Below are 72,089 nucleotides of genomic sequence, written 5' to 3' on the forward strand. Positions count from 1 at the left end.
GGAGGCCTGCATTTTTTTCTTCATTTTCGTTGGTTCAACCATCAGGGCTGGAGATTTGTTCATTTTCAGCTTAGAAATAGCAACAGTTCTTAGGGTGTTATGTGCGCATTTAGAGTTTAGGTAGGTAAATGGAGTCTAGGAAAGAGAAATAAATGGTTGGTTTGGCTATGGGATATTAGCATCTTATGTAGGTTGTAATGAGATACAATATAATAAGGATGCTCCAAGAAGTTTGGGGGGGGGAGCTTGTATGTAAAATGAATGTTGCTACAATTGCAGCTTCATAAGAGTGAGCCAATAGGGAGGCAATGGCATTAGTAGTGAACAGTGTAAAATACAATAGAACAAAAAAACGTGCGGAAAGCACAACGTGTTCAATTAAGTCTTTTACCCATTTTAGTGACCCATTCATGGCCCAGTGGTGTTTTCTATGGTGCAGAAGAAAAAGCAGAAGATTCTGAGAAGATCTGAGGAGGTGTCAGAGATATGGCAAGTCTAGATACCTTTTTCTGTGTTGGGTGGAAATTTGCATGACATGTGTGCAATGTGGAGACACGGACAAGACGGTGAGTCCTAATTCTGAACCTACCAAACTTTCCCTTCCTATTAATTCGGTACTACCCTAAGCAGTGGCCAGTAACTAGTGAACTATAACTCCTTAAGCCAAAGTGCAAAAGATGGAGACACAACCTTACAAACAAATAAAAATACTTGAGAGAACTAGTTCAAAACAGAGAAAGCAAAGTACAAAATCACACAACAGAAGAGTAGTCTTCAAAAGAGACAAAGATCAGGATGCCAGGAAAACAATGATCACAAGAATGTATGGAGCTAACAAAGACTCTCTAAAACAAGCGCCCTAGGAAGAAAAAGCAGGAATCTTATGTGATATCAAAGTCCAGATCTCAATAGTAATTGGGTCTGGACTAGAGATGAGCGAGCACTAAAATGCTCGGGTACTCGTTATTCGAGACAAACTTTTCCAGATGCTCGAGTGCTCGTCTCGAATAACGAACCCCATTGAAGTCAATGGGAGACTCGAGCATTTTTCAAGGGGACCAAGGCTCTGCACAGGGAAGCTTGGCCAAACACCTGGGAACCTCAGAAAAGGATGGAAACACCACGGAAATGGACAGGAAACAGCAGGGGCAGCATGCATGGATGCCTCTGAGGCTGCTTAATCGCACCATTATGCCAAAATTATGGGTAACAGCATGGCCATGACAGAGTGACAGAATGAAGCTAGATAGCATCTAAAACATCCAATAATTGACCCTGACACTATAGGGGACGGCATGCAGAGGCAGCGGCAGCAGGCTAGAGAGTGTCATGGCGACATACCCTAAATGGACTCAGGCTTCAAACCAATGGGTGGCAGAGAGGAACCAAAGGAGGTGAGCAAGAAGCGCTCAAATAATATCGGTACATGATAAAAGTTTGCCAGTATATTTTGTGGATTACACAGCAGGGTGGCGACAAAGTTAACATGGAAGCCATGAAAACAACCCAAAATTCTGCCTGACACAGCTCGTTTGATAAGGGGACCATGTTTGGAGGCAGTGAACTAGTAGTAGATTAAAGGTGCTGCAGTTAAAACTATGTTAGTTGGATCTTGGTATGGAGCTGGCGCTCCGCTGCCAGGCGAGCTTTCGCCAATCCAAGCCCCTGTCTCTAGGCTACTCCCCAAACACCACTTCTAAGAACCTTTTGTATAAGATCAAGTGTAGTAGCGTTCTTATAAGTTTAGGATATGCCGGGTGAGGGGAATGTAAACAGATGCGCAAGAAGCGCTGAAATAATATTGGTAAATGATAAAAGTTTGCCAGTATATTTTGTGGATAACACAGCAGGGTGGCGACAAAGTTAACAACTTTGATGTGGAATGCCCTGTAATAGCTCTTGGGCGGTGTGCCTTTTATCGCCTAGGCTCAGCAGTTTGAGCACCACCTGCTGTCGCTTAGCGACAGCACTGCTGCTGTGCCTAGAGCTACCGACTGATGGCGCCATGCCCACGGATGGTAATTCGGAGGAGGAGGAGGTGGAGGAGGGGTGGGAGGAGGTATAGTAGGCCTTTGAGACCTGGGCCGAGGTAGGCCCTGCAATTCTCTGCGTCGGCAGTATATGACCAGCCCCAGGGTCAGACTCGGTCCCAGCCTGCACCAAGTTAAGTGTAGTAGCGTTCTTATAAGTTTGGGATATGGCGGGTGAGGGGAATGTAAACAGATGCGCAAGAAGCGCATGATGCGCATGGAGCTGGCGCTCCGCTGCCAGGCGAGCTTTCGCCAATCCAAGCCCCTGTCTCTAGGCTACTCCCCAAACACCACTTCTAAGAACCTTTTGTATAAGATCAAGTGTAGTAGCGTTCTTATAAGTTTAGGATATGCCGGGTGAGGGGAATGTAAACAGATGCGCAAGAAGCGCTGAAATAATATTGGTAAATGATAAAAGTTTGCCAGTATATTTTGTGGATAACACAGCAGGGTGGCGACAAAGTTAACAACTTTGATGTGGAATCCATGAAAACAACCCAAATTTCTGCCTGACACACCTCGTTTGATTAAGGGACGATGTATGGAGGCAGCTATATGGACGACTTTTGGAGGTAGCAATGGAGACAACGTGTGGAGGCTGCTATGGAGACAATTTAATTTGGATAGTGCCTGTATGTGGCAGTCCCAAAAATTTTTCAAACCAGAGGAGCAGGTAGGTGGCCCTCCAGTAAAATGGAATAGATTGAGTGCCTGTATGTGGCAGTCCAAAAAAGTTTTCAAACCAGAGGAGCAGGTAGGTGGCTCTCCAGAAAAATGGAATAGATTGAGTGCCTGTATGTGGCACTCCCAAAAATTGTTTAAAACAGAGGACCGGGTAGGTGGCCCTCCAGAAAAATGGAATAGATTGAGTGCCTGTATGTGGCACTCCCAAAAATTGTTTAAAACAGAGGACCGGGTAGGTGGCCCTCCAGAAAAATGGAATAGATTGAGTGCCTGTATGTGGCACTCACAAAAATTGTTTAAAACAGAGGACCGGGAAGGTGGCCCTCCAGAAAAATGGAATAGATTGAGTGCCTGTATGTGGCACTCACAAAAATTGTTTCAAACAGAGGACCGGGTAGGTGGCCCTCCAGAAAAATGGAATAGATTGAGTGCCTGTATGTGGCACTCACAAAAATTGTTTCAAACAGAGGACCGGGTAGGTAGCCCTCCAGAAAAATTAAATGCATAAAGTACTATAGCAAGAGCCAGTGGGCCCTGTCAAAAAATAGCCAGTTTCCTCTGCTTTACTGTACAAAGAGGAGGAGAAGGAGGAAAATGAGGAGGAGGAGGAGTGGATCAATTATTCAGGTTGAGCTTCCTTCACCTGGTGGAGATTGGAAATTCTGAGAAATCCAGCCTTTATTCATTTTAATAAGCGTCAGCCTGTCAGCGCTGTCAGTCGACAGGCGTGTACGCTTATCGGTGATGATGCCACCAGCTGCACTGAAAACCCGCTCGGACAAGACGCTAGCGGCAGGGCAGGCAAGAATCTCCAAGGCGTACAGCGCCAGTTCGTGCCACATGTCCAGCTTTGAAACCCAGTAGTTGTAGGGAGCTGTGTGATCATTTAGGACGATGGTATGGTCAGCTACGTACTCCCTCACCATCTTTCTGTAAAGATCAGCCCTACTCTGCCGAGACTGGGGACAGGTGACAGTGTCTTGCTGGGGTGACATAAAGCTGGCAAAAGCCTTGTAAAGCGTACCCTTGCCAGTGCTGGACAAGCTGCCTGCTCGCCTACTCTCCCTCGCTACTTGTCCCGCAGAACTACGCACTCTGCCGCTAGCGCTGTCAGAAGGGAAATACTGTTTCAGCTTGTGCACCAGGGCCTGCTGGTATTCATGCATTCTCACACTCCTTTCCTCTGCAGGGATGAGAGTGGAAAGATTTTGCTTGTACCGTGGGTCCAGGAGAGTGAACACCCAGTAATCGGTGCTGGAATAAATTCTGAACGCGAGGGTCACGGGATAGGCAGCCTAGCATGAAATCTGCCATATGCGCCAGGGTACCAACGCGTAAGAATTCACTCCCCTCACTGGCCTGACTGTCCATTTCCTCCTCCTCCAACTCCTCCAACTCCTCTTCTTCTGCCCATACACGCTGAACAGTGAAGGACTCAACAATGGTCCCCTCTTGTGTCTCGCCAACATTCTCCTCCTCTTACTCCTCATCCTCCTCCACCTCCACCTCCTCCGATATGCGCTGAGAAACAGACTTGAGGGTGCTTTGGCTATCAACAAGGGAATCTTCTTCCCCCGTCTCTTGTGACGAGCGCAAAGCTTCCGACTTCATGCTGACCAGAGAGTTTTTCAACAGGCCAAGCAGCGGGATGGTGAGGCTGATGATGGCGGCATCGCCACTGACCATCTGTGTTGACTCCTCAAAGTTACTCAGCACCTGACAGATATCAGACATCCACGTCCACTCCTCATTGTAGACTTGAGGAAGCTGACTGACCTGACTACCAGTTCTGGTGGAAGTTGACATCTGGCAGTCTACAATCGCTCGGCGCTGCTGGTAAACTCTGGATAACATGGTCAGTGTTGAATTCCACCTCGTGGGCACGTCGCACAACAGTCGGTGAGCGGGCAGTTGGAGGCGGCGCTGCGCTGCCCTGAGAGTGGCAGCATCTGTGCTGGACTTCCTGAAATGCGCACAGATGCGGCGCACCTTCGTGAGCAAATCTGACAGATTGGGGTATGTCTTGAGGAAACGCTGAACTATCAGATTTAACACATGGGCCAGGCATGGCACATGTGTCAGTCTGCCGAGTTGCAGAGCCGCCACCAGGTTACGAACGTTGTCACACACAACCATGCCTGGCTTCAGGTTCAGCGGTGCCAGCCACAGATCAGTCTGCGCCGTGATGCCCTGTAATAGCTCTTGGGCGGTGTGCCTTTTGTCGCCTAGGCTCAGCAGTTTGAGCACCGCCTGCTGTCGCTTAGCGACGGCACTGCTGCTGTGCCTAGAGCTACCGACTGATGGCGCCGTGCCCACGGATGGTAGTTCGGAGGAGGAGGTGGAGGAGGGGTGGGAGGAGGAGGAGGCATAGTAGGCCTGAAACACCTGGACCGAGGTAGGCCCTGCAATCCTCGGCGTCGGCAGTATATGACCAGCCCCAGGGTCAGACTCAGTCCCAGCCTCCACCAAGTTAACCCAATGTGCCGTCAGCGATATATAGTGGCCCTGCCCGGCAGCACTCGTCCACGTGTCCGTGGTCAGGTGGACCTTGTCAGAAACGGCGTTGGTCAGGGCACGGGTGATGTTGTCTGACACGTGCTGGTGCAGGGCTGGGACGGCACATCGGGAAAAGTAGTGGCGGCTGGGGACCGAATACCGAGGGGCGGCCGCCGCCATGAGGTTGCGAAAGGCCTCGGTCTCTACTAGCCTATAGGGCAGCATCTCCAGGCTAAGCAATCTGGAGATGTGCACATTAAGGGCTTGGGCGTGCGGGTGGGTTGCACTGTATTTGCGTTTCCGCTCCAGCGTCTGGGGTATGGAGAGCTGAACGCTGGTGGATGCAGTGGAGGATCGTGGAGGCGACGATGGGGTTTTTGTGGCAGGGTCCTGTGCAGGGGGCTGACTATCAGCTGGCACAGGGGAAGGAGCAGTGGTGTGCACGGCCGGAGGTGAACGGGCTTGTTGCCACTGAGTGGGGTGTTTAGCATTCATATGCCTGCGCATACTGGTGGTAGTTAAGCTAGTAGTGGTGGAACCCCTGCTGAGCCTGGTTTGGCAAATGTTGCACACCACAGTCCGTCGGTCATCCGGTGTTTCCTTAAAGAACCTCCAGACTTCTGAAGATCTAGCCCTCGCCGCAAGAGCCCTCACCACGGGAGCTTCACTAGTTGACACATTTGGCGCTGATGCACCAGCTCTGGCCCTGCCTCTCCGTCTGGCCCCACCACTGCCTCTTCCAACCTGTTCTGGTCGAGGACTCTCCTCCGTCTCAGAAGCACTGTGTTCACCCGGCCTCTCAACCCAGCTTGGGTCTGTCACCTCATCATCCTCCGATCCCTCAGTCTGCTCCCCCCTCGGACTTCCTGCCCTGACAACAACTTCCCCACTGTCTGACAACCGTGTCTCCTCATCGTCGGACACCTCTTTACACACTTCCACTACGTCAAGAAGGTCATCATCACCCACAGACTGTGACTGGTGGAAAACCTGGGCATCGGAAAATTGCTCAGCAGCAACCGGACAAGTGGTTTGTGACTGTGGGAATGGTCCAGAAAACAGTTCCTCAGAGTATGCCGGTTCAAATGCCAAATTTTCCTGGGAGGGGGCAGACTGGGGGGGAGGAGGCTGAGGTGCAGGAGCTGGAAGAGTGCCGATTTCGGTGACATGGGTGGACTGCGTGGAAGACTGACTGGTGGACAAATTGCTCGAAGCATTGTCAGCAATCCACGACATCACCTGTTCGCACTGTTCTGGCCTCAACAGTGCTCTACCACGAGTCCCAGTAACTTCAGACATGAACCTAGGGAGTGTAGCTCTGCGGCGTTGCCCTGCTCCCTCATAAGCAGGTGGTGTCTCACCCCGGCCAGGACCACGGCCTCTGACCCCTGCAGTAGTTGGACGCCCACGTCCCCGCCCTCGTCCTCTACCCCTAGCCCTCGGGTTAAACATTTTTAAAATGAGAGTTATAACTTTAATTTTTTTTTTAACTTTTTTTTGTGTTTTTTTTTTTTTTTGTGTGTTTTTGAGTTTTTAAAACCAAACAATGCTATCCTATTGCTATGGCTATTTTCTAGCCAAGTATCAAAGCACACTACTATGCCAGATGAGATGACACTGAGTTATTAAACAAAATAAACGTAAAATAAAAAAGGACAAATGGCAGACTGTGCCTAATTGAAATCCAACCCCTACTAAATTTTCCCACTTCGGTCTTTGCTATGGATATGTGCGTCACTAAGCGCAAAACACAGCGGTCGCAAGTCTCACTACAAATTGCTCAGAATTGGCTAGTACATGCACTGCAGCAAGTACAGCCACCAGCAGATCAACCAGAAATCAAATATATAGAACGCTACTGTAGGCGTAAGTAAGCTGTTTGGATTCTCCTATGGCTATTTTCTAGCCAAGTATCAAAGCACACTACTATGCCAGATGAGATGACACTGAGTTAGTGCCTAATTGAAATCCAACCCCTACTAAATTTTCCCACTTCGGTCTTTGCTATGGATATGTGCGTCACTAAGCGCAAAACACAGCGGTCGCAAGTCTCACTACAAATTGCTCAGAATTGGCTAGTACATGCACTGCAGCAAGTACAGCCACCAGCAGATCAACCAGAAATCAAATATATAGAACGCTACTGTAGGCGTAAGTAAGCTGTTTGGATTCTCCTATGGCTATTTTCTAGCCAAGTATCAAAGCACACTACTATGCTAGATGAGATGACACTGAGTTAGTGCCTAATTGAAATCCAACCCCTACTAAATTTTCCCACTTCGGTCTTTGCTATGGATATGTGCGTCACTAAGCGCAAAACACAGCGGTCGCAAGTCTCACTACAAATTGCTCAGAATTGGCTAGTACATGCACTGCAGCAAGTACAGCCACCAGCAGATCAACCAGAAATCAAATATATAGAATGCTACTGTAGGCGTAAGTAAGCTGTTTGGATTCTCCTATGGCTATTTTCTAGCCAAGTATCAAAGCACACTACTATGCCAGATGAGATGACACTGAGTTAGTGCCTAATTGAAATCCAACCCCTACTAAATTTTCCCACTTCGGTCTTTGCTATGGATATGTGCGTCACTAAGCGCAAAACACAGCGGTCGCAAGTCTCACTACAAATTGCTCAGAATTGGCTAGTACATGCACTGCAGCAAGTACAGCCACCAGCAGATCAACCAGAAATCAAATATATAGAACGCTACTGTAGGCATAAGTAAGCTGTTTGGATTCTCCTATGGCTATTTTCTAGCCAAGTATCAAAGCACACTACTATGCCAGATGAGATGACACTGAGTTAGTGCCTAATTGAAATCCAACCCCTACTAAATTTTCCCACTTCGGTCTTTGCTATGGATATGTGCGTCACTAAGCGCAAAACACAGCGGTCGCAAGTCTCACTACAAATTGCTCAGAATTGGCTAGTACATGCACTGCAGCAAGTACAGCCACCAGCAGATCAACCAGAAATCAAATATATAGAACGCTACTGTAGGCGTAAGTAAGCTGTTTGGATTCTCCTATGGCTATTTTCTAGCCAAGTATCAAAGCACACTACTATGCCAGATGAGATGACACTGAGTTAGTGCCTAATTGAAATCCAACCCCTACTAAATTTTCCCACTTCGGTCTTTGCGATGGATATGTGCGTCACTAAGCGCAAAACACAGTGGTCGCAAGTCTCACTACAAATTGCTCACAATTTGCTAGTAGATGCACTGCAGCAAGTACAGCCACCAGCAGATCAACCAGAAATCAAATATATATAACGCTACTGTAGGCGTAAGTAAGCTGTTTGGATTCTCCTATGGCTATTTTCTAGCCAAGTATCAAAGCACACTACTATGCCAGATGAGATGACACTGAGTTATTAAACAAAATAAACGTAAAATAAAAAGTAAATGGCAGACTGTGCCTAATTGAAATCAAACCCCTAATAAATTTTCCCACTTTGGTGTTTGAGGTGGATATGTGTGCCACTAAGAGCTAAACACAACGGTAGCAAGTCCCCCTGCTAATTCCTCACAAAATGGTACTAGATGCAAATAAAAAAAAAAAAAGTAGAACGTTATTGTAGCCCTAAGAAGGGCTGTTGGGTTCTTGGAGAATCACTCCTGCCTAACAGTAAGCTAATAGAACACCCTAACGCTTTCCCTGACCAGCAGCAGCTCTCTCCCTAGCGGCATCCAGACACAGAATGATCCGAGCAGCGCGGGCAGCGGCTAGTCTATCCCAGGGTCACCTGATCTGGCCAGCCAACCACTGCTATCGACGTGTAAGGGTACCACGTCATGCTGGGTGGAGTGCAGAGTCTCCTGGCTTGTGATTGGCTCTGTTTCTGGCCGCCAAAAAGCAAAACGGCGGGAGCTGCCATTTTCTCGAGCGGGCGAAGTATTAGTCCGAGCAACGAGCAGTTTCGAGTACGCTAATGCTCGACCGAGCATCAAGCTCGGACGAGCATGTTCGCTCATCTCTAGTCTGGACTTAGAAATCCAGACAACACAGGGAGCAAGAGAGGTGCTTACCACAGGCTTGGAGAATGTGGCCGAATCCAAGATGACTGACTAAGCTGAGAGTGTTGCTTTTGTATTAGCAGGAGGTAATGAAAGGGAAGCCCTAGTGATTGGCCTAGAAAGCAACTGCTCCCCTCTACATGACCCCCTTGACCCTACAACATTTCACCTAAGTCATTAGTTTTAGGATTAGATTGGATTAATTCCTCTCCATTCATCAATCTGAATAAGATTTTTCTCTTTACCAAAAAAATGCTTTATTAATCCCAGTAAAGCAGCTCGTAGATTGAAATTCTTTAAACTGTATATGATAGGATTTGTCATGGGGACTATGGTTGTATATATTATATTGAAGGATAAATCCAAAACATCAGAATAAGATGGTATCAGAAGCTCGGCTAAACACGTCCCATAGTAAATTGAGACAACTGCAATATGTGAGCAGCAGGTGGAGAAGGCTTTTCTTCTACTTTCTTCTGATTTTATCTTGAAAACGACAAAGAAAATTCTGAAGTAAGACATAAAGGTGCACATCAATGGAACAACACCGAATAACAAAACTTCTACACCGTCTATTATGAGAAACATTTCCGTAACTTTGCAGGTGTTCTTTGTAAGTGACTTCACGTCACAGAAGAACTGGTGGATGACATAAGAGTGACAGGAGGACATGTGTAATGCTGAGGTTACATACAGCAGAGCGTTGAGAAATGCCACTACCCAAATCCCAAAACTAATCAGGAAACAATTCCTCTGACCCAAGATCTGAGCATAATGTAAGGGGTCACAGATAGCGACATAACGGTCATAAGCCATAACGAAAAGGAGAGTTTCCTCTACACTTCCCGCTGTTATGAAAAAGTACAACTGCATATAACATTGTACGGAGGAAACAATATGATTCCCGGACAATAACATGTGCAGTAATTTAGGAACCGTGACCGATGTATAAAATATATCTACAATGGATAAATTACAGATAAAGAGATACATTGGTTTATGTAACTGAACCTCCAGACATATGACTGTGATAATGGAGGAATTAATAAGAACTCCGACCACATACATCAGGAAGAAGAAAGCCGTGATGAAGGGTTTACTCCTCGTCTCTCCAGAAAATGGCAAAATGTAAAAATCGATGAAGGTCTTATTCTTCATATGTATTTCTTTAGGAAAAACAGGAAAACTCTATTAGTTTTAGAGCTTAATTTACCAGAACCAATAAAATAAAAATGATAGATAAAAATTTAGAGCCAATAATAAAAATCATAAAACATAAAAATAGTAATAAAATGTTATGCTCATAATCTGGGTTCTATATAGTACCATTATATTCTTAAAACACAAAGAATCATATAAAGAAGATTTAGACCCAAATAGAACAAGAAAATTGGTAAAATCTTATCAATAATTCACCTTTATTTGTGTTCCTTAATAAAGGGAATAAAAAGTGAGAGAAGGTGAAAGAGAAAACATTTTAATAAACCTGAGCTCCAACATACACAGTTTTAAGAACAATGTTAACATTTTCAAAATGTAATTCTTAATATTGACATAAGATAAGAAGTTTTGGTGACTCACCCAGTAGGGACATAGTCCTGTGACATCTCTTCAGTGCAGTCGGGAAGCCGTGTGACGCCTTTTATATAATATTGTGGCAGCTAAGTCTGTTGATCGAAGGCTTTCACTTTCGTCTTGGGGATAAATAATAATTTGAAAGATTATGTCTCTGAGGTTTTTGACTGATTATTCATTTATTTTATTATTTTCTTTAATTTCTTAAATTGTATTAATAGTTTGTAAAAGAAACTTAGGACTTATTTACTCAGAAAGAAAACTATTGGCCAAAATGAGGAAAGTTTTTGGACAACCTGAAGTTACAACTGCTGGACTAAGTGCTAGAAGATGAACTCTGGTAGCTGTGGCCTGTTGCTCTTAACCTCCCTTGGCTACCACCAGTAGCCAATAGGGCAGACAGTAGGTGTTCTCCTTATGGAGAGATTGCTGATTAAGGCCATCTGAAAGGCATGTGGAGACTTAAAGCCTACTAGGGAATTCTGGGAAGTATGCAAAAATGTTTTCCAAGGTGTTAAATGGAAAACAATGCTTCCTTTTCTACATTGAAAGGCAGCCCCCTTAACACCAAGTATGACCTACAAAAAGTCTAAAGATATGGTGTGGGATTAAGCAAACCAGTACATCTATTCCAGAAGGGACAGACTCCCAACTGTAGACTGCACTGTTTCGACCTGGTTGGGTCTCCTCAGTACAGCCAATCCAGTTCCCTACGCTGTACTGAGGAGACCCAACCAGGTCTAACCACCGACTACAGTGTACATAGGTAGGCAAGGTCTGGTGAGTTCAGTTCTAGGGCTCACAGTCTATGTCCACCTTTCTGTTCCCAGTCCTCCCCTTACACATGTAATCAAAAATCTTTATATACCTCAAGTGAGTAGAAATACAAATTACTATTACCCCAAGTGTATAGAAATAAAAAAAATAAGCCCTCACACAGCAACTTTGACAACATATTTCAAAAGTTATGATGGTTGGGAGACAATACTTACCTGGCAGGGGAGATACCATGATCAAAAAGGTGGTTCTCGCCTAAGAGATTGGCTTTCGCCTTGTTTGTATCACCCTACCGATTATAGGCGGTGTGTAGAGATGAGCGAGCACCAAAATGCTCAAGTGCTCGTTATTCCAGACAAACTTTTCCCGATGCTCAAGTGCTTGTCTCGAATAACGAACCCCATTCAATTCAATGGGAGACTCGAGCATTTTTCACTGAAAGAACATATTGAAAGAAGAACACTGAAGAACACATTGCAGATGTTCGCGTACATCTGCTAACTTATCCAAAGACACACGTGCAGAACGGTGTTCTTCACAATAGTATGTGAAGAACAATATGCTTGAAGAACACATTGCAGATGTATGGAAAGACCGGCAAAGCCTTTCTTCAGCCAAGCACAAGAATCCCTGCATCCAGTAGGAAATCTTCCGAACAAGAAACCCTCCTGCGGAAAGAAAGATAGGAATCTCTCCTGGAGAGTCCGAGAAATCTCTATGCAAGGAACCTCTGGGAAAGAAAGAAAATCTGCATAGCTCCGCCACTCGGGTCGACTAGCTACACCCACTCCAAGGGACAACCGAAGCTTTGCAAAGGACCTTCTTCACTGCTCGAACATCCCCCACCTACAAGCATGCAGAGATGGAAGCCCCAAGATTGGAGGAAGAAACAATGATGGAAACCCCAGGACAGGAGGAAACCCCTGCCCCGGAGGTCTCCAGAAAAAAGAAAAACAAGAAGAAGAAGAACAAGACTCCCAAGACCCCGGTCAACGAGTCCCCAGCTGCAGCTTCTGCCCCAGAAGTGGCCTTCCCACAGCCCCAGCAACCACAAGTGGCCAAGCAAACTGGCCAGGAGCCCCCCAAGCTCCCCCCTTACATGGCGATGAGGCTCAAGGAGGTTCACGAAAGGGTGCTGGACATGTCGAAAGAGGCGTTCTGTACGTGTGCAGGAAGTACTGGGAGGCGGTGAAGATGGCGACGGCGGAGTCCCCCTTTTCCAATTTCATCAGCAACTGCTTGCTGCAGAGAGAGGAGAAGAGGATAATGGTGTCGATGTGGAACCTACGCACTCCTGGAAAGGATATTTCCACTTTCCTCAACAGATACTGTACCGTGGTGAAGGAGCCCACCAAGCTCCTCAACTGTTACTGAGTCTGAATGGGGAAGTGGTCCACAACGGTGAGGCTGGAGAAGGATATCCTGGCGGAAGACAGATTGGCGCACCTGCCCCAGACGTTCACGCTGGGCAACTCGTAGGGACTGATCTACTACCCGAACATGCCGCAGATCTGCAGGAAATGCAACAAGAAAGAGCACGTGGCAAAGGCCTGTACAGAGGAAGCCTGAAGGAACTGCAAGGTAACGGGGCACCAGACCAAGGATTGCACCAGGATCTCCACCTGCAACCTCTGTGGCATGACGGGGCATGTCTACAAACAGTGCCCCAAGAACACCAAGACCTGTGCCAATGTCGTTACTGCGGCACCAGCCAAGGCTTTTGAAGCTCGGCCTCCTGCCAGGCAGCCCACAAAGGCCACACAGCAGAAGGTGTCGAGGAAAGAGGCCAAGGCGTCAAAAGCAGCCAGCAAGCCCCCGAAGGCATCAAAGCCCAAGACATCTGAGGATAAGTATCACACCCCCTCTGCACCCCCCTCTCCACCCCACCTGGCCCACCCGCCCCCACTCCCCCTCTGTGTATGCCATCCCAGCTCCCCTAGTCGGCATCACAGACATCTTGTCACCGGCCCCTAAGGCCACCCTCTCACCCCAAACCCACGGAGAAGCGGCACTAATGACCTCCTCCCCCGCCGTTTCTCCCTGTGCCATGACAGAGGCAAATTTCTCCTAACTTCCCTGCTCTTCTGCTTCTGTCTCCACAGAACCTAACAGGAAGAAGAGAAAACTGAGGGACAGTCCCCCCGCCACCTCCGCCCACAAGAAATTGCTAGAGGACGGCTCGGATTTGTCCCAAGGAGAAGAAGAAGAAGGGGAGGAGTCAGGCCACATGGTCTACAACAACCTCCCGGACCAGCTGCAAGTGAGAATCAGCGAGTTCTCGGAATTCATCCTCGTGGAGGAGCACCGAGAACCAGAAGAACCGCCCGACCGGGAGGGTAACTATGGGCACATCGTACCAGAGCTAACCACCTCTTTTTCTTCCTTCATGATGGCTAACTTAACCGTTTTCCCCATCAATGTTAGGAGCATCAGGGATAGGTTTCGGTGTTGCATGGTACTAAACTTTCTTCCTTCCCAGTCTAGCGATGTCTTCATGTTGCAAGAGTGTGCCCTCCCTTCTTTTAGGTCCTACCAGAACCTGAGTCTCGGTCCTTCCTTCTGGTCCGGTGGTGGCGACTGCAGGTCTGCCGGCGTGGCCATCCTTCTCAGGGGCGGCGCTTTCATGCTTGATTCCGTCCAGGAGCTTGTCTGCGGTCGAATTCTGATCATAGACGGCTCCTGGGCGGGTGATCCCGTGCGGCTCATCAACGTGTATGACTCCCCTGACCGGGATGAGCGCCTGCAGCTTTTCCAGTGCCTCAGGCCGCACCTCGCCACCACTAGACTGGTCGTGTTGGCGACTGCAACTGCCCCGTGGAAGAGGACGGACGCAGCTCCGGCACAGCTAGCAGGCTTAACCCCACATCCAAACTGCTTATCGAGATGGTAACTGAAGCGTCGTTAAGGGACGCGGTGGGCTCCATGGAGAGCTGCTACGTAAACTACACGTGGAGCCGCCCCAATGGCTCAGTGCGTTCCCGGATAGACTTCGTGTTCACCTCCCAAACTGTCAAGCCATGCGGATACTCTATGATCCCCTGCTTCTTCTCCAACCACAGGGCCGGTTGGGTAGCTCTGGCCATGGTTTCCCATCTGGCCCGGGCTCCTGTAAGCTGAATTGCGCCCTGCTGGAAGGGGAGGAGGGTCAGGCGGAGCTTAGAGAACTCTACATGGCACTCAGGAATGACAAATGCCTATTTGACACTGTAAGCGAATGGTGGGAGTACACTAAAGTTCAAATCCGTTGTTTCTTTCAGGACAAAGGCCGGCGGTAGGCGTCCGGAGCCATGAAGGACTTCAGAAGGTTGCAGCGACAGCTGTGATGTTAGAAGGACCTCCAGCGCTGCGGCTGGCACATGAAGGATGAGCTGGCAGAGACCAAGGAGGGCTTGAAAAGGCACTTTGAGGAGGAAACCAGGCGCATCATCTTCCGTGCCAAGGTGGACAACCTGGAGAAGGGTGAGAAGTGCAACTCTCATGGGGGAAGGAGGCCATCATTGGAGTCGCCAAGGACTTCTACAGCGGCCTCTACTCCCCGAAACCCACAGACGACGAAGCCGCTGAGAGGTTCCTGTTAGGTATCACTAACACCCTCGATCCTGCAGGTGCCGAGGCCACGGACGGCCCTCTGCCAGTTGAAGAGCTGCTCTCTGCCACTAAATCCTTCATACCCGGCAGGACTTCGGGCGGTGACGGTCTCCCAGCCAAGCTCTACGTAGCGCTGGGGGACGTCATCTGCCCGGACCTGCTGGAGCTCTTTGAGGAGATGGTGGTGGAGGGCAAGATCTTGGCGAAAGTGCTGGCGAACAGGCTGAAGGCAGTCATCGGCCAGATCGTCCACCCGGACCAGACTTGCGGCAGCCCCGCCCGCAGGATCGCGGACAGTCTGGCCCTCGTGAGGGATTCGGTTTGGTTCGGTACGAAAGTCGCTGGATCCGGGCAGACCTGGTCAGCCTCAACCAGGAGAAGGCGTTCGACCGGGTCTCGCACAAGCTCATGGGCCAGGCCCTGCTTAAGTTCGGGCTGTAAGAGCTCTCCTTATGGAGACTTTGCCATTTAAGGCCGCCATGCAGGAGTGCGAAGACGTAAAGCCATTGACACTCCACTGGGGGATTCTGGGAAATATGCAAATATGTTTTGCAGGATGGGATAAGGAAAACAATGCTTCTCTAGTTACCTTGTAAGGTAGTCCCCTCAACATCAAGCATAACTTTCAGGAAGCCTAATGAAATGATGTGGGGTTACACCAAACCATTATATCTATTAGAGGAGGAATAGATTCCCAGCTGTAGGCAGCGCTGTTATGATGTCTTTGTATATCATTAGTACAGCGTTGGGATCCATTTTGGCTGAGTGAGAGGCTTTTGATTAGGGTCAGGGAGTAATAGTTCGCCTTAAGAAGACTTTGCCAATTAAGGCCACAGCCATGTGGCAAATTACAGCTATTGATGCTCCACTGGTGGATACTGCGAAAGATGCAACTATGTTTTATAGGATGGTTTATCCCATCCTGGTAAATGTATTTGCATATTTCCCAGTCACTGATGAAATAATCTAACTGGACTTAGGCCCTTGTAAAAGTTTTGATATGCTATGGCCATTCCCAGATCAGTTCCCACTGCTATGCGTAACTCAAATTCCCATCAATAGGAACCAAGGAATCAAGACTTTCGGTAGAAGTAACTGCGTACTCCCATCTTGGCTGCGTTTGATGGAGATAACAATGGTCCACAAACTCACAGTATGTTATCTGGGCAATAATATGTGGTAGGACGGTCATGAAGCTCTGTAGAAGCTGCTTAATTGAGTCTAAAATCTATGAATGTCAATAAAAACCTGTTCAGATGATGTCCATGATCTTACTGCTAAGCTTAGATGGAATTGCATATGGCCCCCGTAACCACCTTTCCATCATAGCTTGTGTTATGCTGTTTCCCTCTACAAGGACTCATTAAAGGACATTACTGTGTGCACACTGTGGATTCCCATACTCATGTGGGTACATTTTAAGTGACTTATCACATGGGGAACCAGTACAGGAAAACTCTAGGGGATAACCCGGCTACAGTACACAGCCCCATCCCCATAGGTTTCTAATTCATTCTACGGAGAACTAACTGGTATAAATTCTCCTCACATTTTTTGGCCTGATTTGTGCCAAGTATTGCAGCAGGACTTCTTTTCCAGCTTAGGTAAACAAGAAAAAACCTAATCCTTGTGACTTTAGTGCAACAGAACCTTCATGTACGTAAACTAATCATCAATATTAACACTTCTAAACTTCAAGGATCCTTGGGTCAGATATAAAATGTCCTCTCTACTATGTCCTCATTTACTTTAGTTCTTCCACATTTCCCTATTAACAAAATCACCTCCAAATACACATGCAAAGGAGGAGAGTGTCACTTTTCTGTCTAATATGGTAAAGGGAGAGTGTCACTATAGATGTCCAAGACACCTACAACCAGGCTGGTGTCATAGCAAAGATAAGACTGGTGATACAGACAGTAAAATAAATTGTTGAAAAGTGAGATGCAGATAAAAGTTTAATTTCCTCTACAGAGCCACACAGTGCACACATTGGAGCTTATTTACTAAGGGTCCGCGGAACATACTTTTATTGGATTTTTGAAATTTTCGGGATTTGCGCCGCTGTGACAGGTATTTAACTAGGGATTGTGTCACACGCAATCGAAATTGTGGTGCAGCAGCGCTATCTTTCATGCGACAGAAATCAGGGGCAGGCCGGTGGATGATCCGACGGATTTGGACTGAGCGGGGCATTTATCTTTCAAATTGTGTTGCAAGATAATGCACTTACGTGCACCGGGAAGAAGATGGTGAACTCTGTCGGACCTGAGCGAGGAAGCGACACATGCAGGATATCGGGCGCACGATCTTAGGGAATCACAGCAGAGTGCATTCCGGTTGGACAATGCACTTTCTTGGAATACGACAGGACGGATAAGTAAATGTGCCCCATTAGGTCCATCACAGGAGACAAAGTCTAGTGCTTGCTCTGGTGATCCTCATTGTTATGCAGTGGTGATACCCATCGGATCTCTGTGCCCTTTCTCCTCTTTCCTTACCTCTAACATTCTTCATCTTTTTTGGTCCTTTTATCGAGAAGATCTGACCCTTTTTCTGTATTTGTTCTGTACATAATCTATGTTGTTGTCCATATTCTGAGTCATTGCCGCCATAGCTGTGGTCGTTCTTGCCAACCAGTTGAACCCATTTCGGCTTATTTACTAAGGGTCCTCGGTTTCAGCTGTAACAGGTATTTAGAAGGGGATTGGGATTGTGGAGCAGCTGTGCTGCTTTCATGCAACAGAAATCGAGGGGGGCAGGCCGGGACCATCCGACTGATTCGGACTAAGCACAGGATTTAACATTCAAATTGTGTCGCAACCAATGCACTTACATGTACCAGGAAGAAGAAGGTGAACTCCGGGGACCTGAGCGGGGAAGCGACATATGCAGGATATCGGGCGCACGATCTTAGTGACTCCCGCACAGCGCATTATACACGGACAATGCACTTACATGCACCAGGAAGAAGAAGGTGAACTCCGGGGACCTGAGCGGGGAAGCAACACATGCAGGATACCGGGCGCACGATCTTAGTGACTACTGCACAGCACATTATACACGGACAATGCACTTACATGCACCAGGAAGAAGAAGGTGAACTCCGGGGACCTGAGCGGGAAAGCGACACATGCAGGATATCGGGTGCATGATCTTAGTGACTCCTCGCACAGCGCATTATACACGGACAATGCACTTACATGCACCAGGAAGAAGAAGGTGAACTCCGGGGACCTGAGCGGGGAAGCGACACATGCAGGATACCGGGCGCACGATCTTAGTGACTCCTCGCACAGCACATTATACATGGACCATGCACTTACATGCACCAGGAAGAAGAAGGTGAACTCCGGGGACCTGAGCGGGGAAGCAACACATGAAGGAAATCGGGCTCACGATCTTCGTGAATCGCGGCAGATGTGCATTATACATGGACAATGCACTTCCTGTGAACTCCTCCGGATGGTAAATGTGCCCCATTGACTCAAGATTTGACATTTTTTTAATATATTTGTGGTTATCTCTTACATGTGATTGATGTTCTATATTATTATTATACTATATTATGCCAAGACAATTGGCGTCATGTATATACTGTACGGGAAGCATAGACTATACATGAAATTCACATATATTCTTTTGTAGGTTGGGAAGATGAACCACACATCTCCCAGTGACTTCCAGATCTCCCCATTTTTTACTCTTAGTGCTGACAAAGTGTTAATATTTAATATCTTCCTTTTTATCTATGTGATCGGGTTATTAATGAACATACTGATCTTGAGTGTAATATATGTCAATGATCACCTTCACGTCCCTCTGTATATATTTCTATGTAACTTGTCCTGTATCGACATTTGCTCCATAACATCTACTATTCCCAAACTTCTGGTCATGATTCTCCCTGGAAATAACACAATATCCTTCACACAATGTTTTACACAGACATTTTTCTTCCTGTTGGCGGCCAGTGCGGAGGACATCCTGTTATTCATCATGGCGTATGACCGGTATGTGGCCATCTGTAACCCCCTGCACTACCACCATTTATTGAGCAAGAGAATCTGCATTCTCTTTATCTTTGGAATTTGGGTTTCTGCAAGTCTGAATTCCTTACTGATGACTCTTCCAGTATCTAAGATGTCCTTCTGTGGATCCAAAGTCATTCAGCATTTCTTCTGTGAAGCCAACACCTTGACTAGGATGTCATGTGTCGGCAAACGTGTCTTCTACATAATTGTCTACTTTGAATTGCTATTGTTTGGTCTCTGCCCCTTTTTGTGTAGTTTGATATCTTACTTCAAAATCATCAAGGTTATCTTGAAAATTCGATCAAGAGATGGAAAGAAAAAAGCCTTCTCCACCTGCTCATCCCACCTTGCCGTCATCATGCTCTACTACGCCACCGGAGCCTCCATGTACATGATCCCACCATCCAAATACTCTCATGCCATGGAACAGATTGCCACCATACTGTGTACGGCTGTGACACCAATTCTGAACCCTCTGATATACACCTTGCGAAACAAGGAAGTAAAGAGGGGTTTACGGAAATTTATGGGAATGAAATTGCCATTATTTGTCTTCTTTCAATAAAGGTTTTAACGCAATTATGTAAAAAAAATAGACTCCATCAAAATTTTCCTTGTATCACAGTCTGAGCTTTTTTCTTGTATTGTCAAACATACTAAATGCACTTTTTGATTTTTGGGAAATTTCAAGAATTTCTTGAAGAATATTAATTTTAGGCATCAATTAAAGTATTATGGTAAGGAATGGAGCACATGATGAAGGTCCGAGGACTGAAAAACACATTGGGGTATATTTACTTACCCGGTCCATTCGCGATCCAGCGGCGCCTTCTCTGCGGTGGATTCGGGTCTTCCAGCGATTCACTAAGGTAGTTCCTCCGAGGTCCACCAGGAGTCGCTGCTGCGCTGTAGTCCACCGAGGCCCGCCGGAATGCACGATCATATACTTGGTGAAGGTAAGTGCATATCCCGCGACACTTTTTTTTTAAAAATGCGGTGGTTTCTCCGAATCCGTCGGGTTATCGTTTGGCCACGCCCCCCGATTTCCGTCGCGTGCATGCCGGCGCCGATGCACCACAATCCGATCGCGTGCGCCAAAAACCCAGGGCAATTCAGGGAAAATCGGTGCAAATCGGAAATATTCGGGTAACACGTCGGGAAAACGCAAATCGGGCCCTTAGTAAATTACCCCCATTGGCCAACATATACTAAAAACATTGCTAAGTGGCACCTGGTTTTCACCAGAGCCCGCCGCAAAGCGGGTTGGACTTGCTGCGGCGTGGTTCCACCAGGTCGTTCCACAGGCGTGACTTGTACGCAGTGGCAGCCAAGGTCGAGGTACAGAATCGGCAGGCAATCTCGTAGTCGGGGACAGGCAGGAGGTCAGGACGGGCAGCACAGGATCATAGTCAGAGTCTTAGCAACAGGTCAGGACAGGCGGCAAAGGAGCGTAGTCAGAAACGGGGTCACAACGGGAAATCTCAAGAACAGCACTAGGCATCAGAAACAGCTTTCTCAAAGGCACAAAGATCCGGCAAGGGTAACAGGAAGAGGCAGGGTTAAATAGTTTAAGGGGAAAAGACCAGCGCCAATTATTGGCATGCTGGCCCTTTAAATTTGCAGAACCTGCCACGCGCGCGCCCTAGCTGTCGGGGACGCGCGCACACAGCCGAACGGGATGGAGCAGCCGCGGACAAGACAGGAGCCGGAACCCGTAAGTGGCACTTGCGGAGCGCTGGCGGGGGAGAGAAGGCACAGGTGAGCCCGCGTCAGGGGTCGCGGGACCACCCGTGACAGTACCCCCCTCGGCCTCCTCCTTTTCCTGGGCTGGAGGAATCTCTGCAGGAGGTCCTGGTCCAGGATATTGTCCTCGGGCTCCCAGGATCTGTCCTCCGGCCCGAACCCCTTCCAGTCAACCAAGAAGAACCGCTGACCCCTCACTGTCTTAGCATCAAGGATCTTCTTTACCTCATAGATGTCAGAGGAGTCGGCCACAGGAGCAGGAGGAGACAGCTGTCGGCAAAAGCGGTTCAAAAAGACAGGCATGAGCAGGGAGACATGGAAGGAGTTCGGGATACGCATAGTGGGAGGAAGGCGCAGCTTATAGGAGATTGGATTGATGCGATGCATCACCTCGAAGGGACCCAGGAAACGAGGACCGAGCTTGTAGCCAGGAATTTTAAGCCGGATGTATTTGGAAGACAGCCAGACCTTGTCACCAGGAGAGAAGACGGGGGGAGGCCTGCGTCTTTTATCGGCTTGAAATTTTGTTTGAGTTGAAGCCTGTAATAGGGAAAGGCGGGTCTGCTCCCAGATGGTTTTCAAGTTCTGTACCACCTCCTCAACAGCAGGAACATCAGAAGCCACGGGTAGAGGTAGAGGAGGGCGAGGATGGAGTCCATAATTGACAAAAAATGGAGTGGAGCCCGCTGATGCAGAGTCCAAGGAGTTGAAGGAGAACTCCGCCCAAGGCAACAGAGTAGATAGCAGCCCAAAGTCTGGTTAACCCTCTCCACCTGCCCGTTCGACTGGAGATGATAGGCGGAAGAGAAGTCCAACTTCACCTGTAGTTGGCTACAGAGAGAACTCCAAAATTTCGAGACAAACTGTACTCCTAATGGGGGTCATTTACTAAGGGCCCGATTTGCGTTTTCCCGACGTGTTACCCGAATATTTCCGATTTGCGCCGATTGTACCTGAATTGCCCTGGGATTTTGGCGCACACGATCGGATTGTGGCGCATCGGCGCCGGCATGCGCGCGACGGAAATCGGGGGGCGTGGCCGAACGAAAACCCGATGGATTCGGAAAAACCGCCGCATTTAAAAAACGAAAAGTGTCGCTTGGGAAGCGCTTACCTTCACCTGGTCCAGCTCGGTGTATTCCGGCGCATTCAGATGATTTTCAGCGCAGCAGCGCCACCTGGTGGACGGCGGAGGAACTACCTTCATAAATCCCATCCGGACTCGAATCCTGTGCAGAGAACGCGCCGCTGGATCGCGAATGGGCCGCGTAAGTAAATCTGCCCCAATGTGTTGTGGAAGTCCATGGAGTCGGAAGATGAGGTGGAAGAACTGGTCGGCAAGACATGGAGCAGCTGGCAAAGCTGGCAGAGGAATAAAATGGGCCATCTTAGAGAACCGGTCAGTCACCACCCAGATGACGGTATTGCCTGAAGAAGACGGTAGATCCATGATGAAATCCATAGTAATATGAGTCCATGGACAGCTGGGTATCGGCAACGGCAGAAGAGGACCAGCAGGCTTAAGACGTGAAGGCTTATTCCGGGTACAGGAAGTACAGGCACCCACAAAATCCCGGACATCCTTAGCCAGGTCTGGCCACCAGTAGAATCAGGTAGTGAGGGCGATAGAACACTGCACCCCAGGATGCCCAGCCACACGAGAGCAATGTCCCCAAGACAGAATTCTCCTCCGTAGCGCAGGTCGTACGTATGTCTTGCCAGGAGGTAATAGACGAAGATCCACTGGCGCAGCCAGTACTAGTCGGTCAGGAGAGATGACATGACGAGGAACCGGTTCTTCCCCAATGACATTCGAGGCACGAGAAAGGGCGTCAGCCTTGATGTTCTTCTCGGCCGGACGGAAATGAATGAGAAAATCGAACCGGGCGAAGAAGAATGACCAGCGAGCTTGGCGTGGGTTGAGTCGCTGAGCAGTCTGGAGATAGAGGAGGTTTTTGTGGTCTGTATAGACCGGAAACCGGGCTCCTTCCAGGAGATAATGCCACTCTTCTAGGGCAAGCTTGATCGCCAATAATTCTCGATCTCCTATACCGTAATTCCTCTCTGTGGAGGAAAACGACTTGGAGAAGAATCCACAAGTGACTGTGCGGCCTTTGGGACCCTTCTGCGTGAGTACTGCTCCGGCCCCTACCGAGGAGGAATCCACTTCCAGATGAAAAGGCTTTTCAGTTTCGGGATGCACCAGGACTGGAGCCTAGGCAAACAAAGATTTCAAGTTCATAAAGGCTTCCTCAGCTGCCGAAGGCCAGAGTCGGGGATTGGCACCCTTCTTGGTAAGCGCCACTATTGGAGACACCAAAGAGGAGAAATGTGGGATGAACTGGTGGTAATAATTAGCAAAGCCCAGAAATAGCTGTATAGCGCGTAGTCCCACTCGGCGGGGCCACCGAAGTACCGCCGACAGCTTGGCAGGATCCATACGAAGGCCTTTGTCCGAGATGACATAGCCGAGAAATGGAATACTCTGCTGATGGAACTGACACTTCTCGAGCTTGGCATAGAGACGATTGGCCCTTAATCGACTGAGTACTTGCCGTACTTGGACTTGGTGGGTCTCAAGGTCCGGAGAAAACACGAGGATATCATCCAGATAGACCACCACACAGACATAAAGCAAGTCTCTAAATATGTCATTCACAAACTCCTGAAAGACGGCTGGTGCATTACAGAGTCCGAACGGCATCACCAGGTACTCAAAGTGTCCATCACGGGTATTAAAAGCGGTCTTCCATTCATCCCCTTGGCGGATACGAATGAGGTTGTAAGCCCCACGAAGATCCAATTTGGATCCAACTCAGTGACCAATGGCAACGGATAACGGTTCTTAACCGTTAGAACAAGACCCCAGGAAGTGTTCAGGACTGGCACAGTAGAAGCAGAGGTTTCCCTGACGCCTTCTGATACGCTTCTGGGAAGAGAGTCTGAGCCTGTCCACCTCCATTGGCTCCTCTACAGGTGGTACATCTGGAGGCTGGAGTGGTCTTTGAAAAGCAGGAGCCAGGCGAGGAAATCGTCGTGGGCGAACATGGGGTTGCTCTAGGCATAATTCCTCGGCATGCTCTCTAAACCGCACGTCAATCCGGGTGGCTATAAAAATATATAAAAATAAATAGTAGTCATGGATTGGCTCAAAGGTTTAGGCTACTTCTATTAAAATGAAAAAAAAATATATTTTTTTTTTTAAAGAAAAAGAGTAGATGGAGATAGCTCAGAGGAGAAAAGAGAGAGAAAGGATTTTAAGAAAGAAGAAAAAATATTTTCTCCTTTTTGCTTTTTTTTTACTTTTTATAGGAGGAAGCAGTATAGTTTATTTTCAGTTCTTTTGAATTTTAATATGATATTTGGGATATATGTCATTTTGAACATTCAACTGTTTCCTTATTTGTTCACTTCTGTTTGTAAAAATAAATGAAAAGATAAAACAAAGTCTTGATTATGTTAAAACAGCTGCTTACTGATTGGCATTGTTTCTACTGAGATCCCCTAACTAAGACCTTGTCCGGCCGAAACATTGTTTTACATAATCCAGTAGGAGTGGCTTCAATATAATCAGTAAATCAAATTGATTACTTAATTAAAAAAAATTAAAAAGCCAAAGAATCTGCAAGTAACAATCAAAAGAATCTATTTCATAAGAGAACATCGGACAGATAGGAATAACAAGGGCAGAAACACCAAGAGATAAAAGCTCTAAACATATTCTAAAACTAGTAAAATGAAAAGTAGAAATCTCCAGTATTATGTTAAAATAAAAAAATCTCTAATCTGGCTACCCTTGGAAATGACTGTAATGAGGACTTTAGGGAAGTCATTGTGGGGCCTTAATTGCTCTCATGATGCCTCCGATCACTACATTATACTAGACGAGCATAAAATACGGCACTCCGGCATCTTATGTCCCGCAACGTGCCGGCTCTCTGATGTGTCACCGGGATTTATATATCACACACCGGGATCAGTATTCTCTTCATTCTATGTGTAACAGATTATATGTTTTATGTGTTCAGATATTTGGTTTTCTCCGCAGCTCATCCTTTTTGTGACATCTATAATAACACCATGTACCCAGATGCACGTTACAAAATTCTGTAATTTTTTTTTTCCAGTAAGTACATGAACCATGGGATAGAGCATGATATTTGATACCCACTACGTCTACGACCAACTCACCTCTTAATTGGGCTTCTCACAATTCTACTCCTTCCTAAAAGTACAGGCGGTCCCCTACTTAAGGACACCTGACTTACAGACGACCTGCAGTCAAAGACGGACCCCTCTGCCCCCTGTGACCTCTGGTGACCTCTCTGGATGTTACTATAGTCCCAGACTGCAATGATCAGCTGTAAGGTGTCTGTAATGAAGTTTTATGGATAATCCTTGGTCCCATTACAGCAAAACATTTTAAAACTACAATTGTCCCTGGGGCAAAAAAAGTTTTTGTCTGGATCTACAATTATAAAATATACAGTTTCGACTTACATACAAATTCAACTTAAGAACAAACCTTTGGAACCTATCTTGTTCGTAATAAGAATGCACATTTTCAAATCCTATTACTGTATGAAACATTCGAGTTGGAAACCCTGTGAAACAGATCCCTATTCCTGTGGTCATTTGCTGTTAGTACAATGTGCACGCACACAAAAGAATTTTATGAAATTGAGTCCCTTTTTGTAATGATCAACTATGAAAATAATGCTAAAACAAAAATCATTTCCATTAATTAAAAACATAACAGTAATAATAAAACATTAATAAATGGCAATAATAATTTAGTGCATATAATAAACAATAACAATCTAAATATATAAGTAAAATCATAATCCCCCAATAACCTTCTTGTCATGTTAATAACCGTTAAAGGCCATTTCTCTTTTTTCTTTTTCTTTTTTTTTTCACGTCAATGGCTTCTACAAGCTAGAACTGTTTCATTTTTCTGTCCTCATAGCTGTGTGGTGTCATTTAATACTTTTTGGATTTCATAGATTCTGCTGAGGAACTCTTATTAACCAATTATGCACAGTAAACACAAATGTCATGTTGTTTTTAAAAAATAAATAAATAAATAAATTCATTGGTTGGGACCTTTTGCATAGTCACCTTCTAGGAGCAATAGGATTTGATTATTTTTGGTCAGTGTGACTGTGTGAGGGCTTATTTTTTGCATAAGTACCTGTAGTTTTTATCTTTACACGCTTGGGGTTTATAAAGCTTTTTGATTGTGTTTGATATGATTTTTATGTGATGGATAATTAAAAAGGTGGGCATCCTTCTTTGTTTATTTTTTACATTTTTTTTCTCACCAAATGACCAACTTTAGAATTGTCAATGTTACTCTTGATCTTTCAGGAATGGAGAACCAGACGCCTATCACCGAGTTCCGTGTTGTGGCCTTCTCCACCAGGGCAGATTATAAATGGGCTCTTTTTACTTTATTTTTTTCCCTCTACATAGTAGGAGTTCTGATGAATCTCACCACAGTTACCGTCATTTATTCCTATCACCACTTACATTCCCCCTTGTACATATTTCTCTCCAGTTTGTCCATTGTGGATATTTATTTCACCAGTGTTACTGTTCCGAAGCTCCTGCACATGTTATTATCAGGGAATAACGCTGTGACCTTCACACAATGTCTTATTCAGATGTATTTCTTCTACTTGGCCTGCAGCATCGAAGATTTGATATTACTCTCAATGGCCTATGACCGATACGCAGCCATATGTCATCCCTTACACTATCAGCAGATACTTAGTATCTGGAAGTGTTCTCTGTTCATTGTTGGATGTTGGGTCATCGGAAGTCTGAATGCTCTATTACTCACTTTACCTACATTAAAAATGACATTTTGTGACTCAAATGAAATTTTCCAGTTTTTCTGTGAGACCAAAGCATTGACCAAGATTGCCTGTGCCGGAACGGATGTCTTTTATAAAACAATCATTGTGGAAATGATGCCAATTGGATTGATCATATTCCTTTGTACTTTGATCTCTTATGTCAAAATTCTAAGAGTTATTTTGAGTATTAAATCCACAGAAGGAAGAAAGAAAGCCTTCTCCACCTGCTCCTCGCACCTTGTGGTCTTTACTATGTACTGTGGGACCGCTGCGAGCGTCTACTTGATTCCATCCTCACGACATAGCGGCTTTCTGGAGGAGGTCATCACCGTGGTATATGCCATTGTAACACCCATGTTAAACCCTTTAATATACAGTCTGCGAAATCAAGAACTGAGGACAGCAATGGAAACTTTTTTTGGAAGGTGTAACTGTTCCCTGGGGAAATTTAGATGGAATTCTTGAAATTCATTTTTAATGTCTCTTTAATAGAATTTCTTTAGTGTGAAAAAGAAGGATTAACATAAGGATCAGGTCCCGCCAGGCAGTGTTGGACTGGCATGTGTTGGGCCTACCAGTGGTGGTGATCTTGAGGGCACAGCCTTCAACCATAAAATACCATGGTATGTATCATGTAACATGAAAAAGATCTAATAATCTATAATATCGGAATGATCCTATATGAAATAGATTATAATATTCAATGATTACTCCATTAACTTACAAATGAAGAACTTTGGGGCCCATTATAAATTGTTAAAACCTGGGGCCCACCGGAGGATTCTCTGATGCTCTGGTTGGCCAGTCCGACACTGCCCCCAGGTAATGACATGAGCTGTGTGTTCTATCCAGGCACATCTTCATAAGTAGACCTTGTGGACATGAATGCTTCAAAATTAACTTTTATTCAGTATGTAAATTCGGGATTCGTAGCACCCAGTGCATAGAGCATCGCCCCAGGTTACCATATATTTTAATTCAAGTATCGTACGGCTCCTCCAACCATCATCTGTGGTACCCTGCTCCTTCGAAACTTCCCTCCCTCAACAGAATAACATCATATGTATTTGTCGAAACCTGGGAGCACATGCCAGACACTTCAGTACACTTAGAGCAGAAGCAATCTGTCTACGCATCCCCGAACAAATTACGGTGTGAGTGTCTCTCTTGACGTGAGTTTGGCGCAATATACTGGACACCTAAATAGTGTACTCCAATAGAGATAGCAATTTTCACTTTAAGCTATCTGTAGTGTGTTCATTTTTGGGAATCTGGGCTAAAAAAGATCACTTTAACTTTTAGATCATAATGGGGCACATTTACTAAGGGTCCGAATCGCGTCTTTCCGCCGGGTTTCCTGAATTGTTCCGATTTGCGCCGAATTGTCCAGAAAAAGAAGATCATACAATAATTAAATAACTCTGATACAAGGAAGCCACTTTACGTGGCCATATGCTTGGGGCACTCTTTACCATCTTCCCTCCACTGTATCATGTAATTACTATTGACAGGCCAGTGTATGGTTGTACTTTGCTTGTACGGTTCTGCTTTGGGCATATTGCTGATCTCGGTTAACCACAGTTTATCGTAGTGATTGGTGATTTTTCAGCATTTCAGGACCTAAGCTAATGGGTCAAGATTCCAAAAAAAAAAATGTAAGCAACATCCACCCTCAAAAAGATCAAAGGTGCACTTTCCTTTCAGTGTCCAGCATTATTCACCTACAGCATGGTGTGTATCCATATGTGGGATAATTTTTTATTATGAAATTGTGTAACAAACTGGAAATCACGTTCTTATTTTGTGGCTAAATCAAAGTTTTATTCAAAAATAAAACTAACTAATAATGGATTTAGTTAATTGTTGAAGGATTCCAATATTCTGGTATCTTAGGGGCTATCCCAGCAAAATCAAATGCCCAGTGTTGCTTCTTCATCCTAATACTTGCCCATTAGTTATGAGAGGAAATCCTCAAGCCAATAACACTCATGGTCAGTGTTGAGTGCTCTCCTCAAAAGCCATGTGTGTGCTGTCATTCTGGGGTGGATTGTTGCTCTTCATGACATTATAGGGGAGTAACCATCCTCCTCAAAATGCTAGTGCCCATGCACCTTTGGGACATCAGGTCTTACTGGTGTGGGTTCGAGGCCCGCTTCAGGTTTGGTACTCGAATCCAGACCCAACCTGAATTTGCAGGTTTTGGTTTGGCCAAACTTGACTGGTCAGCTCAGCACAATTCCCCATAAAAATGTCTACATCCACAAATGCCTTAGTAATCCATTTGGCCTGTTTTTATTTTGTGATTTCATTTTTTGCTTTAGACCTTAAAAAATCCATAACTATTTAATTTCTCCATTAACCTTCCTGTACAAGAGCTTGATTTCTGCATAACAGACTGGACTTCTTAGTGATGCTATTTAATATTCCATGTCCTGTTCCTGGAAGCTGGAAAGAAAAATACAAATAGTGAATTGGCGAAAAAACATTTTTATGTACAATTTATGTATACAATTTATGTATAATTTTTGTAGGTACTGCATTCACGGTTTTAACTGTGTTCTCAAAATTACACCTTTCTTATATTCTTTTATCAGTTGTTCATATAGGTTTTATTGTATTTAAATAGATTTTTTTAAAAATACAAAAGAGTCTTAATTTTTTCCAATAACTTCTTCATATTGCAGTTTAGAGAACTGTGTCTAGCTCTAGGGAAAGCGGGTGATATGAACTTTTATTTATTTAGTAAAATAGTTTTTTTGGCCCTCTACTTTAACCTTCAGGGGGTCTGATCAGTCCTGCCATATACTGCGTTACTCTATACACTGTATTGTAGTATGGGTGGATATTTTCATGGATCTGTAACAGTATGCCACTAGCACATCGTTATAGAGCCTGCCGAATGACAGATCCTGGACTATCATATACACTCCCGGCTGTTATGGTCGCTGTTCTAATAATCTGAGCCAAAATGGCCAAACTGATTGTGGAAGTTACCAGCAGATATTTTTGGCAATATGTAGCAAACACTCTATGGAGAGCTGTCTGATTCTCCATACTTCCGTAGCCTTGTGATGTACAATTATTTTATAGGTCGTTGAGAAGTTAAAAATCTGCCTAAAAATGTAAGCTTCATTTTATTTTAATTTATGTGAAATGTTTAAAAGGTAAAATATGGTTTAATATACCAATGTGTTGTTAAAGGGGTTGTGTCACCATAGCACATGGCTGTAATTGGGTCCAATGCATTGTGACAAGTACTTTCACCATTTACACTTATTACAAAATCTGCATCTGCAGCCTTACTGAGATAACTCCTTTTGTTCTGGTTGCTGGCGCCCCCCGGTGGTAGCTGTGTCCCGTCCTAAGCAACAGCTGATCTGGCCGAGTCTGTGCACAAGGAGTCAGTCAGCTGTTCTCCACTACAGATCACTCCACGGGCTCACAGCTCCTCTGCACACTGAGAGATCACCTGACACACTGCAGCCAATAGGAGGTGAGAGAGGAGGAGGGGCAGAGATTGTGCTGTGATGGCCACTGCTCACCAGCTACACAGGAGCCTACAGCAGCAGATACAAGGTAACTGCAGCCAGACATGTCTGCTCAGAGGAGTCCTCTCCCAACATGGATCATAGCAATGTATCAGCCCTTTCCTCCCTCCACCATTAGTCAGGTCACACAGGAGGCTGCAGAGATAACACAAGTACCAGGCTGAGCTCTGATCTCTCCTGATGCAGTCCTCCTTCTGTACTCTCCTCCATGCACTGTCCCTCCATGTTACCCTGCTGTCCTGCAGTCCTCCTCCTGTACTCTCCTCCATTCACTGTCCCTCCATGTTACACTGCTGTCCTGCAGTCCTCCTCCTGTACTCTCCTCCATGCACTGTCCCTCCATGTTACCCTGCTGTCCTGCAGTCCTCCTCCTGTACTCTCCTCCATTCACTGTCCCTCCATGTTACACTGCTGTCCTGCAGTCCTCCTCCTGTACTCTCCTCCATGCACTGTCCCTCCATGTTACCCTGCTGTCCTGCAGTCCTCCTCCTGTACTCTCCTCCATGCACTGTCCCTCCATGCTACCCTGCTGTCCTGCAGTCCTCCTCCTGTACTCTCCACCATTCACTGTCCCTCCATGTTACCCTGCTGTCCTGCAGTCCTCCTCCTGTACTCTCCTCCATGCACTGTCCCTCCATGTTACACTGCTGTCCTGCAGTCCTCCTCCTGTACTCTCCTCCATGCACTGTCCCTCCATGTTACCCTGCTGTCCTGCAGTCCTCCTCCTGTACTCTCCTCCATTCACTGTCCCTCCATGTTACCCTGCTGTCCTGCAGTCCTCCTCCTGTACTCTCCTCCATGCACTGTCCCTCCATGTTACCCTGCTGTCCTGCAGTCCTCCTCCTGTACTCTCCTCCATTCACTGTCCCTCCATGTTACCCTGCTGTCCTGCAGTCCTCCTCCTGTACTCTCCTCCATGCACTGTCCCTCCATGTTACACTGCTGTCCTGCAGTCCTCCTCCTGTACTCTCCTCCATGCACTGTCCCTCCATGTTACCCTGCTGTCCTGCAGTCCTCCTCCTGTACTCTCCACCATTCACTGTCCCTCCATGTTACCCTGCTGTCCTGCAGTCCTCCTCCTGTACTCTCCTCCATGCACTGTCCCTCCATGTTACCCTGCTGTCCTGCAGTCCTCCTCCTGTACTCTCCTCCATGCACTGTCCCTCCATGTTACCCTGCTGTCCTGCAGTCCTCCTCCTGTACTCTCCTCCATTCACTGTCCCTCCATGTTACACTGCTGTCCTGCAGTCCTCCTCCTGTACTCTCCTCCATGCACTGTCCCTCCATGTTACCCTGCTGTCCTGCAGTCCTCCTCCTGTACTCTCCTCCATTCACTGTCCCTCCATGTTACACTGCTGTCCTGCAGTCCTCCTCCTGTACTCTCCACCATTCACTGTCCCTCCATGTTACCCTGCTGTCCTGCAGTCCTCCTCCTGTACTCTCCTCCATGCACTGTCCCTCCATGTTACACTGCTGTCCTGCAGTCCTCCTCCTGTACTCTCCTCCATGCACTGTCCCTCCATGTTACCCTGCTGTCCTGCAGTCCTCCTCCTGTACTCTCCACCATTCACTGTCCCTCCATGTTACCCTGCTGTCCTGCAGTCCTCCTCCTGTACTCTCCTCCATGCACTGTCCCTCCATGTTACCCTGCTGTCCTGCAGTCCTCCTCCTGTACTCTCCTCCATGCACTGTCCCTCCATGTTACCCTGCTGTCCTGCAGTCCTCCTCCTGTACTCTCCTCCATTCACTGTCCCTCCATGTTACCCTGCTCTCCTGCAGTCCTCCTCCTGTACTCTCCTCCATGCACTGTCCCTCCATGTTACCCTGCTGTCCTGCAGTCCTCCTCCTGTATTCTCCTCCATGCACTGTCCCTCCATGTTACCCTGCTGTCCTGCAGTCCTCCTCCTGTACTCTCCCCCATGCACTGTCCCTCCATGTTACACTGCTGTCCTGCAGTCCTCCTCCTGTACTCTCCTCCATTCACTGTCCCTCCATGTTACCCTGCTCTCCTGCAGTCCTCCTCCTGTACTCTCCTCCATGCACTGTCCCTCCATGTTACCCTGCTCTCCTGCAAAGGGGCCCCTGTCCCTGACTAGCAGGGAAGTAGCTAAAGATCAGTTACATGTGAGAAGCTGTCAACTATTTATCTATCCAAGTCCTATTATCTATCACCTGTCATCTATATATCCATCCATCTCATATTTATCTATCTATCTATCTATCTATCTATCTCCTATCTATCTATCTCCTATCTATCAATCTATCTATCTATCTATCTATCTATCTATCTATCTATCTATATCTATCTATCTATCTATCTATCTATCTATCTCCTATCTATATATCTATCTATCTATATCTATCTATCTATCTCCTATCTATATATCTATCTATCTATCTATCTATCTATCTATCTATCTCCTATCTATCTATCTATCTATCTCCTATCTATCTATCTATCTATCTATCTATCTATCTATCTATCTCCTATCTATCTATCTATCTATCTATCTATCTCCTATCTATCTATCTATCTATCTCCTATCTATCTATCTATCTATCTATCTATCTCCTATCTATCTATCTATCTATCTATCTATCTATCTATCTCTCTATCTATCTATCTATCTATCTATCTATCTATCTCCTATCTGTCTATCTATCTATCTATCTCCTATCTATCTATCTATCTATCTCCTATCTATCTATCTATCTATCTATCTATCTATCTATCTATCTATCTCCTATCTATCTATCTATCTATCTTCTATCTATCTATCTATCTATCTATCTATCTATCTATCTATCTACCCTGTTTCCCCGAAAATAAGACAGTGTCTTATATTAATTTTTGCTCCTAAAGAGGCACTAGGTCTTATTTTCAGGGGACGTCTTATTTTTCCATGAACAAAAATTTACATTTATCATTTAACAAAAAATCTACTTCTCTAACATCCTTATGACTCTCCAAACTCTAAATTTCATGCTGTATTTTTTGTGCCTCCATTTCTATTAGATTCTTTGGCCCCAATCTTTAATGTTTAGTAAAAGCACTTTCCATAAATGACCCTTCTTATCCTGGGAGCTGCTGGTATCACATTTGCAGCACAACAGTCAGTGATTTAATTCCATGAATTTCTCCCCATGTCACAACCTTCTGCAGCATCTAAAAGATTTCCTAATACTAATGTATGGTGTGGGGGGAGCTGCTAGAATGTCTGCTGCTATGTCTTATTTTCAGCAGAGGCCTTATATTTCTAAGCTTGAACAAAATTGTACTAGGTCTTATTTTCGGGGGATGTCTTATTTTAGGGGAAACAGGGTATCTCCTATCTATCTATCTCCTATATATCTATCTATCTATCTTCTATCTATCTATCTATCTATCTATCTCATATCTATCTATCTATCTATCTCATATCTATCTATCTATCTATCTCATATCTATCTATCTATCTATCTATCTCATATCTATCTATCTCTCATATCTATCTATCTATCTCATATCTATCTATCTATCTATCTATCTATCTATCTATCTATCTATCTATCTATCTATCTCATATCTATCTATCTATCTATCTCCTATCTATCTATCTATCTATCTCCTATCTATCTATCCATCTATCTATCTATCTATCTATCTATCTCATATCTATCTATCTATCTCCTATCTATCTATCTATCTATCTATCTAAAATTCAAAAAAGCAGGCAGCACTCCAGAATAGTGATCAAAAACGGTGGGGTATCTTTATTCCATGTGCGACGTTTCAGCTCATGCAGAGCCTTTATCAAGCATAGTGAGTATGGCCAGTAAACAAACATATAAGGGCCAGCCTTTCATTTCATTGGTCTACCAACAGACCGTGGTAATTACATTACAAAGTTAACAAAATATACAACATTCCATTTTAAAAGTGAAAAAGTGTTATGCTAAACTCAATCAATAGTTCAGTACAGTGAAATGACAACGTTAAGTCAGTGAAAAATGCATGTGTAGTCATAAGTAAATAAATAAGTACCCTCCCAACTGCAATCGGACCGCCCCCTGTCTCGGCCTTCCATTCATAAACTTCAGTGGCAGATCGTGAACAGCTGGTTTTGAGCGCCAGACGTGTAGTATCTCTGTCGCGTCACCGGAAGTTGTAGCGGTCACATGATCGGGTCTCAATCATATGATTTTGGCGCATGCGCACTCGAGAAGTGTGCAGCGGCCGCCATGTTTTTTGAGGGAAGAACCACACATATACGGTCAGGACCCCTCTCAGGATTAAGCTGAAATAGTGACACTCCAAAACCAGGTACTAATAGGTGAAGACCAGCAGTATAAACACTACCGTCATCCCTCAGTGCGGAGTAATGGGATTTCATACAGTATCCAGAAACTGGACTACCGATATTCTATCCCTTCGTCCTGCCCGGTATTAGCTGGAGCAAGGGTCACAAAGTGAGGTAAAAACCTCCAGCACTTTCCTTTGGGGTCCCACCAGTAGTTAGCTGTGTGGAACACGTTTCAGAAATAAACACTTGTGGTGACACACGACATATACCTAATAAATGTGTAATACTTCACACCAAATTATCAAACAAAGGCATGAAGCAAGGTTTGTATTATTGAAAGACACGAGACTTTGTGGGGGTTTAAGATCCGTGCGGTGAGGGTCAGAAGATCCCAATAGATCTGGAAAAAATAAAATATACTTTTACTATAGTGTACAACTATATACAGTGGCATTATAGTATATTTAGATTGACAGAATCCAATTCCTATATTTACTGGTGGAGAATTCTTCTCCCAATTGTACTTGACCTACAACAGACTTAGAAAAGAGGGCTATGACATGTGTCACAAGGCGGCACTCCCCGCATGTGCACCATCTCACTGTCAGAACTCCACAAAACGTGTCATAATCATACTTAAATGAGTCCACTTAAATTGTATTCAATATTTAAACCCTGGGGCTGTAAAGTCCCCAGTCGCTTTATCCATCTCAATTCGCATTTCCTAAGCAAAGCTTCCCTGTTACCTCCTCTTTTGAGTGCAGGGATGTGGTCTATTATCATGCATTTTAGTTCACTTTCTTTATGTCCTGTTTCGGAAAAGTGTCTACTGACGGGTAAATCTTTTTTCTTTTTCCGAATGGTATATCTGTGTTGCGTAAATCTTGTCTTGAAGTCGAGTGTAGTTTCGCCTACGTATTTAAAATCACATGGGCAACTCAGTAGATACACCACGTAAGTACTGTTACAATCAAGGTAGTGTTGTATCTTATATTGTATCCCGTTGTGTGTAAATGTATCACCTTTGATGATGTATGAGCAATTAATACATGTCCGACATGGATAACATCCTTTACGTGTGAGTCCAGAGATACCCCTTTGTACTAGTGTCCTGACTGGACCTGTGTCAGTTTTTACTACCCGATCTCTAATGTTTCGAGCTCTTCTATATGAGAGTATCGGGGGGTTGTGAAGTGCCGGAACTCCTGTAGGGTCACTCGATAAAATCTTCCAATGTTTTTTCACAATGGACGCAACACTTGTGCTAGTGTCACAAAAAGTGGAAATAAAAGGGATCCTGTCCTCTTTATTTTTTGGTTGCGTGGGCAATAATAGTTCTTCCCTACTTTTACTCTCAACCCTGTGTTTGTTGTCAAGGAGTACTCTGTTAGGGTAACCTCTTTGTTTGAATCTGGACAGCATCGCGGTGGTATTTCTCTGTAACTTGTCATTGTTGCTAGCTATCCGTTTAACTCGATAGAGCTGACTGAGGGGTAGAGAGTTAACCATGGGGCGCGGGTGGCTGCTCTCAAACCGTAGAATCGTGTTCCTGTCTGTTGGTTTATAAAACACGTCAGTTGTCAAACCCTGTTGTGTATTCTCAACAAGCACATCTAAAAATTGTAGATGTTTTTGGGATTACGATCCGCCCCGCTGACAAAGGTGGGGCGGTCGTTGTCATGGACACATCGTCCTACAATGCGGAGATCCGACGTCAATTGGACGACAGTACAGTTTACAAATGTGTCTCTACAGACCCTAAGTTTGAATTAGGAAGACGCATTACACATATACTGGATACGGCTGTAACGGCGGGAACGATTAGTGAGAATATGCAGAAATACCTGACCGTCACACACCCACGTACCCCCATCATATACACCCTCCCCAAGATACATAAGAGCTTGGAGCAACCCCCAGGGAGACCGATTGTGTCCGGCCGGGGTTCCATCACATCTAACATTGCTATCTTTCTTGATCAGGCGTTAAGGGAACTATCTACTAGTGGGCAATCATATATAAGAGACACTACTGATTTCCTATGTAAACTAAAACAGATACAATCCATTGACTCGACACAACTGATCCTGGTGTCATTCGATGTGGTATCATTGTATACCTCGATTAATCATGAAATGGGTCTTAAATGTGTTGAGAAACAGCTCCAGAGGTCTAAATTTAAACATTCGGAGATATTGTTCATTTTGGATTTACTAAGATTAATACTATTTAACAATTACTTTGCCTTTGGCAACGACTTTTTTGTGCAACTTAAGGGAGTTGCGATGGGGGCCAACATGGCCCCCACATACGCGAATATAGTCATGACTACACTTGAGGAGGACTTCGTCTATGTGTCCCACCACTTCCAACATGTTATGGGGTGGTGGCGATACATAGACGATGTCTTCCTCTTGTGGACTGGAGACCTACAACAACTCACAGACTTCTATGAATACCTTAACACGATTGACAGTGACATCAAATTCACTATGGTCCAATCCCAAAAACATCTACAATTTTTAGATGTGCTTGTTGAGAATACACAACAGGGTTTGACAACTGACGTGTTTTATAAACCAACAGACAGGAACACGATTCTACGGTTTGAGAGCAGCCACCCGCGCCCCATGGTTAACTCTCTACCCCTCAGTCAGCTCTATCGAGTTAAACGGATAGCTAGCAACAATGACAAGTTACAGAGAAATACCACCGCGATGCTGTCCAGATTCAAACAAAGAGGTTACCCTAACAGAGTACTCCTTGACAACAAACACAGGGTTGAGAGTAAAAGTAGGGAAGAACTATTATTGCCCACGCAACCAAAAAATAAAGAGGACAGGATCCCTTTTATTTCCACTTTTTGTGACACTAGCACAAGTGTTGCGTCCATTGTGAAAAAACATTGGAAGATTTTATGGAGTGACCCTACAGGAGTTCCGGCACTTCACAACCCCCCGATACTCTCATATAGAAGAGCTCGAAACATTAGAGATCGGGTAGTAAAAACTGACACAGGTCCAGTCAGGACACTAGTACAAAGGGGTATCTCTGGACTCACACGTAAAGGATGTTATCCATGTCGGACATGTATTAATTGCTCATACATCATCAAAGGTGATACATTTACACACAACGGGATACAATATAAGATACAACACTACCTTGATTGTAACAGTACTTACGTGGTGTATCTACTGAGTTGCCCATGTGATTTTAAATACGTAGGCGAAACTACACTCGACTTCAAGACAAGATTTACGCAACACAGATATACCATTCGGAAAAAGAAAAAAGATTTACCCGTCAGTAGACACTTTTCCGAAACAGGACATAAAGAAAGTGAACTAAAATGCATGATAATAGACCACATCCCTGCACTCAAAAGAGGAGGTAACAGGGAAGCTTTGCTTAGGAAATGCGAATTGAGATGGATAAAGCGACTGGGGACTTTACAGCCCCAGGGTTTAAATATTGAATACAATTTAAGTGGACTCATTTAAGTATGATTATGACACGTTTTGTGGAGTTCTGACAGTGAGATGGTGCACATGCGGGGAGTGCCGCCTTGTGACACATGTCATAGCCCTCTTTTCTAAGTCTGTTGTAGGTCAAGTACAATTGGGAGAAGAATTCTCCACCAGTAAATATAGGAATTGGATTCTGTCAATCTAAATATACTATAATGCCACTGTATATAGTTGTACACTATAGTAAAAGTATATTTTATTTTTTCCAGATCTATTGGGATCTTCTGACCCTCACCGCACGGATCTTAAACCCCCACAAAGTCTCGTGTCTTTCAATAATACAAACCTTGCTTCATGCCTTTGTTTGATAATTTGGTGTGAAGTATTACACATTTATTAGGTATATGTCGTGTGTCACCACAAGTGTTTATTTCTGAAACGTGTTCCACACAGCTAACTACTGGTGGGACCCCAAAGGAAAGTGCTGGAGGTTTTTACCTCACTTTGTGACCCTTGCTCCAGCTAATACCGGGCAGGACGAAGGGATAGAATATCGGTAGTCCAGTTTCTGGATACTGTATGAAATCCCATTACTCCGCACTGAGGGATGACGGTAGTGTTTATACTGCTGGTCTTCACCTATTAGTACCTGGTTTTGGAGTGTCACTATTTCAGCTTAATCCTGAGAGGGGTCCTGACCGTATATGTGTGGTTCTTCCCTCAAAAAACATGGCGGCCGCTGCACACTTCTCGAGTGCGCATGCGCCAAAATCATATGATTGAGACCCGATCATGTGACCGCTACAACTTCCGGTGACGCGACAGAGATACTACACGTCTGGCGCTCAAAACCAGCTGTTCACGATCTGCCACTGAAGTTTATGAATGGAAGGCCGAGACAGGGGGCGGTCCGATTGCAGTTGGGAGGGTACTTATTTATTTACTTATGACTACACATGCATTTTTCACTGACTTAACGTTGTCATTTCACTGTACTGAACTATTGATTGAGTTTAGCATAACACTTTTTCACTTTTAAAATGGAATGTTGTATATTTTGTTAACTTTGTAATGTAATTACCACGGTCTGTTGGTAGACCAATGAAATGAAAGGCTGGCCCTTATATGTTTGTTTACTGGCCATACTCACTATGCTTGATAAAGGCTCTGCATGAGCTGAAACGTCGCACATGGAATAAAGATACCCCACCGTTTTTGATCACTATTCTGGAGTGCTGCCTGCTTTTTTGAATTTTACATTGAAGACGCTTTTGCCAGAGTGTCAAGGACTTTGCACCCAACATAGCTGCTGTGCTGCTCTGGACTTTCCCATACTTATCTATCTATCTATCTATCTATCTCCTATCTATCTATCTATCTATCTATCTATCTCCTATCTATCTATCTATCTATCTATCTATCTATCTATCTCCTATCTATCTATCTCCTATCTATCTATCTCCTATCTATCTATCTCCTATCTATCTATCTATCTATCTATCTATCTATCTATCTATCTATCTATCTCATATCTATCTATCTATCTATCTATCTCCTATCTATCTATCTATCTATCTATCTCCTATCTATCTATCTATCTATCTATCTATCTATCTATCTATCTCCTATCTATCTATCTATCTCCTATCTATCTATCTATCTATCTATCTATCTCCTATCTATCTATCTATCTATCTATCTATCTATCTATCTATCTCCTATCTATCTATCTATCTATCTATCTCCTATCTATCCATCTATCTATCTATCTATCTATCTATCTCATATCTATCTATCTATCTATCTATCTATCTATCTCCTATCTATCTCCTATCTATCTATCTATCTATCTATCTATCTATCTATCTATCTATCTATCTCCTATCTATCTATCTATCTATCTATCTATCTATCTCCTATCTATCTCCTATCTATCTCCTATCTATCTATCTATCTATCTATCTATCTCCTATCTATCTATCTATCTATCTATCTATCTATCTATCTATAAAAATAGAAAATCTTTTCTTTTTTCTATCTATCTATCTCCTATCTATCTATCTATCTCCTATCTATCTATCTATCCATCTATCTATCTATCTATCTATCTCATATCTATCTATCTATCTATCTCCTATCTATCTATCTATCTATCTATCTATCTATCTATCTCCTATCTATCTATCTATCTATCTCCTATCTATCTATCTATCTATCTATCTATCTATCTATCTATCTCCTATCTATCTATCTATCTATCTCCTATCTATCTATCTCCTATCTATCTATCTATCTATCTATCTATCTATCTATCTATCTATCTATCTATCTATCTATCTCCTATCTCCTATCTATCTATCTATCTATCTATCTCCTATCTATCTATCTATCTATCTACCTATCTCCTATCTATCTATCTATCTCCTATCTATCTATCTATCTATCTCCTATCTATCTATCTATCTATCTATCTATCTATCTATCTATCTCCTATCTATCTATCTATCTATCTATCTCCTATCTATCTCCTATCTATCTATCTATCTATCTATCTATCTATCTATCTATCTATCTCCTATCTATCTATCTATCTATCTATCTATCTATCTACCTATCTCCTATCTATCTATCTATCTATCTATCTATCTATCTCCTATCTATCTATCTATCTATCTCCTATCTATCTCATATCTATCTATCTCATATCTATCTATCTCCTATCTATCTATCTATCTATCTATCTATCTATCTATCTATCTATCTCCTATCTATCTCCTATCTATCTATCTATCTATCTATCTATCTATCTATCTATCTATCTCCTATCTATCTATCTATCTATCTATCTCCTATCTATCTCCTATCTATCTATCTATCTATCTATCTATCTATCTATCTATCTATCTCCTATCTATCTATCTATCTATCTATCTATCTATCTCCTATCTATCTATCTATCTATCTCCTATCTATCTATCTCCTATCTATCTATCTATCTATCTATCTATCTATCTATCTATCTCCTATCTATCTATCTATCTATCTATCTCCTATCTATCTATCTATCTATCTATCTATCTATCTCCTATCTATCTATCTATCTATCTACCTATCTCCTATCTATCTATCTATCTATCTATCTATCTATCTATCTCCTATCTATCTATCTATCTATCTATCTCCTATCTATCTCCTATCTATCTATCTATCTATCTATCTATCTCTCTATCTATCCCCTATCTATCTATCTATCTATCTATCTCCTATCTATCTATCTATCTATCTATCTATCTCCTATCTATCTATCTATCTATCTATCTATCTATCTCCTATCTATCTATCTCCTATCTATCTATCTATCTATCTATCTATCTATCTATCTATCTATCTCCTATCTATCTATCTATCTATCTATCTATCTATCTCCTATCTATCTATCTATCTCCTATCTATCTATCTATCTATCTATCTATCTATCTATCTATCTCCTATCTATCTATCTATCTATCTATCTATCTATCTATCTCCTATCTATCTATCTATCTATCTATCTCCTATCTATCCATCTATCTATCTATCTATCTATCTATCTCATATCTATCTATCTATCTATCTATCTATCTCCTATCTATCTCCTATCTATCTATCTATCTATCTATCTATCTATCTATCTATCTCCTATCTATCTATCTATCTATCTATCTATCTATCTATCTCCTATCTATCTCCTATCTATCTCCTATCTATCTATCTATCTATCTATCTCCTATCTATCTATCTATCTATCTATCTATCTATCTATCTATAAAAATAGAAAATCTTTTCTTTTTTCTATCTATCTATCTCCTATCTATCTATCTATCTCCTATCTATCTATCTATCCATCTATCTATCTATCTATCTATCTCATATCTATCTATCTATCTATCTCCTATCTATCTATCTATCTATCTATCTATCTATCTCCTATCTATCTATCTATCTATCTCCTATCTATCTATCTATCTATCTATCTATCTATCTCCTATCTATCTATCTATCTATCTATCTCCTATCTATCTATCTCCTATCTATCTATCTATCTATCTATCTATCTATCTCCTATCTCCTATCTATCTATCTATCTATCTATCTATCTCCTATCTATCTATCTATCTATCTACCTATCTCCTATCTATCTATCTATCTCCTATCTATCTATCTATCTATCTCCTATCTATCTATCTATCTATCTATCTATCTCCTATCTATCTATCTATCTATCTCCTATCTATCTCCTATCTATCTATCTATCTATCTATCTATCTATCTATCTCCTATCTATCTATCTATCTATCTATCTATCTATCTACCTATCTCCTATCTATCTATCTATCTATCTATCTATCTATCTCCTATCTATCTATCTATCTATCTCCTATCTATCTCATATCTATCTATCTCATATCTATCTATCTCCTATCTATCTATCTATCTATCTATCTATCTATCTATCTATCTCCTATCTATCTCCTATCTATCTATCTATCTATCTATCTATCTATCTATCTCCTATCTATCTATCTATCTATCTATCTCCTATCTATCTCCTATCTATCTATCTATCTATCTATCTATCTATCTATCTCCTATCTATCTATCTATCTATCTATCTATCTATCTCCTATCTATCTATCTATCTATCTCCTATCTATCTATCTCCTATCTATCTATCTATCTATCTATCTATCTATCTATCTCCTATCTATCTATCTATCTATCTATCTATCTCCTATCTATCTATCTATCTATCTATCTATCTATCTATCTCCTATCTATCTATCTATCTATCTACCTATCTCCTATCTATCTATCTATCTATCTATCTATCTATCTCCTATCTATCTATCTATCTATCTATCTCCTATCTATCTCCTATCTATCTATCTATCTATCTATCTATCTATCTATCTATCTATCTATCTATCTCTCTATCTATCCCCTATCTATCTATCTATCTATCTATCTCCTATCTATCTATCTATCTATCTATCTATCTATCTCCTATCTATCTATCTATCTATCTATCTCCTATCTATCTATCTCCTATCTATCTATCTATCTATCTATCTATCTATCTATCTATCTATCTATCTCCTATCTATCTATCTATCTATCTATCTCCTATCTATCTATCTATCTATCTATCTCCTATCTATCTATCTATCTCCTATCTATCTATCTATCTATCTATCTATCTATCTCATATCTATCTATCTATCTATCTAGGGATTTACTTGCAATTCCTTCCAAAATACACAGAAAGAGATGCAATTAACGCCCCCAAAGTAACATACAAAAATACAAAAGGTTATTAGTAAAAGTCATAAAAACAACTATTGCACCTAATTTTGTACAATCAATGCATACAAGAAGAGCAAAACAATGTATTCTCACAGCATCATGGTCGGTCAGGCGGACAGTAAAGTGTAAATATGTCGGAGGTCTAGAAGAATGCAGGGACGGCAAACTCCATGCGTATCCTCACTTCAAAGTGACTTCCTCAGGGGTAAGTGGCACTTTGGAGTGACGATACACGTGGGGTTTGCCTCCCCTGCAACCACCTAGACTTCCGCCATGCATGTCAGCCTGACCGACCATGTTGCTGTGAGAATACATAGTACATGTGTACTATGTGCAGTGTCCTGTGTAGTGTGCAGGGGGCGCCAGATTCAGGATTTCTGGCGCACGTTCTTCATGAATCTGGTGCCCCCTGCACTGCTTTGACAGACTGCACCAACTTTTTTTGGTGCACTTTTAACATGGGGCGTATGACACATTTCTATTGGACTTCTATTGGATCAGTAAATGCAGGGACTATTTGAGCACAGCAGGTGGAAGGAGACTCTGAAGGCTGAGCGCTCTGTAGCACTGAGGTGTGGAATAACTGCCGCTGTCAGTGCTGTGCCTGTGCCTGGCTAGGCCCCTCCCACATCTGCTTCTGTGTGGAACAGAATAGAGGCTGAACACGCATCATAATAACAAATAGAAAGGTATCTTTACTTCCAGGTAACCATTACAAATAGATTTTTGAAATATTTTAACCTCTTTGACAGCTTTTTGTAGTCTATTGTTTCGTGGCATAACCCCTTTAAATAGACATAGACACATCCATCCCCTTACAGCCAAAGCCACTTTTCATCTTCCTGGCACAGCCCATTTTTTCAAATCTGCCATGTGTCACTATAAGGCTACATTCACACTGACGTATGGAGGACGTATATACGGCCGACGTATATACGGCCGATATACGTCCTCCATAGACGTCAATGGGCGCACGGCGCCCTACGGGAGCGGTACGGTGCCGCACCTGTGTCCTATCTTTATCCGTAGTACGGCGCCGTGCGCCATTTATTCCTATGGAGAGGGGCGGGGGTGAGCTGTGCTCACCTCCTCCTCTCCCCATACACTGCCGTTGCCCGGTACGGTACGGGCGGGCAACGGCAGTGTGAATATAGCCTGAGTGGTTATAACTTCGGAACGCTTTAACATATCCAAGTGGTTTCGAAACTGTTTTCTCATGACACTTGGGACTTCATGTTAGTTGAAAAATATATTTGGTATGTTTTGTGTTTATTTATTAAAAAAAACGGATACCGGTAAAAAATTCTGAAAAATTCTCAACTTTACTATTTACATTGTCATAAAAGCAAAAAAAACGTTATTGATAACATTAATTGAATGTCTGCTTTATGTCTCCATGGTTTTTTATGCAACCTCTCCTTTTTGTAAGATGTTATGGAGCTTTAGGAACGTTAGGTGCAATTTTTCACATTTTCATAAAAAACATAAAATCACACTATTGAGGGACCTGCTCAGATTTCAAGTCACTTTAAAAGGGTCTGAATAAAAGTTAATCCCCATAAATTACCCCATTATAGAAACTACACCCCTCAATTATCTAAAACAACTTTCATGAAGTTTGTTAACCCTTTAATTGTTTTACAGTGGATGAAACAAAATCATGTGCAATTTTGAAATTTTTATTTTTCTGGCTAAATGAATGTGTTTTTCAAAAAATGTACAAATTCTCAGTTGATAAAATACCAAAATTGCTCCAAAAAGTTTGATACCCTATTTCTACCGAGTATAATAATACCCCATATGTGGTGGTAATCTGCTGTTTGGCCAGACGCCAGGGCATCAAAGAGAAGCTGGGCCATTCAGAGCAGATTTGTAAACGGCTGCACAATCTTTATTTTTTTGGCAATTTGGACAAAAATGGGTTATTTTCTGTGATATTAGATGCACTTTTCAAATATTTTATTTTAGTTGGTCATTAGCTTATTGATGAGATTTTATTATTTTATTACTCTTGAACATATGGAGGAAAAGAAAATCGTAAATTTTGATTTCCATTCTTCTTGTATTTTGGTGGGGCACACACCATACCATAAAAATAACATATTATCTTTATTTTAAAGACGACTTTGATTACGGTGATACCTCATTTATATAGTTTTTTATATATTTTTAAGTTTTTACTGAAGAATAACTAATTTATTTATTTTTGTATCGCCATCTTTTTGGATACATAACTTTTTGGTTGACAGAGCTGGTTTAGGGCTTATTTTTAGGGGTTGATTTTTCCTTTTCGGTGTTACCATTTTGGCGCACTGTTTTGATCACTTTATAGAACATTTCTGTGAAGAGATTTTATAAAAAATTTACATTTTAGGCAAGGTTTTCGTGTTTTGTTTTTACAGTGCTCACCGAGCGGGTCCAATAAGTTATTGTACAGATTGTTATGGATGCAGTTATCCAAAATATGTAGCGTTTTTTTGGTGATTTTTTTTTTTTACTTTATTAACCCCTTCCCGACGCGCGCCGTACTAGTACGGCACGCGCCGGGTCCCGGTGCATGGAGAGGGCTCGCGGGCCGAGCCCTCTCCATAGCCGGTAAGTCTTTGCTGCATATTGCAGCAAAGGCTTACCGGTGTTTTCTCCGCGATCGCCGCCGGCAATGCTGCCGGCGGCTTCAAAGAGATGGCGCCGCATGGGCGCCGCCATCTTGTTGTGGATCGCTGCTCCCCGATGACGTCACGGGGAGCGGCGATCCGTCGCCATGGTAACCTCGGGTGTTCCGAACACCCGAGGCTACTTCGTTTTAACCTATGCATTACAATGTGCTAATTGCACATTGTAATGCATGGGGAGTAAAATCCACATATACTGCCATACTGTAGTATGGCAGTATATGATAGGATCGATCAGACTACCTAGGGTTAGAGTACCCTAGGGAGTCTGAAAAATAGTAAAAGTAAAAATAAAAAAAAAATAAAAAAATAAAAATTATAATAAAAAAACCTAAAAATTCAAATCACCCCCCTTTCCCTAGAACTGATATAAAAATAAATAAACAGTAAAAATCATAAACACATTAGGTATCACCGTGTCCGAAAATGCCCGATCTATCAAAATATGATAATGTTTTTTCACTATGTTTAACCCCAGTAACGGAAAATAGCGTCCAAAGTCGAAAATGGCATTTTTTTGCTATTTTGAAAAATATAAAAAAAATTTATAAAAAGTGATCAAAAGGTCGCACAGTCCCAAAAATTATAGTAATGAAAACGGCATCAAAATTCACAAAAAATGACACAACCCACAGCTCCGTACACCAAAGTATGAAAAAGTTATTGGCCCCAGAAGATGGCAAAATAAAAAAAAAATATTTTGTACAGGAGGTTTTAATTTTTTTAAATGTATGAAAACATTATAAAACCTATACAAATTTGGTATCCACGTGATCGTACCGACCCAAAGAATAAAGTAGACCTGTCATTTGGGACGCAGAGTGAAAGCTGTAAAATCCAAGCCCACAAGAAAACGTCACAAATGTGGTTTTTCACCATTTTCACTGCATTTGGAATTTTTTTCCCGCTTCCCAGTACACACCATAGAATATTAAATACCGTCACTATGAAGTGCAATTTGTTACGCAGAAAATAAGCCATAACACAGCTCTTTATGTGGAAAAATAAAAAAGTTATAGATTTTTGAAGTTGGTGAGTGAAAAATGGAAGTGAAAAAACTAAAAAAGGCCAAGTCGTTAAGGGGTTAAATATGTATAGGGAATATTTGTGTTTAGGGGATTTCTTTTCAATTTTTAGGAGACTTTTTAAAATTCTTTTTATTAAAAATAGTTTTAAACATTTTATTTTCTTTTACTGGTTGGCTTGAATGCTTGTTCAGGCCATTCTTGACCTAACACAGTGTATTACAGATGTATTACACTGTGTTATGTAACATTCTGAGCTGCGGCGCATGCGCAGTGTGTTACAGGCATCTCCTGCCAGAAGAAGCCACACAGCCCCAGGGCACTGGCAGACCCTGCGCTGCGATCGGAGACACGGACCTCCCAGAAAGCACTGCAGAGGGGGGTGGGGGTCCGATCTAGTGTAGAAGACCCTACATGCATGACCACGGCGTGTAAGGGGTTAAAGCCCATGATCGGAGGAAACTGTGATCGCGGGTGCTAGAGACAACATACAGCTAGCACCCACAACTCCCGATAGCTGTTCCAGAAGCATGACATAATAGTACTGCATGATGCGGGAACACACCTCCCACTATGCAGTACTATTACGTCAAATGTCGGGGAGCGGTTAAAAATTCCATTGGTCTATTGGTCCTTATTTGTTCAGAGTCTATGTAAATCTGCATCTTGCATTTTTTTCTGCTTGTTAAACGACTTAATAAAAAGATCTTTAAAAATAAAATTGTATTAGTCCTTTTTTCTTTGGGTGAAAATTTTCATGAAAATTTGGAAACTTACTTAAATCTTTTAACAATTGCTAAATTCCTAACATTGTAAAATTTTGCACTGCTGTACAACAATTCTGTGACCACCAATTGGTTTGTGTTTGCCATAAAGGAAGCCCTGGAGCTGGAGAGGGGACAACGAAAAGCCATAAAAAACCCCCGACGGTTATTATGTAATATTACATTGTTTCCCATGAATCCCTTCCTCATCCGATCCCTTTCCTTCTTTGGTTCAACTTGACGGACATGTGTCATTTTTTAGCCATATTAACTATTTAACTATGTAATAGAGTGTATTAAGTGGAGGAGCAACAGGAAACCACGGGAAGGCAAAGAGTCAAAGATCTAAAAACTTATTGGGAAAGTTTGAAACAGAAATGAGAAAAAAGGTAGAAATCTCCGAGCAGTAACATTTCTATTATTATTTCTAAATAACACAAAGTAAAAGTAATTTGTAAAAAGTTCCAGTAATGAGGAGCAGAGGGACAGTGATGTGAGGGGAGTCATTACTGCTCTATATAAGAGGAGGATACAATCCAGCACCGGCACCTCATGGCCTGTAATACCCCTGCCGGCTCATGTGTCACTGGTAAGTGCACATTACATACAGATATGGAGCTACCTAGAAGTGTTCTGATTAATTTATCATGTTTTTTATGTGTGATATTAACTTACAGAGATTAAACAATTATTTTCATTATCACCAGAACATGACAAATCTGAACTGCATCTCAGGAGCTTTAGAAGTGAAACTAGTTCTCTGCTTTTGTATCTACTGTATGTAGATGTATATGTGTATGTAAATGTGTATGTATATGTGTATGTGTATGAATATGTGTGTATGTGTAATGTGTGTATATGTGTATGTATATGTGTGTGTATGTATATATGTATGTATATGCGTATGTAAATGTGTGTGTGTGTGTATGTATATTTGTATGTGTGTGCATGTGTGTATGTGTATATGTGTGTATATGTGTATATAAATGTGTATGTGTGTATATATTTATGTATGTATATGTGTATGTGTGTATATGTGTATGTGTGTGTCTGTATGTATATGTGTGTATATATGTATGTATATGTGTATGTGTGTGTATGTATATGTGTATGTGTGTGTATATATGTGTATGTGTGTTATATGTATTTATATGTGTATGTGTGTATATGTGTATGTATGTGTGTACATGTGTATGTGTGTATATATGTATTTATGTGTGTATATGTGTATGTGTGTATATGTGTATGTGTGTATATGTGTATGTGTAATGTGTGTATATGTGTATGTATATGTGTGTGTATGTATATATGTATATATGTATGTATATGCGTATGTAAATGTGTGTGTGTGTGTATGTATATTTGTATGTGTGTGTATGTGTATATGTGTGTATATGTGTATATAAATGTGTATGTGTGTATATATTTATGTATGTATATGTGTATGTGTGTATATGTGTATGTGTGTGTCTGTATGTATATGTGTGTATATATGTATGTATATGTGTATGTGTGTGTATGTATATGTGTATGTGTGTGTATATATGTGTATGTGTGTTATATGTATTTATATGTGTATGTGTGTATATGTGTATGTATGTGTGTACATGTGTATGTGTGTATATATGTATTTATATGTGTATATGTGTATGTGTGTATATGTGTATGTGTGTACATGTGTATGTTTTCAATATTGTGTTCATTATGGAATTCTATAAATGTATACTTACTTTTGTCCTTGGCAATACAATAATTGAATGTGGCTAAGGAAAATCTTTATCCAGTCCATACTATATACGCAGCATATGGGTCACTCAGCTTTTCCTTTGCGGGTTACCCCTCTTCCTCTCCAGCATGGCATACGTTCGTGGAAATGTAGCCTTAAACTGTATCTGCCTGACTCTTTCCAGCATGTTAGGAAACTAAAAATCTGGTGTCAAGAGTAGAAAGATTGACCATCAATGGTGATTGACCGTCTCCTAAACCTTGACATAGGCCTTGTGCATGCACTCATTCTGTGCTCTGCAGAGCCTTTAAGGCGTTCATATAGGTGTAAGCTTACTGTATCTTCACACATCTACGATTTCATCCTGTTTGTGGGACTTAGAAAACATAATTAAAAGGAATCTGTCAGCAGAAATATACCTAATAAGCTACTACCAGTATGTTGACAAGCAGCTCAACACCTTCCAGATCATATTTCTCTCATGGCTCAGGTGAGTGTAAATTTGTTGTATAGAGTGAAGGAGGCGGGGAGTTTAAAACTGAAGTCAAGCTTTCCCTGTCTCAGAATGTTCCCTTTAGTGTAATTGATGGTCTTGCACCCATAGATATCGCTAACCAGATCTCCTTAAAGGGATATTCCCAGTTCGGTAAATTAATGTTATAGCTATAGGAAGCTTCATTGTTTACTTCCATTGGACAGAAATCTGACCATGGTCACACAGGCTCGTTAGTATAATAGAGAGTATGCAAAGTCGTGTGTTATAACGAGCTGTGCACCTCTGTGACCATGGTCAGATTTCTGTGCACTGGAAATAAACAATAAAGCTTTCTTTCGCAGGACAGCAAGCAGAGATCTAGAAAACGGCGAAGAGTTGATACAGAAAGTATATTGGAAAATTGTATAACTTTTCATTATTCAAACAATAACATTTATTTGCTGAAACGGGAACACCCCTTTAAGTCTGGTGCATGATGTCATTCATGGGTGAAGGTATTCAGAGATAGGGAGAGCTTGACTTCAGTGTTTTTTTTTCTTTTCTTTTTTTTCTGCAAAGACAAGAAAAATTGGTTTACTGGCCCTTTAAAAGCGCTACAAAAGTGTGCAATGCCTGGCCTATAGATGGCACCAGTTTTTTTTTTCTTTTTTTTTAACACTTTATTGGAAAATTCTAATTAACACGTACAATACAAAACCTCAATATGAATATATATAAATACAAAAGATACAATATAAGTTACACATAATTGCACATATAACTATAGTGACTTCAAGACATATAATACCCATACCACCCCCCTACCCTCCCACCCTCTCCACCTCCCACCCTACAGCGGGGATGGGGCTGGTCGAGACAGACCCTTATGAGCCGAGGAAGAAATCAACAGAAGAGAAAAAAAAAAAAATCTCTTTTTTTTAACCAATAGAAGTTACTTTTTAATCGAAAACAATCATATCTCATATATCCACACACCAAACCCTCTTCCATTTAAAAAAAAAAATTGCATTTTTGCTGCTGTATAAATTCAGATTTTTGGATACGGAAAACTTCTTAAAACTAAGACCAAAAATTGGTAGAAAATAGTTAACAGCCCAAAGTTACCATGCCACGTCAGCAATATCAGATACTTCCTGGCCGAGCCAGAAAAGGAAAATTTCGTAGGTCCAATAAGCTCAATGTGACCGAAAATCAGAACATAAATAAGTACCTCTCTGCTGCAAAATTCCACAATGAGGGTTCCAAAATACTCCTACTTTGTGTCCACAACCTTGAGTAGAGCAAACCCGAACCTCCATATTCGGGTCCCGCCCTTTTGGTGTTTGGCCAATTGTTCATCTGTAACACCCGCAACCGATGCTGGCACTGATCGTGTGTGTTAGTTCTTACATGCTACGGGCAAAGTGACAAGATCCCAGGCAAAAGTTTCTACTTGCAGTTTTTCCAACGGAATGTAAGGAATAACATCCTCGATCAGTACCAGTACCGATCACGATTGGTAACTATTGGACCCATTTTAAAGGGGTTTACATCTGGTGTTCGGTTTCATTTCCCGGTACACAAACAAAGACTTGTAGTCCAGGTTCGGCCAAACTGCTAGACCTGAATCACCTTTGTTCAGGTGACTCCAAAAACGAAGACCTTGTTTCTGCAGGTACCTGAACACAGGTTCACAGAGGATACATCTGAGAGCAAAGCAGTGGCGTATTAAGTGTCTCATGGGCCGCAGGGTGTTTACATGACTAAGGCCCCCCCAGCGTCCTAACCAACCTTGTGCCCTGTGCTATACTCACCTCCGACTTCTTCTCCACATGGCTCCGTCTTCTCTTCAGCCATGCAGCCAGGACCCCGCCGCGTCATAGTATATGCGCATAGCCCGGAAGAGGAGAAGATGGAGCTGCAGGGTCAGGGAGAAGAAGCCAGAAGGTGAGTATATAATTTTTCTTTCAAACTAGCGAACTTCATATAGGGCCCTGTTATGGTTAGGCCCCAGGGAAGCTGAAGGCCCCTGGCACCCACCCAAACTGCCTATATGAAGATCCACCATTAGAGCTAAGGTCTGTGTTAAAAAGCTTGAGGAGAAATAATTTGTTTTTCCATGTGGATATCCATCTCAGAGGATTATGGATTACCGTTTTGTAACCCTCATTTTGGACTCTTTAACTTTCTTATTCATTTTTCAGAAATGGAGAACCAGACGCCTATCACTGAGTTCCGTATCATAGCTTTCTCCACCAGCACAGACCATAAATGGGCTCTTTTCAGTTTGTTTTTGTCCCTCTATATAATAGGATTGCTAGTAAATGTCACAATCATTACAGTCATTTGCTATAATCACCACTTACATTCCCCCTTGTACATATTTCTCTCCAGTTTGTCCATTGTGGATATTTATTTCACCAATGTTACTGTTCCGAAGCTCCTGCACATGTTATTATCTGGGAATAACGTAATAACCTTCACCCAATGTCTTACTCAGATGTATTTCTTCTATTTGGCTCCAAGCACAGAAAATATGCTATTGGTTTCTATGGCCTATGACCGATACGCAGCCATATGTCATCCCTTACACTATCAGCAGATACTGAGCATCAAGAAATGTTTTTTGTTCATTTTTGGAAGTTGGGTTTTTGGAAGTCTGAATTCTCTTTTCGTGACGTTACCTACACTGAAAATGTCATTTTGCAACTCAAATAAAATTTCCCATTTTTTCTGTGAGGCCAAAGCACTGACCAAGATTGCCTGGACCTCTACTGACGCCTTTTATACAGCAATTTATGTAGACATGCCGATTGGGTTGGGTTTATTCCTCTGCACCTTGATGTCTTATGTCAAAATTATTCAGATCATTTTAGGAATTAAATCCAGAGAAGGAAGAAAAAAAGCCTTCTCCACCTGCTCCTCTCACATTGCCGTCGTCACTATCTACTACGGTACTGCTGCAAGTGTGTACTTTATTCCTGCATCTCCATATACAAGTCTCCCGGAGCAGGTCATCACTGTGGTATATGCCGTCATTACACCCATGCTCAATCCATTAATTTATAGTCTACGGAACCAAGAACTGGAAAAAGCAATAAAGACCTTCTTGAGATGTTGTTGTGATCCTTTGGAGTGTTTGTAAAATTATTATTTATTACCATATGTCACCTCAACACAAAGGATATTAAGATGATTTACTTTATGAGATGTGCAGCAATATTCATGGCAGAACCAACTCCATAATCCAATAGTTAATTGCTAGGGTTCTGGAAAATATGCAAATACGTTGTCACTAGAGATGAGCGAACATGCTCGTCCGAGCTTGATGCTCGGTCGAGCATTAGGGTACTCGAAACTGCTCGTTGCTCGGACGAATACTTCGCCCGCTCGAGAAAATGGCAGCTCCCGCCGTTTTGCTTTTTGGCGGCCAGAAACAGAGCCAATCACAAGCCAGGAGACTCTGCACTCCACCCAGCATGACGTGGTACCCTTACACGTCGATAGCAGCGGTTGGCTGGCAAGATCAGGTGACCCTGGGATAGACTAGCCGCTGCCCGCGCTGCTCGGATCATTCTGTGTCTGGATGCCGCTAGGGAGAGAGCTGCTGCTGGTCAGGGAAAGCGTTAGGGTGTTCTATTAGCTTACTGTTAGGCAGGAGTGATTCTCAAAGAACCCAACAGCCCTTCTTAGGGCTACAATAACGTTCTACTTTTTTTATTTTAATTTGCATCTAGTACCATTTTGTGAGGAATTAGCAGGGGGACTTGCTACCGTTGTGTTTAGCTCTTAGTGGCACACATATCCATAGCAAAGACCGAAGTGGGAAAATTTAGTAGGGGTTGGATTTCAATTAGGCACTAACTCAGTGTCATCTCATCTGGCATAGTAGTGTGCTTTGATACTTGGCTAGAAAATAGCCATAGGAGAATACAAACAGCTTACTTACGCCTACAGTAGCGTTCTATATATTTGATTTCTGGTTGATCTGCTGGTGGCTGTACTTTCTGCAGTGCATGTACTAGCCAATTCTGAGCAATTTGTAGTGAGACTTGCGACCGCTGTGTTCTGCGCTTAGTGACGCACATATCCATAGCAAAGACCGAAGTGGGAAAATTTAGTAGGGGTTGGATTTCAATTAGGCACTAACTCAGTGTCATCTCATCTGGCATAGTAGTGTGCTTTGATACTTGGCTAGAAAATAGCCATAGGAGAATACAAACAGCTTACTTACGCCTACAGTAGCGTTCTATATATTTGATTTCTGGTTGATCTGCTGGTGGCTGTACTTTCTGCAGTGCATGTACTAGCCAATTCTGAGCAATTTGTAGTGAGACTTGCGACCGCTGTGTTCTGCGCTTAGTGACGCACATATCCATAGCAAAGACCGAAGTGGGAAAATTTAGTAGGGGTTGGATTTCAATTAGGCACTAACTCAGTGTCATCTCATCTGGCATAGTAGTGTGCTTTGATACTTGGCTAGAAAATAGCCATAGGAGAATACAAACAGCTTACTTACGCCTACAGTAGCGTTCTATATATTTGATTTCTGGTTGATCTGCTGGTGGCTGTACTTTCTGCAGTGCATGTACTAGCCAATTCTGAGCAATTTGTAGTGAGACTTGCGACCGCTGTGTTCTGCGCTTAGTGACGCACATATCCATAGCAAAGACCGAAGTGGGAAAATTTAGTAGGGGTTGGATTTCAATTAGGCACTAACTCAGTGTCATCTCATCTGGCATAGTAGTGTGCTTTGATACTTGGCTAGAAAATAGCCATAGGAGAATACAAACAGCTTACTTACGCCTACAGTAGCGTTCTATATATTTGATTTCTGGTTGATCTGCTGGTGGCTGTACTTTCTGCAGTGCATGTACTAGCCAATTCTGAGCAATTTGTAGTGAGACTTGCGACCGCTGTGTTCTGCGCTTAGTGACGCACATATCCATAGCAAAGACCGAAGTGGGAAAATTTAGTAGGGGTTGGATTTCAATTAGGCACTAACTCAGTGTCATCTCATCTGGCATAGTAGTGTGCTTTGATACTTGGCTAGAAAATAGCCATAGGAGAATACAAACAGCTTACTTACGCCTACAGTAGCGTTCTATATATTTGATTTCTGGTTGATCTGCTGGTGGCTGTACTTTCTGCAGTGCATGTACTAGCCAATTCTGAGCAATTTGTAGTGAGACTTGCGACCGCTGTGTTCTGCGCTTAGTGACGCACATATCCATAGCAAAGACCGAAGTGGGAAAATTTAGTAGGGGTTGGATTTCAATTAGGCACTAACTCAGTGTCATCTCATCTGGCATAGTAGTGTGCTTTGATACTTGGCTAGAAAATAGCCATAGGAGAATACAAACAGCTTACTTACGCCTACAGTAGCGTTCTATATATTTGATTTCTGGTTGATCTGCTGGTGGCTGTACTTTCTGCAGTGCATGTACTAGCCAATTCTGAGCAATTTGTAGTGAGACTTGCGACCGCTGTGTTCTGCGCTTAGTGACGCACATATCCATAGCAAAGACCGAAGTGGGAAAATTTAGTAGGGGTTGGATTTCAATTAGGCACTAACTCAGTGTCATCTCATCTGGCATAGTAGTGTGCTTTGATACTTGGCTAGAAAATAGCCATAGGAGAATACAAACAGCTTACTTACGCCTACAGTAGCGTTCTATATATTTGATTTCTGGTTGATCTGCTGGTGGCTGTACTTTCTGCAGTGCATGTACTAGCCAATTCTGAGCAATTTGTAGTGAGACTTGCGACCGCTGTGTTCTGCGCTTAGTGACGCACATATCCATAGCAAAGACCGAAGTGGGAAAATTTAGTAGGGGTTGGATTTCAATTAGGCACTAACTCAGTGTCATCTCATCTGGCATAGTAGTGTGCTTTGATACTTGGCTAGAAAATAGCCATAGGAGAATACAAACAGCTTACTTACGCCTACAGTAGCGTTCTATATATTTGATTTCTGGTTGATCTGCTGGTGGCTGTACTTTCTGCAGTGCATGTACTAGCCAATTCTGAGCAATTTGTAGTGAGACTTGCGACCGCTGTGTTCTGCGCTTAGTGACGCACATATCCATAGCAAAGACCGAAGTGGGAAAATTTAGTAGGGGTTGGATTTCAATTAGGCACTAACTCAGTGTCATCTCATCTGGCATAGTAGTGTGCTTTGATACTTGGCTAGAAAATAGCCATAGGAGAATACAAACAGCTTACTTACGCCTACAGTAGCGTTCTATATATTTGATTTCTGGTTGATCTGCTGGTGGCTGTACTTTCTGCAGTGCATGTACTAGCCAATTCTGAGCAATTTGTAGTGAGACTTGCGACCGCTGTGTTCTGCGCTTAGTGACGCACATATCCATAGCAAAGACCGAAGTGGGAAAATTTAGTAGGGGTTGGATTTCAATTAGGCACTAACTCAGTGTCATCTCATCTGGCATAGTAGTGTGCTTTGATACTTGGCTAGAAAATAGCCATAGGAGAATACAAACAGCTTACTTACGCCTACAGTAGCGTTCTATATATTTGATTTCTGGTTGATCTGCTGGTGGCTGTACTTTCTGCAGTGCATGTACTAGCCAATTCTGAGCAATTTGTAGTGAGACTTGCGACCGCTGTGTTCTGCGCTTAGTGACGCACATATCCATAGCAAAGACCGAAGTGGGAAAATTTAGTAGGGGTTGGATTTCAATTAGGCACTAACTCAGTGTCATCTCATCTGGCATAGTAGTGTGCTTTGATACTTGGCTAGAAAATAGCCATAGGAGAATACAAACAGCTTACTTACGCCTACAGTAGCGTTCTATATATTTGATTTCTGGTTGATCTGCTGGTGGCTGTACTTTCTGCAGTGCATGTACTAGCCAATTCTGAGCAATTTGTAGTGAGACTTGCGACCGCTGTGTTCTGCGCTTAGTGACGCACATATCCATAGCAAAGACCGAAGTGGGAAAATTTAGTAGGGGTTGGATTTCAATTAGGCACTAACTCAGTGTCATCTCATCTGGCATAGTAGTGTGCTTTGATACTTGGCTAGAAAATAGCCATAGGAGAATACAAACAGCTTACTTACGCCTACAGTAGCGTTCTATATATTTGATTTCTGGTTGATCTGCTGGTGGCTGTACTTTCTGCAGTGCATGTACTAGCCAATTCTGAGCAATTTGTAGTGAGACTTGCGACCGCTGTGTTCTGCGCTTAGTGACGCACATATCCATAGCAAAGACCGAAGTGGGAAAATTTAGTAGGGGTTGGATTTCAATTAGGCACTAACTCAGTGTCATCTCATCTGGCATAGTAGTGTGCTTTGATACTTGGCTAGAAAATAGCCATAGGAGAATACAAACAGCTTACTTACGCCTACAGTAGCGTTCTATATATTTGATTTCTGGTTGATCTGCTGGTGGCTGTACTTTCTGCAGTGCATGTACTAGCCAATTCTGAGCAATTTGTAGTGAGACTTGCGACCGCTGTGTTCTGCGCTTAGTGACGCACATATCCATAGCAAAGACCGAAGTGGGAAAATTTAGTAGGGGTTGGATTTCAATTAGGCACTAACTCAGTGTCATCTCATCTGGCATAGTAGTGTGCTTTGATACTTGGCTAGAAAATAGCCATAGCAAATGGATAGCATTGTTTGGTTTTAAAAACTCAAAAAAAAAAAAAAAACACAAAAAAAAACAAAAAACACAAAAAAAACCAAAAAAAAGTTAAAAAAAAAATAAAGTTATAACTCTCATTTTAAAAATGTTTAACCCGAGGGCTAGGGGTAGAGGACGAGGGCGGGGACGTGGGCGTCCAACTACTGCAGGGGTCAGAGGCCGTGGTCCTGGGCGGGGTGAGACACCACCTGCTGATGAGGGAGCAGGGGAACGCCGCAGAGCTACACTCCCTAGGTTCATGTCTGAAGTTACTGGGACTCGTGGTAGAGCACTGTTGAGGCCAGAACAGTGCGAACAGGTGATGTCGTGGATTGCTGACAATGCTTCGAGCAATTTGTCCACCACCAGTCAGTCTTCCACGCAGTCCACCCATGTCACCGAAATCGCCACTCCTCCAGCTCCTGCACCTCAGCCTCCTCCCCCCCAGTCTGCCCCCTCCCAGGAAAATTTGGCATTTGAACCGGCATACTCTGAGGAACTGTTTTCTGGACCCTTCCCACAGTCACAAACCACTTGTCCGGTTGCTGCTGAGCAATTTTCCGATGCCCAGGTTTTCCACCAGTCACAGTCTGTGGGTGATGATGACCTTCTTGACGTAGTGGAAGTGTGTAAAGAGGTGTCCGACGATGAGGAGACACGGTTGTCAGACAGTGGGGAAGTTGTTGTCAGGGCAGGAAGTCCGAGGGGGGAGCAGACTGAGGGATCGGAGGATGATGAGGTGACAGACCCAAGCTGGGTTGAGAGGCCGGGTGAACACAGTGCTTCTGAGACGGAGGAGAGTCCTCGACCAGAACAGGTTGGAAGAGGCAGTGGTGGGGCCAGACGGAGAGGCAAGGCCAGAGCTGGTGCATCAGCGCCAAATGTGTCAACTAGTGAAGCTCCCGTGGCGAGGGCTCTTGCGGCGAGGGCTAGATCTTCAGAAGTCTGGAGGTTCTTTAAGGAAACACCGGATGACCGACGGACTGTGGTGTGCAACATTTGCCAAACCAGGCTCAGCAGGGGTTCCACCACTACTAGCTTAACTACCACCAGTATGCGCAGGCATATGAATGCTAAACACCCCACTCAGTGGCAACAAGCCCGTTCACCTCCGGCCGTGCACACCACTGCTCCTTCCCCTGTGTCAGCTGATAGTCAGCCCCCTGCCCAGGACCCTGCCACAAAAACCCCATCGTCGCCTCCACTATCCTCCACAGCATCCACCAGTGTTCAGCTCTCCATACCCCAGACGCTGGAGCGGAAACGCAAATATAGTGCAACCCACCCGCACGCCCAAGCCCTTAATGTGCACATCTCCAGATTGCTTAGCCTGGAGATGCTGCCCTATAGGCTAGTAGAGACCGAGGCCTTTCGCAACCTCATGGCGGCGGCCGCCCCTCGGTATTCGGTCCCCAGCCGCCACTACTTTTCCCGATGTGCCGTCCCAGCCCTGCACCAGCACGTGTCAGACAACATCATCCGTGCCCTGACCAACGCCGTTTCTGACAAGGTCCACCTGACCACGGACACGTGGACGAGTGCTGCCGGGCAGGGCCACTATATATCGCTGACGGCACATTGGGTTAACTTGGTGGAGGCTGGGACCGAGTCTGACCCTGGGGCTGCTCATATACTGCCGACGCCGAGGATTGCGGGGCCTACCTCGGTCCAGGTGTTTCAGGCCTACTATGCCTCCTCCTCCTCCCACCCCTCCTCCACCTCCTCCTCCGAACTACCATCCGTGGGCACGGCGCCATCAGTCGGTAGCTCTAGGCACAGCAGCAGTGCCGTCACTGCAGGCGGTGCTCAAACTGCTGAGCCTAGGCGACAAAAGGCACACCGCCCAAGAGCTATTACAGGGCATCACGGCGCAGACTGATCTGTGGCTGGCACCGCTGAACCTCAAGCCGGGAATGGTTGTGTGTGACAACGGCCGTAACCTGGTGGCGGCTCTGCAACTCGGCAGACTGACACATGCGCCTTGCCTGGCCCATGTGTTAAATCTGATAGTTCAGCGTTTCCTCAAGACATACCCCAATCTGTCTGATTTGCTCACGAAGGTGCGCCGCATCTGTGCGCATTTCAGGAAGTCCAGCCCAGATGCTGCCACTCTCAGGGCAGCGCAGCGCCGCCTCCAACTGCCCGCTCACCGACTGTTGTGCGACGTGCCCACGAGGTGGAATTCAACACTGACCATGTTATCCAGAGTTTACCAGCAGCGCAGAGCGATTGTAGACTGCCAGATGTCAACTTCCACCAGAACTGGTAGTCAGGTCAGTCAGCTTCCTCAAGTCTACAATGAGGAGTGGACGTGGATGTCTGATATCTGTCAGGTGCTGAGTAACTTTGAGGAGTCAACACAGATGGTCAGTGGCGATGCCGCCATCATCAGCCTCACCATCCCGCTGCTTGGCCTGTTGAAAAACTCTCTGGTCAGCATGAAGTCGGAAGCTTTGCGCTCGTCACAAGAGACAGGGGAAAAATATTCCCTTGTTGATAGCCAAAGCACCCTCAGGTCTGTTTCTCAGCGCATATCGGAGGAGGTGGAGGTGGAGGAGGATGAGGAGGAAGAGGAGGAGAATGTTGGCGAGACACAAGAGGGGACCATTGTTGAGTCCTTCACTGTTCAGCGTGTATGGGCAGAAGAAGAGGAGTTGGAGGAGTTGGAGGAGGAGGAAATGGACAGTCAGGCCAGTGAGGGGAGTGAATTCTTACGCGTTGGTACTCTGGCGCATATGGCAGATTTCATGCTAGGCTGCCTATCCCGTGACCCTCGCGTTCAAAGAATTTATTCCAGCACCGATTACTGGGTGTTCACTCTCCTGGACCCACGGTACAAGCAAAATCTTTCCACTCTCATCCCTGCAGAGGAAAGGAGTGTGAGAATGCATGAATACCAGCAGGCCCTGGTGCACAAGCTGAAACAGTATTTCCCTTCTGACAGCGCTAGCGGCAGAGTGCGTAGTTCTGCGGGACAAGTAGCGAGGGAGAGTAGGCGAGCAGGCAGCTTGTCCAGCACTGGCAAGGGTACGCTTTACAAGGCTTTTGCCAGCTTTATGTCACCCCAGCAAGACACTGTCACCTGTCCCCAGTCTCGGCAGAGTAGGGCTGATCTTTACAGAAAGATGGTGAGGGAGTACGTAGCTGACCATACCATCGTCCTAAATGATCACACAGCTCCCTACAACTACTGGGTTTCAAAGCTGGACATGTGGCACGAACTGGCGCTGTACGCCTTGGAGGTTCTTGCCTGCCCTGCCGCTAGCGTCTTGTCCGAGCGGGTTTTCAGTGATGCTGGTGGCATCATCACCGATAAGCGTACACGCCTGTCGACTGACAGCGCTGACAGGCTGACGCTTATTAAAATGAATAAAGGCTGGATTTCTCAGAATTTCCAATCTCCACCAGGTGAAGGAAGCTCAACCTGAATAATTGATCCACTCCTCCTCCTCCTCATTTTCCTCCTTCTCCTCCTCTTTGTACAGTAAAGCAGAGGAAAATGGCTATTTTTTGACAGGGCCCACTGGCTCTTGCTATAGTACTTCATGCATTTAATTTTTCTGGAGGGCCACCTACCCGGTCCTCTGTTTGAAACAATTTTTGTGAGTGCCACATACAGGCACTCAATGTATTCCATTTTTCTGGAGGGCCACCTACCCGGTCCTCTGTTTTAAAAAATTTTTGGGACTGCCACATACAGGCACTCAATCTATTCCATTTTACTGGAGGGCCACCTACCTGCTCCTCTGGTTTGAAAAATGTTTGGGACTGCCACATACAGGCACTCAATCTATTCCATTTTACTGGAGGGCCACCTACCTGCTCCTCTGGTTTGAAAAATGTTTGGGACTGCCACATACAGGCACTCAATCTATTCCATTTTACTGCAGGGCCACCTACCTGCTCCTCTGGTTTGAAACATTTTTGGGACTGCCACATACAGGCACTCAATCTATTCCATTTTACTGGAGGGCCACCTACCTGCTCCTCTGGTTTGAAAAATGTTTGGGACTGCCACATACAGGCACTATCCAAATTAAATTGTCTCCATAGCAGCCTCCACACGTTGTCTCCATTGCTACCTCCAAAAGTCGTCCATATAGCTGCCTCCATACATCGTCCCTTTATCAAACGAGGTGTGTCAGGCAGAAATTTGGGTTGTTTTCATGGATTCCACATCAAAGTTGTTAACTTTGTCGCCACCCTGCTGTGTTATCCACAAAATATACTGGCAAACTTTTACCATTTAGGGATATTATTTCAGCGCTTCTTGCGCATCTGTTTACATTCCCCTCACCCGGCATATCCTAAAATTATAAGAACGCTACTACACTTGATCTTATACAAAAGGTTCTTAGAAGTGCTGTTTGGGGAGTAGCCTAGAGACAGGGGCTTGGATTGGCGAAAGCTCGCCTGGCAGCGGAGCGCCAGCTCCATGCGCATCATGCGCTTCTTGCGCATCTGTTTACATTCCCCTCACCCGCCATATCCCAAACTCATAAGAACGCTACTACACTTAACTTGGTGCAGGCTGGGACCGAGTCTGACCCTGGGGCTGGTCATATACTGCCGACGCAGAGAATTGCGGGGCCTACCTCGGTCCAGGTCTCAAAGGCCTACTATACCTCCTCCCACCCCTCCTCCACCTCCTCCTCCTCCGAATTACCATCCGTGGGCATGGCGCCATCAGTCGGTAGCTCTAGGCACAGCAGCAGTGCCGTCGCTAAGCGACAGCAGGCGGTGCTGAAACTGCTGAGCCTAGGCGATAAAAGGCACACCGCCCAAGAGCTATTACAGGGCATTCCACATCAAAGTTGTTAACTTTGTCGCCACCCTGCTATGTAATCCACAAAATATACTTGCAAACTTTTACCATTTAGGGATATTATTTCAGCGCTTCTTGCGCATCTGTTTACATTCCCCTCACCCGCCATATCCTAAACTTATAAGAACGCTACTACACTTGATCTTATACAAAAGGTTCTTAGAAGTGCTGTTTGGGGAGTAGCCTAGAGACAGGGGCTTGGATTGGCGAAAGCTCGCCTGGCTGCAGAGCGCCAGCTCCATCCCAAGATCCAACTAACATAGTTGCAGCACCTTTAATCTACTACTAGTTCACTGCCTCCATAATAATAATAATAATAATCTTTATTTATATAGCGTCATCATATTCTGTAGCGCTTTACAAATCATAGGAAACAAATACAAATGTAATGTAACAGAGCACAACATTTGTATGGAACAACAGGAGTGAGGTCCCTGCTCGCCAGAGCTTACGGTTTATAAAGATGATGGGGTAACACGAGGTAAAAGAATATTTAATGGTCAAGCCATTCTTCTTAGGGAATAGAAAAAAATATAATAAATGGAATTGCTGTCGCTTGAACCACTCAGCCGTCATCTTATATACCAGGTCCAGGGTGAATGGGACTGCAGAGAAGTCTGGTGCCTGTTGGTTGCTGGATAACAGATGGGAGGACGACACAGGACGGGTTAGTAGAAGAGTTAAAACTTCATGCAGTTAATGAGTGTTATAGGCTTGCCTAAAGAAATGGGTTTTAAGAGCACGTTTGAAACTTTGGAGGTTAGGTATTAGTCTGATAGTCCGGGGCAGAGCATTCCATAGAATTGGTGCAGCTCTAGAGAAGTCTTGGAGACGCGAGTGGGAGGTCCGCACTAGGGTAGAGGTTAATCTAAGATCACTGGCGGATCTAAGAGCACGGGTTGGGCGATAGACTGAGATAAGAGAGGAGAGGTAGGGGGGTGCAGCATTATACAGAGCTTTATGGATGAGGGTTATTATTATTTTAAACTGTATTCGAAAGGAGACTGGCAGCCAGTGCAGCGACTGGCATGAACTGTAAGCATACATGGTCCCCTTATCAAATGAGCTGTGTCAGGCAGAATTTTGGGTTGTTTTCATGGCTTCCATGTTAACTTTGTCGCCACCCTGCTGTGTAATCCACAAAATATACTGGCAAACTTTTATCATGTACCGATATTATTTGAGCGCTTCTTGCTCACCTCCTTTGGTTCCTCTCTGACACCCATTGGTTTGAAGCCTGAGTCCAATTAGGGTATGTCGCCATGCCACTCTCTAGCCTGCTGCCGCTGCCTCTGCATGCCGTCCCCTATAGTGTCAGGGTCAATTATTGGATGTTTTAGATGCTATCTAGCTTCATTCTGTCACTCTGTCATGGCCATGCTGTTGCCCATAATTTTGGCATAATGGTGCGATTAGGCAGCCTCAGAGGCATCCATGCATGCTGCCCCTGCTGTTTCCTGTCCATTTCCGTGGTGTTTCCATCCTTTTCTGAGGTTCCCAGGTGTTTGGCCAAGCTTCCCTGTGCAGAGCCTTGGTCCCCTTGAAAAATGCTCGAGTCTCCCATTGACTTCAATGGGGTTCGTTATTCGAGACGAGCACTCGAGCATCGGGAAAAGTTCGTCTCGAATAACGAGTACCCGAGCATTTTAGTGTTTGCTCATCTCTAGTTGTCACAAACCTGTTCAGCAAATATTGCAACCACAAGCATACTTGGCGCAAGTTGTTGTATTGTCCTGTAACTGAGGAGCTTGATAGTGAACATTGAGAGACATTTCTGACTGTGTATCGCTCCGAGAAGTAAGTCATTTTCCAAAGCTATAATTTATTGTTTTGCTGAAGAAAAATAGATGTATTTACCAGACAAGCAGACAGCTAGACCTTTAGAATGACAGGTGCTGTCTGGAAAATTGTTTACACTTTAGAACCCAAGAATATTATGGGGAGTTAATGTAAGTCTATAGGAAAATGCTTTGTCATTGTGTTTATGCTGAAATGTAATCAATCGTCTCCTGGTAAAAAATTATGCAAGGAGAATACTCCCAGTTCTTACTGTCTGCAGTTAGGGAACATGTTTGCAGTTAGGGAACAGGTCTTGCAGCTAAGAAACAGAGCTTGAATTAGAAGACTGCCAGTGTATCCAAGCAACCAGAAGAAGAAGCTGAGACCAGGATACTCTGCCATACATCTTGGGCACCTAGACTGCGAGCAGGATATCAGCCTTCTGAGAAAGAGAGGGAAAACTAGCCTAGGCCTTTCCTCAACCTAGAGATGTGGTGGCTATCATCACCATAGACAGGGGCATCCTCTATGCTTATCGGAGTGGCAGTTCTTCCATAGACAGGGGTATCCTCTTTTCCTAGAAGAGAGTAGATTCTATCATTACCATAGACAGGGGGCATCCTCTAAACCTAGAGGAGAGGAGGTTCTACCATCACAATAGACTGGGGGCATCCCCTACACCTAAAAGAAAGGAGGTTCTACCATCACTATAAACAGGGGCATCCACTACACCTAGAGGAGAGGAGGTTCTACCATCACCGTAGACAAGGGGCATCCTCTACACATAGAAGAAAGGAGGTTCCACCATCACTATAGACAGGGGTACCCACTACACCTAGAGAAGAGGAGGTTCTACCATCAGCATAGACAGGGGCATCCTCTTCACCTAGAGGAGAGGAGATTCTACCATCACCATAGACAGGGGGCATCCTCTACACCTAGAGGAGAGGAGGTCCTACCATCACCATAGACAGGGGACATCCTCTACACCTAGAGGAGAGGAGGTCCTACCATCACCATAGACAGGGGGCATCCTCTACACATAGAAGAAAGGAGGTTCCACCATCACTATAGACAGGGGTACCCACTACACCTAGAGGAGAGGAGGTTCTACCATCATCATAGACAGAGGGCATCCTCTACACCTAGAGGAGAGGAGGTTCTACCATCACCATAGACAGGTGATACCATAGGCATGTACAATATTAACTCGCAGAGAGGAAACATCTAATATTATATATATATAAAATCACCTAAATATATATCACCTAACTGTGGTCACCGTCTATTACTGTACTGCGGCAACTGTCTACCTGACTCCAGCATCTCAACACAAAAGTCTCACGGAGCAGGTCATCACTGTGGTATATGCTGTTGTTACACCCATGTTAAATCCTTTGATTTACAGTGTAAGGAACCAAGAACTGAAGAAAGCAATAAAGACCTTCTTTAGATTCTACAGAGATCCTTAGGAGGGGTTTGTAAAATTATTATTGTTAACTGTTAGAGATGAGTGGATATTACTTCAAGTTTGAGTTTGGCATTCTCTTTCAGCGGCCTGATCCAGGCATATTACCAAATTGGTGGCAGAACAGCCAGTCCTGCAAATGCATGCCCCAAACAACTAGCCATGGCTATGACTGGTCGGTGGTGACCCCATCGCCTATCATAGCTATGACAAATTGCTAAGATGTCCATGTGCAAGATTGTTCCCCCGGCCAATCATAGACATGGCTTATCACTAGGGATGTCCATTTGCAGGATCGGCTGTTCGGCCACCAATCCGGCAATATATCCAGATCAGGTGGCTAAACCCGAATTCTGAATCTGAACTTGAATGTTTGCATCCACTCATCTCTGTTAACTATATGACCCCTCAGTATAATGGCTTTTGCGTTGCTATATATTATTATTTTGCAGGACAATTTAATTATCTGTCTCATGATTATTACATTGAAGGTCAAGTAAAACATTTGTACCCTCTCTAAAATACTGCAATTGTAGTGAGAGGTAACATCAAGAGGTCATTTATTACCTTATGTCAATATGGAACGATAGTGGTAAGGATTCACTCATCCACATGCAAGAAGATTGAGATTGTGGACCGGAGTAACATCAAAATTTATAGAAACTTTAAGATAATTTGTCACTTCATTCACATCCAAAGTTTTATAAATGGGGCTCTATTTAAATAATAAAAAGAATAGCTTTGGGTGCTGTCTGTAGCAGTTAACCAGATTTTTAGCTTTTACAAATAAATCCTTAGTTTGTTTACTTTTAATTTTGAAAAAATTCAAGATTTTTGAACAATGTTCATGTCAGATCAGGTGAGGAGCTGAAGGAAAGCAAGTTCTAGCCAACTTTATATGTCTCTAAGGATTTTCCACTAGAAGAGAATTTAGGATCTAAAAGTAGATACAATTGATATGAATAGATAATTAGATAAGAATAGAACTAGATAAAAATTTAGGATCTAAAAGTACTGATCGTTGGAACCAGAACTGATAAAGATAAACCATCTACTCACCTTTCTGACGCCCCCCACAGGTCCTCTTCTGTCCCCCAGTATATAGCCAGCAGCCACATAGTATATAGCCAGCCCCTGCCCCCTAGTATATAGCCAGCCTTTGCCCCCTAGTATATAACCAGCCCCTGCCCCCTAGTATATAGCCAGCACCCCCCTGCCCCAAATATGCCCAGCCTATATTAAAAGAAGGTCCTCTTCTGTTTTATGATGCTCTGACTCCAGGTCACCATTCGCTGCCGTCACACACACCATGATGTCAGTTGCTTGCTGACATCATAGTGTGTGACAATTGCGGTGTACACAAGCGGCTGACGTCATGGTGTGTGCAACACAGAGCCCAGGGACCCAAAGATGGAGTCGGAGCATTAGAAGATACCAGTATCTCTTTAAGAAAATGTGGGCTTAGCAGGAGAATCGCAAATTGGTGACCCATCATATCAAAGAAATTAGTAGGAAATGACCGAAAGAGTGACACAACTCTCTGCCGGTACAAACACTCACTGGACATGAGGAGACAAGTCACAGAGACTGCTATAGAATAACAGTTTCATTATTGCTGTAAAGTTTCCTGGCTTTAATGAGCTACCGAGAAATGTTATTGTGGCCTTTTTTGTGATAAATCAGCGGCATATAAACTCCTTCCCACAGCGTTTCTTTCTACCTTTACTCCATCCTGCCAATACACATGTTTTCGCATTTACATTTCTCCATTCCTTTAAAAATCCATAACATTTTTTTATTTCAAAGAGCTATAATTTCATCCATAACATTTTTTAATTTCAAAGAGCTATAATTTTTGGCCAAAGTTGCTGTCTGGGGGCTTGTTTTTGCATTAAGACCTGTAGTTTTCATGTGTACAATTTTGGGGTTCATAAAGCTTTTTGATTACTAGGATAAAGAGTGGATGGTTTGTATTCATTGCCTTTATGTCTTGTTTTCTAGATTTTTCAAACAGTGAAAAAACGTGTCACACTAGAAGGTGTACCCACAGTGCCTGTCGTAAAAAAAATTATGGTCAATATGAGGGTAACATCTTTTTTAGAGATTTTATTTCTAATTTCATTTGTTTTGCATTAAAATATATATGCATGTTCCATATTGTATGTCATGAACACTCAGAATTCTTAGTCATTAACCTCTTAGCCACCTGGCCCTTTCTTGTTTTTTCCCTTCCATTTTTCACTCCCCACCTTCAAAAATCTATAACTTTTTTTATTTTTCCACATAAAGAGCTCTGTGATGGCTTATTTTCTATGTAACAAATTGCACTTCATAGTGATGGTATTTAATATTCCATGCCTTGTACTGGGAAGCAGGAAAAAATTTCCAAATGCAGTAAAAATGGTGAAAAAACGCATTTGCGATATTTTCTTGTGGGCTTGGATTTTACAGCTTTAACTGTGCGTCACAAATGAAATGTCTACTTCATTCATTGGATTGGTACAATCATGGGGATACCAAATTTGTATATGTTTAATATTGTTTTCATACATTTACAAAAATTAAAACCTCCTGTACAAAAATATCTTTTTTGATTTTGCCATCTTCTGGCGCTAATAACTTTTTCATACTTTGATGTATAGAGCTGTGTATGGTGTAATTTTTTTGCAACTTTTGATACAGTTTTCATTGATATCATTTTAAGGACTGTGCAACATTTTGTGGGATGCCCATGCACCGTGATTGGTGCTAGCACTAGAGATGAGCGAACATGCTCGTCCGAGCTTGATGCTCGGTCGAGCATTAGGGTACTCGAAACTGCTCGTTGCTCGGACGAATACTTCGCCCGCTCGAGAAAATGGCAGCTCCCGCCGTTTTGCTTTTTGGCGGCCAGAAACAGAGCCAATCACAAGCCAGGAGACTCTGCACTCCACCCAGCATGACGTGGTACCCTTACACGTCGATAGCAGTGGTTGGCTGGCCAGATCAGGTGACCCTGGGATAGACTAGCCGCTGCCCGCGCTGCTCGGATCATTCTGTGTCTGGATGCCGCTAGGGAGAGAGCTGCTGCTGGTCAGGGAAAGCGTTAGGGTGTTCTATTAGCTTACTGTTAGGCAGGAGTGATTCTCAAAGAACCCAACAGCCCTTCTTAGGGCTACAATAACGTTCTACTTTTTTTATTTTAATTTGCATCTAGTACCATTTTGTGAGGAATTAGCAGGGGGACTTGCTACCGTTGTGTTTAGCTCTTAGTGGCACACATATCCATAGCAAAGACCGAAGTGGGAAAATTCAGTAGGGGTTGGATTTCAATTAGGCACTAACTCAGTGTCATCTCATCTGGCATAGTAGTGTGCTTTGATACTTGGCTAGAAAATAGCCATAGGAGAATACAAAGAGCTTACTTACGCGTACAGTAGCGTTCTATATATTTGATTTCTGGTTGATCTGCTGGTGGCTGTACTTTCTGCAGTGCATGTACTAGCCAATTCTGAGCAATTTGTAGTGAGACTTGCGACCGCTGTGTTCTGCGCTTAGTGACGCACATATCCATAGCAAAGACCGAAGTGGGAAAATTTAGTAGGGGTTGGATTTCAATTAGGCACTAACTCAGTGTCATCTCATCTGGCATAGTAGTGTGCTTTGATACTTGGCTAGAAAATAGCCATAGGAGAATACAAAGAGCTTACTTACGCGTACAGTAGCGTTCTATATATTTGATTTCTGGTTGATCTGCTGGTGGCTGTACTTTCTGCAGTGCATGTACTAGCCAATTCTGAGCAATTTGTAGTGAGACTTGCGACCGCTGTGTTCTGCGCTTAGTGACGCACATATCCATAGCAAAGACCGAAGTGGGAAAATTTAGTAGGGGTTGGATTTCAATTAGGCACTAACTCAGTGTCATCTCATCTGGCATAGTAGTGTGCTTTGATACTTGGCTAGAAAATATCCATAGGAGAATACAAAGAGCTTACTTACGCGTACAGTAGCGTTCTATATATTTGATTTCTGGTTGATCTGCTGGTGGCTGTACTTTCTGCAGTGCATGTACTAGCCAATTCTGAGCAATTTGTAGTGAGACTTGCGACCGCTGTGTTCTGCGCTTAGTGACGCACATATCCATAGCAAAGACCGAAGTGGGAAAATTTAGTAGGGGTTGGATTTCAATTAGGCACTAACTCAGTGTCATCTCATCTGGCATAGTAGTGTGCTTTGATACTTGGCTAGAAAATAGCCATAGGAGAATACAAAGAGCTTACTTACGCGTACAGTAGCGTTCTATATATTTGATTTCTGGTTGATCTGCTGGTGGCTGTACTTTCTGCAGTGCATGTACTAGCCAATTCTGAGCAATTTGTAGTGAGACTTGCGACCGCTGTGTTCTGCGCTTAGTGACGCACATATCCATAGCAAAGACCGAAGTGGGAAAATTTAGTAGGGGTTGGATTTCAATTAGGCACTAACTCAGTGTCATCTCATCTGGCATAGTAGTGTGCTTTGATACTTGGCTAGAAAATAGCCATAGGAGAATACAAAGAGCTTACTTACGCGTACAGTAGCGTTCTATATATTTGATTTCTGGTTGATCTGCTGGTGGCTGTACTTTCTGCAGTGCATGTACTAGCCAATTCTGAGCAATTTGTAGTGAGACTTGCGACCGCTGTGTTCTGCACTTAGTGACGCTCATATCCATAGCAAAGACCGAAGTGGGAAAATTTAGTAGGGGTTGGATTTCAATTAGGCACTAACTCAGTGTCATCTCATCTGGCATAGTAGTGTGCTTTGATACTTGGCTAGAAAATAGCCATAGGAGAATACAAAGAGCTTACTTACGCGTACAGTAGCGTTCTATATATTTGATTTCTGGTTGATCTGCTGGTGGCTGTACTTTCTGCAGTGCATGTACTAGCCAATTCTGAGCAATTTGTAGTGAGACTTGCGACCGCTGTGTTCTGCACTTAGTGACGCACATATCCATAGCAAAGACCGAAGTGGGAAAATTTAGTAGGGGTTGGATTTCAATTAGGCACTAACTCAGTGTCATCTCATCTGGCATAGTAGTGTGCTTTGATACTTGGCTAGAAAATAGCCATAGGAGAATACAAAGAGCTTACTTACGCGTACAGTAGCGTTCTATATATTTGATTTCTGGTTGATCTGCTGGTGGCTGTACTTTCTGCAGTGCATGTACTAGCCAATTCTGAGCAATTTGTAGTGAGACTTGCGACCGCTGTGTTCTGCGCTTAGTGACGCACATATCCATAGCAAAGACCGAAGTGGGAAAATTTAGTAGGGGTTGGATTTCAATTAGGCACTAACTCAGTGTCATCTCATCTGGCATAGTAGTGTGCTTTGATACTTGGCTAGAAAATAGCCATAGGAGAATACAAAGAGCTTACTTACGCGTACAGTAGCGTTCTATATATTTGATTTCTGGTTGATCTGCTGGTGGCTGTACTTTCTGCAGTGCATGTACTAGCCAATTCTGAGCAATTTGTAGTGAGACTTGCGACCGCTGTGTTCTGCGCTTAGTGACGCACATATCCATAGCAAAGACCGAAGTGGGAAAATTTAGTAGGGGTTGGATTTCAATTAGGCACTAACTCAGTGTCATCTCATCTGGCATAGTAGTGTGCTTTGATACTTGGCTAGAAAATAGCCATAGCAATAGGATAGCATTGTTTGGTTTTAAAAACTCAAAAAAAAAAAAAAACACACAAAAAAACAAAAAACACAAAAAAAAAAAAAAACACAAAAAAAAACAAAAAAAAGTTAAAAAAAAAATAAAGTTATAACTCTCATTTTAAAAATGTTTAACCCGAGGGCTAGGGGTAAAGGACGAGGGCGGGGACGTGGGCGTCCAACTACTGCAGGGGTCAGAGGCCGTGGTCCTGGGCGGGGTGAGACACCACCTGCTGATGAGGGAGCAGGGGAACGCCGCAGAGCTACACTCCCTAGGTTCATGTCTGAAGTTACTGGGACTCGTGGTAGAGCACTGTTGAGGCCAGAACAGTGCGAACAGGTGATGTCGTGGATTGCTGACAATGCTTCGAGCAATTTGTCCACCACCAGTCAGTCTTCCACGCAGTCCACCCATGTCACCGAAATCGCCACTCCTCCAGCTCCTGCACCTCAGCCTCCTCCCCCCCAGTCTGCCCCCTCCCAGGAAAATTTGCCATTTGAACCGGCATACTCTGAGGAACTGTTTTCTGGACCCTTCCCACAGTCACAAACCACTTGTCCGGTTGC

At 43.6% G+C, this 72,089-nt stretch overlaps 2 protein-coding genes across 2 annotated transcripts; both read left to right on the top strand.

The window, feature by feature from the left end:
• The first annotated feature begins 14,940 nt into the window (after positions 1-14,940).
• LOC140076114 (olfactory receptor 1G1-like) lies at positions 14,941-19,771 on the top strand. The gene is made up of 3 exons (XM_072122619.1): positions 14,941-15,043; positions 15,190-15,479; positions 18,821-19,771. The coding sequence occupies exons 1-3, from the start codon at positions 14,941-14,943 to the stop codon at positions 19,769-19,771; spliced, it is 1,344 nt and encodes a 447-aa protein (XP_071978720.1).
• Positions 19,772-26,276: 6,505 nt separating this feature from the next.
• LOC140076115 (olfactory receptor-like protein OLF4) lies at positions 26,277-27,275 on the top strand. The gene has a single exon (XM_072122620.1). It carries the CDS (start codon positions 26,277-26,279, stop codon positions 27,273-27,275), a length of 999 nt encoding a protein of 332 aa, XP_071978721.1.
• The last annotated feature ends 44,814 nt before the right edge of the window (positions 27,276-72,089 follow it).

The sequence above is a fragment of the Engystomops pustulosus genome, chromosome 8 (assembly GCF_040894005.1).
Source record: "Engystomops pustulosus chromosome 8, aEngPut4.maternal, whole genome shotgun sequence".
Classification (NCBI taxonomy): Eukaryota; Metazoa; Chordata; class Amphibia; order Anura; family Leptodactylidae; genus Engystomops; species Engystomops pustulosus.

Excerpts from the sequence above, each read along its gene's own strand:
- LOC140076114 (XM_072122619.1), top strand. The coding sequence starts at position 14,941 with ATGAAGGATGAGCTGGCAGAGACCAAGGAGGGCTTGAAAAGGCACTTT. Across the intron at positions 15,044-15,189 it reads GGTGGACAACCTGGAGAAGG|GTGCCGAGGCCACGGACGGC; the intron begins GTGAGAAGTGCA and ends TCGATCCTGCAG. Across the intron at positions 15,480-18,820 it reads TCGCGGACAGTCTGGCCCTC|GTTGGGAAGATGAACCACAC; the intron begins GTGAGGGATTCG and ends ATTCTTTTGTAG.
- LOC140076115 (XM_072122620.1), top strand. The coding sequence starts at position 26,277 with ATGACCAACTTTAGAATTGTCAATGTTACTCTTGATCTTTCAGGAATG.